The sequence below is a fragment of the Rutilus rutilus genome (assembly GCF_951802725.1).
Source record: "Rutilus rutilus genome assembly, chromosome: 9".
Classification (NCBI taxonomy): Eukaryota; Metazoa; Chordata; class Actinopteri; order Cypriniformes; family Leuciscidae; genus Rutilus; species Rutilus rutilus.
In genome coordinates, this window is record NC_140223.1 from 19,264,201 (window position 1) to 19,325,148 (window position 60,948).

Here is a 60,948-nt window from a genome sequence, read left to right on the forward strand (position 1 = left end):
ACTCTGGCATGGATACCACCGTCTCCAGCACGGACAAGTGCATGGACCGGAATGGTCACTACCGTCTCCGGCATGGACACCAACGTCTCTGGCACGTCTCCGCCTTCTCTGGCACGGACACCAATGTCTCCGGCACGGACACCAATGTCTCCGGCACGGACACCAATGTCTCCGGCACGGACACCGGCACGGACACCACCGTCTCTGGCACGGACACTAATTTCTCCAGAACAGACACCAACAACTCTGGCACGGATACCACCGTCTCCAGCACAGACAAGTGCACGGACACCACCGTCTCCGGAACGGACACCACCCACCGTCTCCGGAATGGCGTTCCGCACATTGGAACTAACCAACTGCGTTCCGGCACCTCAGATAAATTAAACAAATTGATTAATTAATATCAATGATAGCGCGATGGTAGGCCATTGTTAAAAAAAATGTCGCGTGCACTATCAAATTGCAGCCAGCCTGGTGCTCCTTCTGAAGGAGTCCTTCTGTATCAAATCAAAACGTATTATCACTATATATATATATATATATATATATATATATATATAGATATAGATATAGATATTTGGACTATTATATAAAAACAACATGTATTTTTCTACTCACTGTACTGTGTGGATGCTAGGATGTTCACGACAGGCATCGACCAGCGTGAGAGCTGCATTGTCTCCGATGTTGTTGTAGGCCACATTCAGTTCCTTTAACATGTTATGCTGGCCCAGTCTCTCAGCCAACATTTGTGCCGATTGGTCCCCGAGGCCCGTGTGCATCAGATACAGCTGTTGAAGAGAGTGGTTACCAGACAGAGCTTCCAGTAAATTGCTGATGCCGGCGTCCGTCAAATAGTTGTCACACAACCTGTGATCAGAGCAACACAAAATTCACAAGAAACACTTTTTCATATGTATAAACACAGATTCTTGAGTACTAGTATGAAACTGAAAAACTAGTTCATGTATCATTTAATTTTTCTGGATTAACCTGTTAAACATCGTCACAGTTATACATTTACATTTGGCCACAACCTTCGGCGTCTTTCATTTTCTCACAAATAGTTTTTTCCTAGCTCATTTCTGTATGGGTCAATACTGTCAAATACTAAAATGATATGCCAAAAATGTATTATAAATATTGACAAATTTTGCATTAACTTCAATGATTGTCAGGACAATAAAACTAGAACTATTAAAAACATTTACATTAAAATAAAGCTGAAATAGTGTAAATCTAAATATTAGATGGAAAACCAAATGAAAACTAAAACTAAAAATATTTCTTTTTTTACATGAAGTATTATATTATGGTCTGACGACAGTGAGTAGTTTTATAAATTAAAAGTAAATCAAATTAAATGGTGTGTTTGGGTAAAAACACTCTAGTGATCATCTCTGAATAATTTCAAAGTGGAAGTGTTGCTATTTCCAAAACTCAAAGTAACATTTAACACTTTGTGTCCCATGTCTCAAGACTCAGTGAACAGATGCTATGCCACTAATGAACACATTGCATGAAGGTTACTGGCCGAAGTGTCATTTTTTTGTCAGTAAAAATGTCACCTACCCCTCAACCATGAATATATCATATTTACAATGTGCTATTGAAAGTAGGCTTACTGTAATGACTTAATAGTACAGTTGGGCTCAAGTAGGAGATCTCGCAGTAGAATGCAGGACTCGGGACCCAGGCTGTTAAACTGGAGACTGTAAACACACAGTGAGCAAAAACACACACGCATGCCATTAGTTTGCCGATTTCCCAGGAAGAAAATCAATAACTAATGAGGTAATTGTGCTTAGGTGTAATTATTACTGACTGCATTCTGCAAGCAAAGCAACTTAAATGCAACAATTGAAATCCATAGTACAAAGTTGCATGTTAAAAGTCCAATACTTTCAATCAATAAGATGCAGCACATTAAAAAAAACTTTTTGGTTATTCATAAAACTTGAGGCCAGTGTATTACAGCCAGGGCACTTCAGCAAGCTTCTATTGAGGATCAGATCATTTCAATAACATATTATTAAATCTAATTATCAGATTCTAGCACCTTTTTGGCCAGTTTAACATGTTGACATAAAAAACACTAAACACACTGTGTTTTTATGAACATTAGTATAAATCAGAGGTATGAAAGCATTTTTTAATGCTTTTAAAAGAATTCTCTTATGCTCACCAAGGCTGTATTTATTTGATCAAAAATACAGTAAAAAATAGTAATATTGTGAAATATTATTACAATTAAAATGAAATGTATTTTAATATATTTTAAAATGTAATTTTTTCCTGAGATGGTAAAGCTGAATTTTCAGCATCATTACTCCAGTCTTCAGTGTCACATGATCCTTCAGAAATCCCTATAATATGCTGATTTGCAACTCAAGAAACATTTCTTATTGTTATCAGTTGTGCTGCTTAATATTTTTGTGGAAATAGTGATCATTATTTTTTAGGATTCTTTGATAAATAGAAAGTTCAAAAGAATAGCATTAATTTGAAATAGAAATCTAAACTTTTGAACAATACTTTTTTCTCTTTCTTTATTGTGAAAGTTCACCCATCCTCTACTGAAAACAAAAACATACAAAAAAAACCCAGCCTATTAGCTGGTATCCTAGATTGGTCAGACTGGTCTGAAGGCTGCTAAGACCAGCTAAGACCAGCAAAACTCCTAAGGCTTTTGTTTGCTAGTTTTTGTTCTCAGCAGGAAACATTTGAAAGAAGAGCAGACTGCTAGTTGACGCCATAGATATCATATATAAAGGCTAGATGTCTCGTGCGCACTGCTGGCCAATGGAGGTCAACGTCCGCACGTGGCGGCCATCTTGCCACAGTGTACTCGCTCACTACTTCAATGGTGCATGTACTTTTAAATAACCATAACTTGCTCATTTTTCTACCGATTTTCAAACGGTTTGGTTTGTTATAAACGTCAGAGATGTAGTTATGACACTGCATACATACACTGCATACATATGAAAAATTATAACATACATGTTCAAGCATTCGGAATTATAGCCACGTTAATAACGTTTGTAAGAAACCAAATCGTTGTAAATCCGTCAAGATTTCAGCGAGATAAGAGGATTTGTGTGCGTGCTGATCATTCACCTTAATGCACAGAGCACTGTGACAAGATGGCCGAACGATGATGCCGGAAGTGACTGCGCCATTAGACAGCTAGCGTTTATATATGATATCTATGGTTGACGCCCCCTGGAGTACACTAACTAACTGAATGTCAAACATGTATTAATATCAGATTTAGCAATATCTAGAGAGGTAAACAAAAAGCTTATGTTAGATGTTCAGTATGCTTAAAAGGTTTCTACTTTTATGCACAACACTGCATGATTCAAGCATGCAAAACATTGGCTAGTTTTCTCTATAGTACGTGCAAGTCTCACTTGAGGTTGCTAGTGTGATGGAAGGCTGGCCAGAGGATCTGCAGTAACTCTGGAGTGATGTGGCAGGAGGAGAGGTTGAGCTCATTAAGGTGGAAGCTTGAGCGTGTGCAGCCCAGAACGGTGCTCAGCACAAAGCACTTGTGTGGTGTCATGCGTACGGTCGACAAGTTAATGGTCTTGATGGATTGTAGGACTTCAGCAGTGAGTCGAGGGTTCTGAAACTCATACAGCAGAACCAGAAGGTCCATGAGTTCCTCAGGAGGCTGCTTCTTCTTACTCTCCTTGATCAGGTGTTTTCTCAGCGCACGAGTGATCTGAGCAACCGTATGACTCTTGATGTTGCATCCGAGCTGGTCTAACAGCCTCCGGTTCCCGTAATGAAGTAGTCCACCCATGAAGATAGGATAGAGTTCAAACGCCCTGGTGTCGGTTTCCTGTTGTGGCTGAGGACCATGCACTCCCAGCAGACTTTGCTCCACCTGGTCCAAGACATCTTCGTTGAAGCTGTCCTCTGAACGAAACATTTCCGCAGCCATGGTGTTCGCGATACGCCCTTTGCTAAGGCTGCTGAATCGCTCAAAGAATTTTGGGAACAACTTAAGCAAGTTGAAAACAGCGAAGATTCGGAAAGGTATGATTTTGGAGAGGATGCTCAGTAGGCTTGTGATATCCTCACTGGCTTGTCCCAAAGCCTCTGAAACCTCCCTGGTCAACTTCTCCAGGACGCTTTTGTTCTCGCCAAGAACGACATAAAGAGCAGCTAGATATTCCTGCATGGCGGGAACAGCAAACACATAGCGTCTACCACCAGTTTCGGGATCTGTACCATGATCATCACGAGGCACCAGAAAGAAATCAAGCACATCTGTGCGAAACACCGCCAGTTGCTGGAGCTCTTCGTCCGTTTTAGTCTTGCCGCCGACCCACTGCTCCAGTTCGTCATCGGAGAACGATGTCCGTTTGTTGGTGATGCCATCAAAAGCTAGTTTACCAACAGTACGGACCACATAGAGCATTAATGAGTTCTGTTGGTCTTGTGAAGAGACGTTTCCGTCCAAAGTTATCACTTCTCCTCCGAAGTTGAGCCTCATGAAGCTGGTGTAGGTGCCAGTGAGGGTTCGGATTGGTGCCTTCGTATCAGTAAAATGCAATAAATGAAGAGTGGCGCACGTGAGCCAGCAGTAAGATGGTAAGAAGCAGGCGGTAGCTAACTGAGTTTCCCGCTGTAGATTTAGGTAAAGCATCTCTATGAGCATCTCGGCAGCCTTGTCCGGCTTTTCTTCATTCTGCTGCAAGAGTCTACTGGTGAAGTAGGCTCTCTGGCGATCAGGATCATTAAAGCCAAAGATCTGTACATAACGTTTTATGTATTTTCTAGGAACGTTGTCCACGGCAGATAGTCTGGTTGTAACCAAAATGCTGGCCTGTAAGAAAATCAACATGTTTTAGCAGCTAAAAATGACAATAAACATTAATCTAAAGGAAGGGAGGTCAATGATAAATAAGATTCCCCACATGTGCTAAGTTTTTATATATGTATTCACAAAATTAATTTTGGTCTCATATTATCATATATAAAAAAAACGTTTATATGATTGTCAAGAAAAGTGTAGATAAATGTAAAATCTAACCAAGTAAAAAGTAATTATTTCAATATAATTTTCAATGTATGTGTACACATCTTTATCATTATTTTCCATCCATTTTTATATGTTTCAATATAAATAAATATAATGAATTCATAAATATGAATTAACCACATAAAACTATCTGGGTCTGCAGGGGTCCTCTTTATGATATAACTTCCTCTTTTATGCTTTTTTTTGGTATTTTGGTAGCACCACATGACTTTGATATGTCAAAGTCACATTTTTAGGAAAGAAATAAAGTTATTTTCAAGAAAATCATTCTTTTTTTTCTTCATTATGAGAAACAAAATATCAATTAATTTAAATTCAGAAATAAAAAAATCCTCATCATTTAGCAGGTGTATTAAAGTCACTGTATTTATGATTTGTAAATTAATAGATCTAGAAGAAAAAAAAGAGAAAAAAAAAAAGTGTGTCATGTCATTAGCCCATGGTAATTACATCACAAAACCACGACCCATTTAATCTGGGACATGACATGATTCCACATGCCAGGTCACAGAAAAAAAGCTTAAAAAATAAAGAGCTGAGCTCATTCAGTACCTCAGGTAGCAGGTACTTCCTAAGCAGATTTACAACAACAGCTCCTGATGGGAGAGCCTCATTGGGATCACTGCATAACTCTGTGGAGCCGATACGAAAATCCAGCTTCATTTTCTCCATTCCATTGAAGATGAAGAGGACATCCTTAGCCTTGTCATTATCTCCACTAAGATAAGGTGTCTTGAGAAGGTGCATGTATTTCCTGCCTACAAGGTTTCGAAGGGATGTTGGTTTGGATAAATGGGCGAGATCCTCACAGGAGAAGGGCAACACAAGTTTGAACTGGGAGTAAATAGATCCAGCACACCAATCCAGCACCATTTTACGGACGATAGTACTTTTCCCTGTGCCGACAGCCCCATATAGCAAAACATTTAGTCCTCGTGCCTTGTTTCCATTATTATCGTCATCAAAGAGCTGCTCAACTGTGAGAGAGGGACGTGGAGATTCCCTTTCCTTTGCCTTGAAGGGACTAAGGCCTCTATCCTCATCAGGATGACGCTCTAGGATAAGTGGCTCCACATGCATAGTTTCGGGAGAAAAGTAGCCACCGAATTGCCTCTCCTCTTGAGGAAGGTGACTGAACCATAATGCCAACTTCTGTTTGTGGATCTCAATGGGATCTGCTGGTTAATACAAGCATGAAATACATTGCTATTTTATGAGATGAATGATCATTGATTAAGAGGCACTAAATCACTAAGATATTTTAATATGGCATCCAAAATGTAAACAATTAATGCATAAACTCACCTGTGACAGGCTCATAGGTACAAAAGAACCTGGAGTTGAATCCAGAGATGGAATAGCACATAGATGTTCTCAGTTCTCTCCATGTATTTCTATAAGAGCTTGTTTTCTTGCTGATGAGACAACACACAATTTCAAAACATATTTTCTGAAAACACTAGACACAGATGCTGCATCAGGAAATGCTGGATTAATTTCTCTCAGAATTATACTTACATTGGGAATGGCAAGCGACATTGTTTTACACCACCGCAGATGCCATCTGATCGGAGGCTTAAGTTAAAGGCTGAAATGAGCAATTATTATTTCAGTTATACAAAACAGAATAAACAAACAATGATATACATTGCCGATGCATACTGATATACGTCTGATATGCATTACCTTTTAAAAGTTTGGGGTCAGTATAATTTTAACATCAATACAATCGATTTTTTATTTTAAAGCTGCAGTCCGTAGTTTTTCTTCTTTGTCGCCATCTCTGTTCAAATCTGCAATTGCAGTTATTAGTGGAATTATCACTCTTTTTTCTGTAGCCACTCCGAAGTCCGAAGTCTTTTGCATTTTACAACGGGGGAATCTCCAGTTGTCACTGGTGATTGTCGTTTGAACCTTTCTGGATCCGCCATCAAATTGATAAGTTTGATTATATCAAGTGCTGTGAGAAAAGGCTATAAATCTCCACCTCCAACATCCTCACACGCAATATAGCCTACTGGCCGAGACACCTTCTTTATATGTACACATGTGACGTAATGACGCAAAGACATACTCGAATTTCCCACTGAAATCCACCAGTACCACTGGAATTAAAAACATTATTACAAGCTTACCGTTTTGAATCGAGCTAAGGCAAGCAGATAGTTTTGAACACTGGCTGATTATGTACTTGCTCAAAAATTTATTCTGGATAATTTTTAACCCAAAAAAGTTACGGACTGCAGCTTTAAAATAAATAGTTTAACTTTCTATTCATCAAATAATCCTAAAATAAAAAATTATAATATAATAGAAATACTTATTTTAAATTGTAATAATATTTCACAATAGAAAAGTTTTTTCTATTTTTGATCAAATAAACGCAGCCTTGGTGTTTTTTTTTTTAAATATATTTTGTGTGTGTGTTCATATATTTTGAAATAAATAAAATAAAACTCACATTTGATTAATTGATTATTTAAATTTTTAAGATCATTGAACACCTACTTGTTTCAAGAGCCCTGGTGTGAAGTTTGCAGCAGACATCTTTTGATGACCCTCGGCATCTCCATCTTAACACTTCCGTTCCCGATGGCCTTCCAAATCGCCACATTTTGGATAAAATCACCCCTAAAGTATGATATGTTTTGTCATAGTTACTTTAAAAGGTTAAACAGGTCTGGAAACTGTGTAGTACAGGGAGACCAATGCTATAATCAACACAGTAATGTAAGTGTATCTGAGAAAAACAAGCCAAACCTTGTAAGGTCACTCCTTTGGCTTTGTGTTTCAATGACACATAGGCCTAATGCTTACACAGGAACGTGATACACATATGTTTTACCAACACACCCAAAGTGTTAATTTTGGATAATGTGTATTATCCAAAGAAACACCATGATGCATAACTACTTAGTGTGAACAATGTGGCATTTAAATACTCCCCAAATAAATTCCAGAGATATATATATATATATACAGTGCTATGCATAAGTTAATACACCCATGCTAAAGTTGACTAAAAAGAGGAATAAAAAAAAATCATATTTTGGAAATTGAACTTAATGCCTTAATTTAAAAAATTAGGAAAAATCCAACCTTTAAGGACACCAATTTTCTTTGTGAATGAATAATGTATCGTAAATAAATAAATGTTCTTCCTTAAAATACATGGTGCATAAGTGTGTACACCCCTATGTTAAATTCCCATAGAGGCAGGCAGATTTTTATTTTTAAGTATTTAAAAAAATAATAATTTAGGATACTATGCATCCTGATAAAGTTACCTTGGCCTTTGGAATTAAAATAGCCCCACATCATCACATAGCCTTCACCATACTTAGAGATTGGCATGGTTTTATTTCAGTTAGCCTAATAGCTAGTTTGATTTGCATTGAGAGATGATCTTATGGAAAGTACCCCATGCCAATCTCTAGGTATGGTGAAGGCTATGTGATGATGTGGGGCTATTTTAATTCCAAAGGCCAAGGGAACTTTATCAGGATGCATAGTATCCTAAAATAAAAAATAAAAAAATACTTACAAATAAAAATCTGCCTGCCTCTATGGGAATTTAACATAGGGGTGTACACACTTATGCACCGGAACGGATCGGTACACGATCCGTTCCACCTGCACGATCCGTTTCACGCATGCTCGTAATTACGTACGTTAAATAACAAACGGGTTATTATGGACGTATTTTGTTATTCTGTGCCGTGATGAAGACAGAAATATTATGCCGGTTCCTGTAACAGTTTTATACACTGTTGTCACGTTATTTGAGCTGTTTCTGGATGAAGGCAGACTGCTGACAGTGAGTTATGTTGACAGAGTTCAGGGAAAACTTCCTAATGTCAAGTTTAAAATGAATACGCGCTTAAGGTGCGTGACAAAAACACGCGCACTTCAGTTAGTGCGATTCAAGTGTTTACATGGTTAAACACGGCGTACGCCACCTGTTTTAATACGATTATAGTTGATGCCATTATGAGCTTATCACATTATTAAGTATTGTGTTTACATGAGGTAAAGCATAATCGCAATATTGCTAAAATCCCATTATACGCATGCGTAGAACGGATTGTGCAGGTGGAACGGATCGTGTACCGACAGTCTCAACAGAAATCCCCCCCTCTTACACTTCCTCATACAATGACGCAAAATGACGATTTTTGCGTCATTGTAGGAGGAAGTGTAAGAGGTAAATAACGGATTTCTCACATCTCAGGGGAAAATGAGAGAGTGTTGCACGACCATTCAATAGTATGACTGGGTTTCTAACAATGCAAAGCTTAATGCAAATGGGTGAAGTGTCCCTTTAAAGACAAATGATACCAAGTATTGCATACAGTGGCAATGTAAATCTTAAGCCATACCAATTCCCTATAGCTATAGGTCCCTCGTCTAAAAATAGTACAATCAGGTCAGTGTTTATCGTATGTTTTATTACTATTATTATTATTATTATTTGACTTTACATATATCAACTGCACTTGAAAACATTTCGTACAGGTCAAACAGTTTTGACAGTAAATGTAAACAGATGTATCCGTCACACGTGCCTGTCATGCATCTTCGAGTGTGATTAAGATATTTAATGGAATTCGTCAGTTCGATTTTTGGAATTCGATGCAAACGTAGTTCTGAACTTGGTTTTAGAAGCGTTGTTGTGACGTACTTTATTTCAATATAAATCACCCTTATGTGTATGAATAAGAGCAACAGAGCACAATGACTACCATTAACATGAGAAATCAGACGTAACGATTAAGATGCTTGTAATTAATGCAAGTCTTTACCTAATCTAGAGGCTGGGAATACGGTGAATTCTTCCGAATTTTCCCTCCAACTCTGCCAGCGTTCTGACGCTCAGCTCAAAGCCGAGGAAAGCGTCCATTCTACGGCAGAACGATGAGCTCTGCGCTTCGTCTTCCTGCTAAGCTAGTCAGTCGTAGTACCGCCCATAAACACAAACTTTCAACTTTGCTCTTCATTTTTACAACGCCGTAGCGAAGGTCAAATTACTTAATAAAAGCCATAAAGTAGACATAGTGAAGCCACATATGCCGAGTTAGAATTATAATGTGAAAGCATAGTGATTTTTTAAAAGTTATATCCTACCGGCAGCTTAAAATCTGCAAGCTTTCTTCAGGGTTCTGCTTGAGTTTTAAGTCTGATACATTTGATAAGGTATATTCAGACAGCAAAATCATACAGCATGTCACAATTTTATAGGCCCACCCAAGCATTAATTATGACATTAATATTATGCGATGCCATAAGCTGTTTTTACCCTGATCAAACTGACACACCTACAATTTTCAGTATCAAGTCCAACAAGTTCTATACATGGACCAATAGCTATAGGGGTTCCTCAAGGATGATGAATGCTTCTACTGTAAGCTCTTTGTAGCTCCAAGGAATTCTAAGTAGTTCACAATTCTTAGAAAGGTTCTTTGATGAAACATGAAACAAACAGGTTGCACGTGGTATTCTTCTGTTTTAGTTCAATGAGTAAGAGTTAGGCAATTTTCAAAATAATTTTCTCTCTCTCTGAAATGCGGATGGCTTAGTTTTTACTTACTGTAAGAGGTCAAATAAATTACAACAATTCAAGCATTTATTATTAAATTATTCTTTGAACCAGTATGGATACTACATGCAAGCAGTGTTTTGCAATTGTTAGTCAGAAACTGCACCTCTGATGAGAATTTTCAGAATTTTATTTCTAAACACACTACATACATTTGGCAGTATGACATGTTAAGCAATACATTGCTGATATACATAGTATGAAAGTTTGTTGGTCTAAAAAAATTATAACTTTGTTATAATACATATTTTATAGCACCAAGTAATTACATACAATCTCAAGACGAAAATACTAAATAATCAAAAAAGAAACCTATAATAAAATATTCTATACAAAAAGATTGATACAGTGGTTTAATAGAAACCCAGGCACTGTGTGAACCTTCACAGTCATCTGGTTTAAATTAAAAACCTTTTCAGACTTGTGCAATGATATATAAACATCCTCACCTCAGGCTCAATATGTTCATGATGTGCTTTCTGAAACTAAAAAAAAAAAACACTTCATTTGAATTAGTGTTTGAATAAAAAAAAAATGGCATTAGTGTTTGTGTGAGCTTAAAATCCAGAGTTAAATGAGTTTTAGAATTGCCACAACTATTTTAGTTATAGGAACTCCTTTTGGAAGAACTAATTAGCTCCCACTTCAGAGTAGGGTCTAAACCAGCACTATAGCAAATGGTGCGTTCAAGTCATCTCGTATAGATCGTATTTACGAGTTGAACGCACTTGAACGCCACCACAATGTCGTAAATACCAGTGGGGAGCTCGGGATTTTCTCTAAGCTCCGATCTTTACGAGTTGGGGGCGTGTCAGTGATTAACATGGCGGAATACACAATACGTAAAGGTATTTAGCTGTGATATTGTCAGGCTTTTCTATTAACAGCTCAGTTGGCTAATCGCCAACACAGAATATGATAGTATTATAATACAACAATGCAACATGTAACGATGTGTTGGCAGTGGCTTCATAAATGAATTAAAAACATAAAAATACAAAGTACACCTGATGCACATTTCTTTGTTCTTCATTTTCTAGAACTAGAGTTTAAGAACCTTACTGTATTTTTGTGTAATTAATCAAGAGAAAGTACTCCGCTATCTTGCTCCGACGAAAGTGACTTGAACGCACATGCCGTTATAAGCACGACTTCCCACCTCGTACGTACGAACTTCCCAGGAGGACTTGAACGCACCAAAAGAGTATACTCTTTGACTATAGGAACTATCCGTGACGTTAGTGTACGCTGATTGGCCGAACGCACGCGAAACACCAGCACCCGCCATTTTTAAAAGGGCTGTGTAAACACACAGATTATAGCCTGTAGCCTCTATATTTACTCCACAAACTAACTCTACGAACATGGAAAACAGTGACAGATGGGTCTCTTAACCTTTAATAGTTAAGGCCTCATTATACTTCTGCGTCGGACCTACGCCGGAGCCTATACGCCGTAGGCAACGTGTTGGTTTTAATTTATACTTCTGTGTCGTTGTCCGCGTTGACGCGTACCTAGGGAGCATGTGAAACCCCGAGGGAGGGGTTCTGGCAGACCAATCACAGCGCTTGTGTCCGCGTAGAATTACGCGTTGTTACATTTTTGGAGAGGTGCACGTCAGGGAACGCCGTATGGTACGCGAGCTACACACAGCCTACGACGTAGCTACGGCGGCAGTTCGACGCAGAAGCATAAAACAGGCTTAAGGCCGTGTGTCCACCAAAGCGTTTTTAGCCAGCTGAAAACGCTAGGCGCTCTGCTAAAAATGCTCAGCTGTGGGCGCTTGAGAGCGTTTTGGCAGCGCAGCGTTTTTTCAGTTGAGACGGTTGAGACCGAGACACTTTGCTTGTTATGATACGGAATATCCGCGAAAGTCTTACTAGTATCTCATTTCACACATATTTTGTTTCTGTGTTGATTCTATATTAAAATGTAAATACAATGTAATGTATTTTCTCTGGCTCTTGATTTTGTTCCGTTATTATGCTTGTTGTCATCTGTTGACGTTGTACAAGCAGAATCATGTGGCGGACGCGGTTGGTCGGTGTGGTATTAGTCCCGCCCCTCCTCCACTGTGATTGGACGGTTGGGTAAAAAGTGACAGTGATGAGCGCTGCGTTTTACCAAAAGTTGAACATTCTTCAACTCTCGGCGACCAGTAAAAAACGCCGAACGCTCAGCGCTTCAGCGTAAAAAAGACGCTCAGCGCCTCGTTACGCTCATGGCGTTTTAAAAACGCGGCGCTCCCATTGAAAACAATTGAAAAAACACGCCAGCCGCGAGTAAAAACGCTTTGGTGGACACACGGCCTTAGTCCCTGGTCATTGTCGCCTGTCAATGACGTAATATCCGCGGTATCCCTGGTTTCCGCAAGTAACGCCATAATAACCATAGCGACAGACGTGGATAACTGCGTTATGTCTAGCGGCACGCTCACGCTGTTGTTGTTTCGTTCAAACATTATGGACCATGGCAAGCATACTTTGGGACAAAAGGAGAACTAAAACGAGAATCAATATATTAGCGTGGTGTTTTCGAGATGCCAAGAGCTCCACGTCCGCGATTAACTTCGACTTGACAGAGACGCCGCTCTTGCATGTACTTTATTAGACAGGTGAGCAAATGTATGTTATTCTAATGATGATCTAGCTTACTGCTAGTCTCATATAGCCAACAAACTAACACATAGAATAACATTATAACTTTCAACACACTCAAATGCAGCTCAGTGTGATAGTGTAGACCAAGTGAAACAGCGCTGCGTTACCTCACAAGTTTAATTCGTCAAATAAACTGACCTGTGTGAGTAGTAATTCAGCACTTGCGGGTAGTTCGGTAGAATGAAATGTCCTTATTCCTTTATATCCGCGGGCGCTGATATCTGTCTCTCATTAGCAATCGCGGCCTGCTTCATACCACAGTCATGTTAAAAACATCAATGTATTCACTCATCCATAAACATTATTAGATCCATCAGCATGACAACAAGTTCCAGAACTTGAAGTTCCGCATATGCGTCATCAACCTACGCCTTTGTTATTGTAAGAGGTTAGTGACCCCTAGCAGCGAAAAAAAATTACATATTGTAGCTTTAATCCAAATGAAAAACAAAACTAGATCACCAAAATGATCAACAAGTAAATCTGACCTTCCTGAGCAGAGGATGACACCTTTGGAAATGGTTTATAGAGTAGCCTGAGCTGGAGATCATGAAAGGCCATGACTTGAAAATTATCGCTCTGATTTTATTTTGTACCGAAGAACCAAGTAAGTGGCGAGTCGCAGGATAAGGAAGAAAATACCCAGTACAATGAAGTCCATGTAGAGCTTGGCATCTTCTACATCCAACAACTGCAGAACTTCTTCAGGTCTTTGGAACTTGCAAACCCTTCCTGGACATTCAAGCTCAGTTCGGTTCATCCCATAAATGGACAAAATCACCCCCTCAAATCCATACCTATCATAAGCACAATCAAACAAACATGAAACAAACAATTTTGCATTGTGAAAGCAAACACATCTATTTAAGATATAAATAGCATACCGGACATAGGACACATAAGAACTCCACTGTAAGTATTCTGGAATTGTGTCAAAGTTCACAAAGAAGCCTGAGAAAAGTAGGACTGGAATGGCTGTAACTGGACCAACAAAAGTGGCCACCTGTGAAGAAGATACACAATACAGTATGTATAAAAAAAGTCTATGCCAAGCCAAGACTAGCTGAAAAGTTATACCATAACCAAAAGCAGGCATCCAGACTGAACAAATTTAGTTTATTTGTATAGTGCTTTTCTCACAACAAATATTTTTTCAAAGCAGGTTTACAGAAAATGCTTGGTTCAGTGTTACAATTTAGGAAGCAATTTAGGAACGCTTAGTGTATACATATAGCCGAACGTGCAAAGTATACTTAATTTGATATCGTGTACGCATGTGCGCCAAAAAGGTTTAATCTTTGTCCAGTATCTGCGTTATTTTTCTCCAGAGGTTATGACCGATAAAAATGTCTTCGTAAACTAGAGTTGCAGGCATCTCTTAAACTTTTATTCTCTTAATAGAGAAGCAAAGATTTCACGGCTATCCTGACATGATTTGAAATGTACTGTCGTAAATGTTTTTGTCACAGTCTGGAGCCCTGAGAAATAAAAACATTTAGTTAGCAGTGACAGTAGCTGCAACATGTACCTGTAGGGATGTGGAGGCAGCACCGACCAGAAGCCCCAGAGACTGAGCTACTAAAGCTGTACAGATTGACAAAGCCAAAAACAGCAAGTAGCGGGTTGCCTCTGGAGGCTGTTCAGTCATCCAGTACACAATACTGCAGTACATGATGGGACAAATGACCTGAGAAAGAGTGGACTATATCAAATGTTGGTTTTATAAGAGTCCATGATTCTTTCGTCTTAGTTTCATTATATTAAACTTTCAGCAGCACTAATCAAAATATGCTCAGCTTATATCAGGCATAAAATGGAGTCAGTAAGGCTTAGACAGGCAGACAGGCACCCACCTGGAATGGAATGTCAGCCATTGTCTTAGCCAGATAGTAAGCCTTCAGGCTGTACCAGTAGTTTAGATGTTCTCTCAGAAAAACAGCCATCTCTAGAGGAACTGAAAACAGGGCAGAGAATCTATCAGCTCAAAACAACTTTCACTTCCCCTGCTGAATGTAGGACATGAGTTTAAACCCAAAACTGTGCTACGTGTTGATAGTGAAACTGTGACATGGTTGCTGCGTTCTTACATTTCTCTTTTCTAACTTACAGGTAAGAACTGTAGGCATCAGCGCTCCAAACATGATAAAGAGCATTGAGAAGAAGAGGAAACCGGTGTTGTTGAAGACTTTGCTGGCATCATTGCCAATATTGAGGTACAGCAGGCCTATCAACACTCCAATCGAGATGTGTGACATTAGCCGCAGATGTGTCAAAACCTAGAACAGGAACCAAACGCCATTATTAAACAATTCTGCAAAAGTAAAATGCAATAGCTACAAATTTCAAAACTATAATTACATTTTTATCTAGTTTGTAAGATTGGTTTGGCTCAACTATGCTAAAGTGAACATTTATATTAGAATATATAAAAAAAAATATTTATATAAAAAATATTTTTGTCACTTTCAGTGTTGGTATAGTTACTTTGAAAGGCATCATATTGGACACACCCTTAGGAAAGTTTAGGACTGACATCCCAACTAAATGATGTCAATTAAATGAAACAACATTGTACCTGGTCTCTGCATATGGTAATAAATGTTCTTTTAAATAGAATGCAGAACTGAGTCAGAGAGCTTGTAGCAAAGGTATGGCTCTCAATGTGTCCTGAATCCTGTAAAAGCAAGTGTAGGAAACATTAAGAAGACAGTTATATCATATTAAACACATATAGTATTTTGTTTATTTGAAAGAAGTTTTTGAACGCAGTGGATCAGTTTGCCTAGCTTACATCCTGACCAGAATATATGCAAGTAAGCATTACAGATGCTATTCACCGGAAGCAACAGGTGATTATGAAACTAGCATCACTCACTTTGACACATTTTGCAGCGCATGAGGTTACAGTGGTTTTGTCGGTACAGTTGCACTTTTCCTCCAAAGCACACATGCCACCCTGAACAGCCTCAAACAACACAGGGTTCAAGTCACCATACTCTCCTGATGCTACCTCAATGACTACACACAAAACAGACAGACAGAAGCACAAAACAGAGGCATGATGCATTATGTATATATATATATATATATTATTCGGTGCTCAGGAAATATGTATTATTATTAATGTTGAAAACTTAATAATGCTTAATAATGTACTGCTTACTATTTTATGTGGAAACCCTGATACAACAAATGGTTTTATAAAGTTTACAGGAACAGAATTTATTTGACAGAAATTAGAAAAAAAAATGTTTTGCTGTCACTTTGGATCAATTAAATGCATCCTTACTGAATGTATATATATACACACACACACACACACATATATGTATATATGCTTGTATATGTGAGTATGTAAGTATGAGTATTTATAAAACACATGGTCAACTCACTGAAATCTGCAGGATTGTGGTATGTTGGACAGTGAAGACCCAGTCCCTTCAAATAAGGGATGAGGTATGGGACACTTCCCTTATATATGCACTGGCCTTGGCTTAAAATATACAGCTGTGAAAGAGACACAGAATAAATCAAATGATGACTGAAGTGATCTGAAGACGTTTCAGATTCCCAAAAAGATTTGCACATGCCTTTGTACCTTATCAAACATCTCGAAGAGTTTGGCACTGGGCTGATGAATAGTGCAGATGATGGTTCGCCCTCCTTGTGCCAGAGACTTCATTAAAGACACTACCTGGAAACTGGATGCACTATCCAAACCACTGAAATCAAAAAGCAACATTTAACAAAAAAAAAAAAACAGTATGGTTACCCTTACGGAGAAAGAAATATATGGGAATATACTGCAAAATATAATGCAGAATATATTACATAATACATATGGGATAGTTGTGCTTATATTTTTCAATATACAGCAATATATGCATGACCATGTATGGCTATATATTAATACATATAAAATATTTATAAATGAAGACAAAAATAACATTACATGTAATATTCACAACATTTTATCCTTTATTGTGTACATATATTGCATATACATATTCACATATAAATGTGAATGTATGTTCACACATATATACACACATTCCCAGAATGAGCTACAACAGATTTCTAGTTCCCAGCATGCTTTGCTTCTGACTGTTAAAGGAGAGCAAATGTAAAAATGTGTTTTGCTCAATATTAATATAGGGGTAGATCTGTCAGTGTTTTAAGTTGTATTATTTTGGAATTTAAAAGGTTTTCTGCTATTTCTGAGTTTTTGGGGTTACCATTGTGCTGAAGAGTAGAGCCTATGGTGAGGTTGATGACTGGCCAAACGTCATTAAGATTACAATTACTATATTATATAAAAAAAAATGGAAGTGCCCTCCACAGCACAGTGATAGTGCTTTTGTTAACAAATTAGAAAATATGAAACATTTAAAATGTAAATATGAAATAATTACATTATATATTTCTTTATATATGTGTTTATGCTGCATGAGTAAATATATCAGCAATATATTACACATGCAGTACCAGATCTGATCACATATACATCTACATATTATCAAGTGTATTACTGAATATAAAATTACATACATTATGATATATTAGTCAACATATTGTCACATATTTTGAAAAATGGCAATTCCTTATGTATTATTCAATATATTGTAATGTATTAACACAATATATTATTCTGTATATTTACTGTTAAACAATTTAATATGTTGATCATTCATTTATAGGGAAACATATTTTCTTTTCATAAGGGTATATATAAAAATCCATGTCACAAGCACAAGCATATAAATAATGCTGTTTTATTTGTGTCTAAAGACTATAACGTCATTACCTTGTGGGCTCATCAAAGAACATGACTGGGGGGTTGTTTACTAGCTCGAGGGCAATAGCTAACCTCTTACACTGGCCCCCAGAGAGAGAGACAGTATGAGTGTGGACACACTCATGTAGTCCCAGGGCTGTCAGGATTTCTTTTATCTACATGCCAACATAAACACATGGAAAGTAGGTGAAATTTCACAGGGAAAAATACTGGAGCAAGTTTGAATGAGGTCATGAGCTTTACCTACCAGCTCTTTTTTCACCTCTGTGTTTTCATTAAGCTTCAGGTTGGCTGATACCTTAAAAACAGTGGAGAAATCATTCAGTTGAGTTTATTCATGTGTTTCCCTTTAGAAACAAAAATGTTTCTGCACATGAAAATCATTCTGAAGTGATTGTAATATGAGCATTAGCATTAAACCAGCAGTAGGGGGCATCCTTTACCACATCATTCTCCCTGCAGACTCACCATCATTGCTTCTTGAACGGTCAAGTGGGGCAGCAATTTGTCTTCCTGCATAATGTAACAGGACATTTTACGAAAGGTTCGGAGGTCTCGGAGCTTTCCATTTACCAGTATCTGTCCAGTCATCCCTGTTTCCCTTCAAAGCGCAAGACAACCAGCAATGGGTATGTAAGCTTTCAAGATTTAATTTATTTTAAATGCATTCCCAAAAAAATCCAATAATATGATCAATTAGAACAAATAGTTTTTGTAATATATTTTTTTTCCACATTACTTTTGCACTCAATGTAACCTCACCTGTACCCTGCCAGGATGTTCATCAAGGTAGACTTTCCAGCCCCAGAGGGACCCATAATGCCAATGAGTTCTCGACTACAGAACTTGCCCGATAGACACTTGAGCAAGGCCTTATAACCTGCAGGGGGAAAAAAATGTATATACTTGGGGTCATACGGTTGGTTCTCCTTTTGAACAAACGGTCAACTTGCAGTTAATCCCTTCAGATAAGAAGTATGGTTTAATCCATGAACCTCATGACTGTACTACATATTTTCTCCAAAGCTAAGAAACGTGAGAAAGTGAGTGATAAAGGTGATGAGAGAATCAGACTCCAAAACCTTTAAGTTCAGTGGCTAATTAAATCACTCTGTCTGCTCATTGACCTTTCTATGAGTCCACCAATATGGCTTTCACCCACCCACAGACCGAAAGGTCACAAAAAAAAAAAAAAAAACATTTTGAGGAGTCACTGATATAGCAAAATCTAAAAAGAAATAAAGAGAGAGAGAGAGAGAGAGAGAGAGAGAGAGAGGGTGGGGGGGGGGGGGGGGGGGGGGGGTACACTCCCAGGATTGTCAAACCCCGACTTACTGTATTTCAAAGCAAGGCACCATAATTAGCAGTCTAACAGCCCAAAACCTCTGTTCTCACAGTCAAATCAAGGAAAGCCCTATTATTTACCCTTTGACTTTATTCCCATACATGTCTGTTCACTGAATGTTTAGAAGTCAATTGATGCTGCCATATTATCATCATTGGTGGAGCTCTTGCTTTAGGCCACAATGGAAGCATAGAGCGCAAATTACATTTTACACTTACATTCACATGTATCACCTCTAGAAATACATTTCATTCTGTATTTCTTTATCATAGTGCAGACATATTATGAATGCTTCATTCATCATGCATAAGAATAGTCAGGAGAATTATCAAGGAACAAGCATTAGGATGATATCATAAAGCAACTTCAGATTAAAAATGTTTCTCTCCCTAGTGATGTCAGATGTGATGTCATCTCATTTAAACTACTTGATGGCACTGCAAAAATAAAAGTCTTGTTGGCCCATGCAGGCTGCAAAATAGTAGCATCTTCCACACTGGTATCTTTTCACCAATAAATCATTAAAGTAAAGAACCAACTCCTATCTTTGGGCCAGACTAGACAGTGCGGTGAGACAGCTTCATTAGATAAAAACAGAAGTGATCAGAATGAGATATCGGCATTCATGAAGTTATACCTGCAAATCGAAAGATCTAAATGGAAAAGCAAGGCCCAGATCAGTCTTGTTAATGTGATTTTAATCTCCTCTGTATGCTAAACTGGTAAAATACGATTACTTACCGTATCCGCTTTGTAAAAGAACAAAAGCTGCTACTATAAGAATGCATCTAGCCAAGACCAGAATGTTTTAATTTCCGATTTGACTTGTACAACCAAAATATAAATAGTCTGTTATTGCTAGTCTAGTAAGGCTCGATGTAAACTTCTATTGGACTTCTCTGCTAATCTGATCTGGTCTATATTTCTGAGTTTTTCTGTGTTAATTTGTGCACAATTATTCAGGGACGACCTGGTTGGGGGTAACGCATTGCTACAAGTAATGTAAGTTAATCAGATTACTTTTTTCAAGTAACTAGTTAAGTAATGCATTACTTTTAAATTTACAACAAAATATCTGAGTTACTTTTTCAAATAAGTAATGCAAGTTACTTTGGCCCTGTTTACAAAATGTGTTTTGATCGATCGGATCACAATGAGGGAGACAGTCTGTTCACTGAACGTTTTGAAGTCATTTGATGCTGCCATATTATCATCATTGGTGGAGCTCTTGCTTTAGTCCACAATGGAAGCAAAGGGAATGCAAATTACATGTAACACTTACATTCACATGTATTACCTTTACAAATACATTTCATTCTGTATTTTTTTATCATAGTGCAGACATATTATGCATGTTACACGTAACATGCATAAGAATAGTCAGGAGAATTATCAAGGAACAAGCATTAGGATGATATCATAAGCCAAGATGCATTTTGATCGATCGAGGGAGTAGATGTAGATGAGGAAGACACAGACCCATTTACACCTGGTGTTTTAATCGTCTCTTTTGTCTACTTTTCGACCACTTCTGTCCTGTTTCTTCGAGGGCAGCTTTCTCTGCTCTGAGAGCCGCAAGACCGCGCCAAATATGGTCAGTGCGTGTTAGAAATCAGGAAAGGTGAGCGAACATTCTGCTTGGTACGTTTTACGTCTTCAAACCAAACTTGGGTCTTCAGCCGACAAAGTTTAAATCTCGTCTGGCTAGCGTGCTTCCCGTGTTTACGCATTAGGTCAGTAGGTGGAGGAAGGCGGTCTTTTGTGGCTGTCTGAACACATTCGACCACATGAGCATTTACACTACGAAAGCAATCTGGTTGAATGCGTTTTCGACTACCTCTGGAAGTGGCCGAAAGAGGACAAGCACAAAACCTTTTAGACCCCGTTTACACCTGTATTTACCGTCGTCCGCTTGTGATCCAATCGACCAAACTGCATCTTACTGCCAGGTGTAAACAGGACCTTCGTTTTCCCATTTATTGACTGACATTTCTCCTGTCCACAAGTACTAAGTAAGGTGCAGAGGCTTTCTGTGCGCTAGACTAAAGGTGACCATATATTTACTCACCTCACTTGCACAAAAACAGATTCAGTATTCCTCAAAAATTAATAACAGTGAAATGCAAACTCAGAATATTAATTAAAATGATTAATTAAACATACTTTATGTATTTAATCTCACTTTAATCTCATCAGTCTTTGCTGCTAACCTTCGATGATCCAATTCAACCATGCTAATGGTAAAACACCATGTCAGTGCTGAACTTTCTTCTCCTGCATCCTATTATTCTGCAATCCAGAAAGGTTTGTTTGAGCTGCAGCCTCCACAGTACAGATGTGAACTTGCATTTTCTTTATATTTACGGTTACATTAATCAAAATGTATATGCGCTCCTGACCTTTTTTCTTCCACCACGGTCCTTCTCTGATTGTGTAGGAGAGGTCACTGAACTCCAGGTCCACAGTAGTGCGTTTGGGCAGGTGAGAGAAGCGCTGTGCCTCTGTGATGTGGTTCTCCACCTTCTTCAGATGGGTTAGCAATGGAGCTTCCTGGGGCTGTGTTCCCCCATTACAAAGGCTGTCTTCCATTGTAATACTAACTGTCCCTGGATCAGACGTCTTCTCGGACATTCCAAAAGTCTAAAAGGGAGCAAAAATGCTTCAGTGGTGTGACTACAGGTCTAAAAAAAAAACTATAAGGTTACATTTTTACATTTAATTTCACTGTGACTTCTAGTCAACAAAGTACATGAGTCATCATACAGTACATAACCATGAATTCAAAACGAGAAATCTCCGAGGGGAGCTATCTTGCTATATTCTACCTTTTTACACTGTCTGCTCATTCAGGAATCAGTAGAGGCCCCAACTCTGTCAAATTGATCTGGTTTAGAATTTGGAGCTCTTGTAAAAGGCTAGGATTTGGTTTCCTCCAAGAGACTGCATTGTGCTGACACACTGAACTGACCGGCTAGATGTAAGTCCCTGGAGTTTGACAGCCAAAAGGAAGAGCGAAATCAGAGAATGTGAATAGCCAGGTCAGAGACAGATATCATTGGCTCAGTCCCACAGAGAGCACTAGGTAGGAGGGGATCGCTCGAGCGTTCACATGAGACTTGGTAGATTGTGCCGTGCGGAGACAGCCTGTACAATGGAAATCTGGTTGGAATGTATTGTATCCATTGAAACATAATCAGAATTTTTCATAGACGTATGGGTAGAACAAATTATTGCCACTGTGATTTCTGCCCACTATTTGGTGATATACTGTGCATGTTCATTTACAAGCGTGAGATAACATTTGTAAATATGTCTTATTATCAACCCTTTCAATTTTATGAAGAGATATTTGAGAAAAGGAAGTTGGGGGGTCTCTGAAATTTAAAAAAAGGGATCTCTGCAAATACTTAGATACAAACTGGAAATAAAATTTTAAAATAAGAAGGGATTTGTTAAAAAAAGAAACATGAAATGGATCATCTGAGCCCTAACGTGTTAGAAAACAGCATTGTATTGATAAGTTCCTGCCGTTTTAAGGGTAATAAGGTTGTTTTATTGGACAAAAAAAAAAAATACTTTTTTTTTTTTAAATTAACAGGCCAACATAGAGAGTTAAGAGATTTGGCTTTGTGGTCTTTATGCTGTGTACACTAATCCACAAGAATTTGTAGTTTTATCTCTACCATGCATATATATATATGAAAAGTAAACCTCACTGAGGTTATCAAACCCTCCTAAAATACCATATCACAGCATAGTATAGTAGGCTATTACGATTAAAATATGTGATAAAAAAATGAATTCCGTAAATAACATTTTAACACATTATTATTCAGACGTTGTGCTATTGTTCTAAAGTCAGTCATAGATGATAAAACAAGTATTATAAAGTTATGCTCCTGCTGAGAATGAACTGCAATGACTGGTAACAAATCAAGTGTTTAAAATTTAGGGGAGGGAAAAAACTTACCTTGGGGTAGCTACACTTGAGAGGAAATATATTCGTTTAAGTCTTGAAATGCACGTCACTTTTTTCCTTTACAATAAGTACCAGAAATAAGCCCTGCCACTGGTAATCCCGTACAGAACTGAATGAAAAACCGAGTCAGGGAGGGAGGGAGTTTAGTGGGAGGTGTGACGCAAAACCTGGGATGGAGAGGCTGCTCACTGTTGAGCCATGGGTGGAGTGTGAAGTCCAGCTCCCCCTCTTTAGATGTAATTTGGTCGTAATGGGTGGATCTATAAGGTCCAACCACACTATCCCTACTAGAGGCCTGCACTCCCAGTGGACCCAACGTAACAGAGACAGAGTGCGTCGCGGGACTAGATTTGATGGCCGAGTGCGGGCGCGGGCGGTAATGGACTCGTGTGAGAATAAAACAATTTGCGGGACTCCCGTGAAAAAGAAATATCTATAAATAAAACATCTAAAAACCATTAAATTGTTATTCATCTGTTGCACAAAAGCAACAACCCAGCAAACACAGAACGTTGGCACAACGTAGCCAACCTTCTAACAACGTTTTAACAACATGGCCAAAAGGTTGCTATAACTACGTTGTGTGGTGAAGTTGTTACAGCGTTGTCACAATGTTGACATTAAACCATCGTTCAGGGCCATTGCTTAAGGTTGTGCCTAGGGTGTCTTGGCAACCACTGGACTACATAATGTACTCGTCACTGCCCTGAAGCGGGAAAATCAGCCTTTTAAATTCCAACCACCTGTTGTTGGGCTCATTGTGTTCTTATTCATCATCGAGCAAGGATACGTGAGTATTGCGTTTAGCCTACTTCAGCTATCAAACACAACCTACAGCTTTAATTTCTAATGTGATTAATGAAGCATCACTCGCACTGTTTAGTTTTTCGTTTGATTTTTCCGCTATTTAGTCTCATGCGTTTCTTTGCTCCTCTGGATTTGTGGATATGTTTCCCCGGTGACACCTGCTCGGCTACTGTCCGCCATACAGACCCGGTTTTGTTCATTAAATGTTCTGATCTGCCTTTGCTTTTCATGTTTTATTTATTATACTTAAAATAAATGTGTATTCGTTTATTTTATTTTTTTTTTTTTTTTTTTTTTTTTTTTACAAATGTATGACTTTTGGAAGTGCAAGCTATTTTAATCAAGTTGAATTAACGAAACCTTCTGTCATTTTTACTCTTTAAAGTGTAGGCTACACTTGTAGGTGTTGATAGCCCCATTAAATAATATAGATAAACAATAAACGATAAAAAGTATATAATTATCTAACAAAATACACCATATAAAAATATTGTCAGAACGTCGTCTCTCAGTTGCTGGATGTCGCGCAACAACGTTGCTACAGCCCTGTCACGTCTTACAATTCTACGTTGTTACAATGTTGCGAGCACGTAGACAGCGACGTTGCCATAGCAGAAATGCAACGTGCCAGAGACGTTGCCACAACGTAAATGTGTTTACTGGGAATAACAACTAAAACAAAATAGAAACGATTTACAGGCAGAGTTTCAATTTATAACATGTTTGCAGCGTTGAACAATGTAGCCAATCACAGACATATGTGTTGATTTCCTGAACGCAATAATGACCAATCAGATGCATTTAAGATAGAATCCCCTCACCGGTCAAAACTGACTTTTTGTTCAGTGCTGAATTCTGCATGCTGGCAAATGCTCTGATAATAACAAACAAAGTGTAGATATTATGAAAACTCCGTCCCGCGCGCAGGTCTCTAATCCCTACCCATAACTCTACCCCTCAACCCATGAGGTCATGAGGTTCAGAGAGGGGGAGCTGGACGTCATTTGGCTCTGTCTGCAGTGAGCACCACTAGGCCTATGTAGACCTCATAGGGTAGACCTGCGCGCTCACGTCACATGCACTCTCTTCCATGGAAAACGACAAAAATACATAGGCCTAGATAAATTGCTTTTAACCGGTTATTTTTTTTGATAACTGGACTGTAATAGTTTAAGATTTCTTATTTAGTTTAAATGTATATATTTTTTAATTTATAATAATAATAATAATAATATAATAATAATGTAGGCCTATATATATATTATTTATATTATATATATATTTTATATCATTGTGTAAAACTGTGTGTCACACAAATATGTGCGTGCTTTTAAAATGCATGTTTGTTTATTAAAGCAGGAATGAGATTATAGACTTCTGTGGACAGTGTGGTATGTAATTTCCTGTGAAAATAAGTGGACGCGGTGGCAACATGCCACAGCTGGTTGCCAGAAGAAGCCACGCGCTAATAAAGCGAGTTCACCCTCAGCTCAAGATCTGAACGAGTCTAAGCTTGACATCTGACAGGCAGTCTTTCAGTTTAAATGTCAACTGGTACCTGACAAGGTACTAATAGATATATGAAACATTACTCATGAAAAGTATGCATCTATAGTAGTCAACATTTGAAGTGGATCAAAACCTCTCATCAAAGTTATACATGAATTTTGAACAATACACGTTCTTGTCTTAGGACAGCTTTGATGAACTTTTTTGATCCACTTCAAATGTTGACTAGGCCTACTATCAATAAAACTGATATCTCACATCTAATTCTGTATTCTAAGAGCTCAGAGCAGCGACAGTTCTGATAATATAATGAATTACTCCTTTATTTATACCCGCAGCCATGACAGGTCTTGAGTAAAACTTTATTTCTATATTTACGAAAAAAAGTAGTGACATCTAGTGGTATCTTATGGTCTAATGCAGTTTGTAAAAAACAGCAAAGAAAGTCAAAAACACATGATTGCATATTAATTGATTTATTTCGGACTAGCAAATAAAGTTAGTAAAACCAAACAACTCTGCTCTTAAAATCAAACTTTTGAAATATGGTGTTTCATGTAAATGTAGACGCCCCCTTTCAAAGTAATGGCAAACAATAATATCAAGTTATTCAGAGTTCAGTTAAACAGTACAGCACAGACTAAATGAAAGAACAATATAAAAAAACTAAATGTATTTTATGGAATTCAACAGTTTCAGTACACTCTAAAAATCTTGCATATCCTCACATTAAATCAAGTTGATATCAGTTTAAATCAGTGTTTTAGAATATCTCAGCAAATGAATATTGGCTTAGTTTCATCATCATTGAATTCTAAGAACAAGATGATGTCCAGCAAACACATTTAGCCAAATAAATAAAGCAACAACCTCATATTTGAGAGGAATAAATTAAAAGGATGAGGCAGTGCATACAAACTTTACATCTCTATCAGAGCATGAGCTCATAGCCACATACACTAAGAAATTTGCAGAGGCGATCTTTTGAATTTCCAGGCACTGATGTTAGATAGATCTGACAAACAATTTAAATAGTTCAATGACAACATTTAAGGCATAAAATATTTGGGAATGAATGACAAAAAATTTTTTTATTAAATTTTCACACTAAATATGATCAAAAATCAGCCGGCCCAATCATAAAAAAATCATTCTGTAGTGGTATATAGGTTATTATGTTGTATAGCTTCACATGTGCACAGTCAGTAAAGATAAAATGTAGATGATACCTCAAGCAGCTTTTGGAAATGTACATCCCAGAATAATTCAAGTTTCAAAATAAGCATGTGTTTAGACAAAACACACACCATCTTAAAAGGCAAGATTGTGTATTCATGGCTTAATATGAGAACAAATATCATTTCTGTTTTTCATGTATGTTTTCAGTGAATAACAGAGTCATTTTGGCATTGTTATTCTGCATCATCCAAGTCTATTTAAAGTAGTAATGCAAATTGATCTTCGTTAAAAACCCTGTAAATAAGTTGCTTTTATTCAGTGAAAAATGAACTAATAACTTAATTACGCACAAAATATAGAGGTAATCTATATAGGATGACACTTAAACACTTGTTGACCTTTAAAAAAATACTTCTGGGAAAGGGGGTGGTTGGTCTTCAGCTATGGATATGGACTATTTTGTACCTATCGCGCATCATTAAGCTGTCTGGCTACAGTCAGTATCTCTTTGGCCCCTTTGCTGAGCAGCAGATTTCCAAGGTCCACTCCTAACTTCACTGCGGCATCCTGGGCTGCTCCTGACACCTTTAAAGCAGTGATACCCACACGCTGGACCTTCTCATCAACCTTCTCCTGCTCCTCAGTCTGGGAATCATGAGGTTACACGCAAACGGATCAGTGTAAAATTCAAAACATTCAGAATATCGGAAATGATATCTATATTTTAGTGGATTAACAACCTGATTGTCTGAGCTGATGCTTGTCTGCATCGTCTCCTTCAGACTGTCTGAGCCATCAAGACTGAATACTGCTCCGGTCATGTAGACCTGTAAAACAAACACAGATCTGTCATTCAGCTGAGAGACATTTTCTAGTTGAGTATAAAGTAAAATCAGCATGTAGCTCCTCACTACCTGTGAATTCTTAACTTCAGTGTGAACAGCAACTGGAACACTGCACCCCCCTTCCTATAAAAAAAGAAAGAAAGGTAGTTTAAGGCACATGCACAAGGTTCTTAGAAATGTATTCTTTGTATTTGTAGTGGTTTTATATGGTTTTGAAGAATTTTCCAGAAAAGGTTTCTATTTAATGACTTCAAAAATGTCATATGGTGTAACCATCAAGTAAAAAGTAAATAGTAACACTTTACAAAAAGCTTCAATAGTTAACAGTTAATGTATTAACTAACATGAACTAACAATGAGCAATACATTTGTTACAGTATTTATTAATCTTTGTTAATGTTAGTTAATAAAAATACAGCTGTTCATTGTTTGTTCACAGTGTTCACATTAACTAATGTTAATAATACAACCTTTGATTTGAATATTGTATTAGTAAATGTTGGAATTAATAAATGCTGAAGAAGTATTGTTCATTTTTAGTTCATGTTAACTAAGGTAGTTAACTAATGCTAACTAATGAACCTTATTGTAAAGTGTTACCAAAGTAATATAACAAATTTTCATTACACATAGTTGTTGTTTTGTTTTTTGTTTTTTTTACAAATGTCACACGTCACTACTGGTATTTCACCCAAAAATGAACGTTTTGTCATTTACTAATCACTTACTCACCCTCAAGTTGTTCCAAACCTGTATGAATTGCTTTCTGCTGAACACAAAAGAAGATATTTTAAGAATGTCAGTGACCAAACAGTTGATTTCCATGGTATTTTTTTTTTTCTTTACTATGGATGTCAAAGGGGCCCATCAACTGTTTGGTTAACCTTAACTCTCTTTTGTGTTCAGCAGAAAAAAAGAAATTCATACAGGTTTGGAACAACTTGAAGGTGAGTAAATAATGACAGAATTTTCTTTTTTTGGGTGAACTATCCCTTTAAGAACAGCAGCAGAACTGATATTTTTATATTTTATTGATTATATTTATTTTTATGTTATTTAAAGTACATTACACTACTTTGATTGTTACATATACCTGCGACATTTCAGCAGTAAATTAATTATAAATGTTAGCTAGATTATATTCAATATCTGCCTGTATGTTTCATGCTTCAGAATTTCCGTTAAGGGAACATAGAGAGCCTCGATGCTCCCTGGTTTTCACAGTGCATTGTGGCACTTTTTAGGGAGCTAACAATTTGCGATTGAGACAGCCCTTAAAATTGCCGACTCCCTGAACAGTGCCCTGACTACTGAACTAGGGAGCTGATTGAGACGTACCCATAGTGTTACAAAAGATTTCTATTCTTTTTCTTTCTAACAAATATGGGAATTGAAACTAGACAGATGACTAAATTTGAACCTTGTGATTAACAATGAAGTAATCATTAAAACAAAGTTTGCTAGAAGGGTTTGTCTATAAAAACCAATCAAATTGTGGGGAAATGATGTAATGCAGCATGACATTTTTGCCATACATCCTTATTCTATAAAAACTGTTGTATTCGTGTTAACTGGTGGGATTCTCAATGGAATTTGTCTGAGATCCTCCAGCCTTGCTTCTTCTTGGGGGAGATTCTCTGAGAACTGCTCGAGAGATCCTCCGGCTGTGATTAAAGCATTTAAAGGACATTTGCTGAGGTCTGTTTGTCGATTATTCCTGCGCAGGAAATAAGCTAGTTACGGGAACAGGTATTAGCACCCATCCGGCGTCGATGTGTAGACGCGCTAGGGTATAGGGTTGTACTCAGTCGACGTCAATGTGTAGACGCGCTAGAGTATAAATATTATAGGCCCAGGTAGACTTAGGTCAGATGAGATAGGACTTAGTTAGGTTTAGGGAAATATCTATGACACATTTTAGAATGATTTCTGAAGGATCATGTGACACTGAAGACTGGAGTAATGATGCTGAAAATACAGCTTTACCAGAATAAAATACATTTCAAAACATATTCAAATAGAAAACAGTTATTTTAAATTGTAATATTTCACAAAATTACTGTTTTTACTGTATTTTTGATCAAATAAATGCAACCTTGATGAGTATAAGAGACTTTTTTCAAAAACATAAAATAATCTTACCGACCCCAAACTTTTTAATTACAGTGTATTTATTTATCAATGATTAATTAATTTAAACAGGTGTGAGGGGTTTTACAGTGCAGCAGGATGCCTACCAGGTGTTTGAGGAACGCTCTCTCCGCGATGCAGCTCAACACAGTGTCCGAGTCATTTAATACTGACACCATTTCCAGGATGTCCCGGTCTCGAGCTCTCACCTCAACTGCCAGAGCACCCTTTAACAGGACATTAAGAGCAGTCGGTAAGGGTCAGTGCAATAGACATACACTCACCATTGTGCAGGAGATTTGCTCAATAGGGACACTGAATGTTACCCACCTGTCCAACGGCATACATGCAGTCCTCAGGCCCAAGGATCTGAAACAGGATGATACAAAATATATCAAATATGCATTATAGGCTAATCAATGCAATAATCTTGAGTTGACCTGGGGGAAGACATTGCAGTGCATTGTAGGTTAAAGGAGGATAGAGGCACCTGGCTAATGCGGTTCTCCCAGCCCATTCTCCGAAGACCAGCCGCTGCTAAGACAATGGCAGAAAAGTCATCCTTCTCATCCAGCTTCTTCAGACGGGTGTTGAGATTACCTCTCTGAAACACGACTGTTAAGGCATAACCTCACACAAAACATCAAGTGCTTGTTAACACACTGAATTCATATTTTACTTGTTTGTTTGTTTTTGCATCTACAGAAAAAGTGAGAGAAAAACAAATGGTTGCTGCATTGCACTGAAAGATACAATGTCTTTAAACTCCAGGTGGGGAAACCTTCTCTTCAGCTGTGCAGCCCGGCGAAGAGAACTGGTACCTATAACACTTCAAATATAAAATGTAAATGTATGTATTTTTCAAGAAAACATGTATCCTGTAAATATATAATAATAATAATAATAATAATAATAATAAATAATATAAAAAATATAAATATAATAATTATATATATATATACACACACACTACAATTAAACAGTTTGGGGTCTGTAAAATGTAGTATTATTATTTTTCTTACAAGTCTCTTATGCTGCATTTATTTGAAAACAAATACAGTGAAAACAGTAATATTGTGAAATATTATTACATTTATAAAAGAAACTGTAATTAAAAAAATATTTATTCCTTTGAATTTTCAGCATCATTACTCCAGTCTTCAGTGTCACATGATCCTTCAGAAATCATTCAATATGCTGATTTGCTTCTCAAGATTTGATTTTAATTATTATCAATGTTGAAAATGGTGCTGTTTAATATTTGTGTGGAAACCATGATATATATATTTTTTCTTTTTTTTATAAAAAGTTCAAAAGAACATAATTTATTTTAAAACATTATGTCTTTACTGCCACTTTTGATCAATTTAATGCGTCCTTGTCGAATAAAAGTATTAATTTCTTATTAATAAAGTATTAATAAGTATTATTATTAATATATACATTTAAAAAAAAATATTCTGTGTACAGGCCACCGCTTTTACCTCTTGTTGACGAGAGCATCGAGACGTTTGCCTTTATTTTTGGGGTGCAAGACAACAGCATCATGGGGGTTTTCTCGTCTTTAAAGAGAGGGAAATGACAAATCACAATGTTGGCTTCATAATTAAAAGGATTTGCAATAAGCAATACACTGTACATCAGTATTTCCATACACTTTAATAATTATTTATGAACATTTAGGCTGATGTTTGTGTACTGTGTAACATGACATGTCAGCTACTTTTAAGATAAAAGACTCTTCAGATGTGGAGGAACATATAAGCACTTCAGAAAATAGAGACACTATTGTGATTTCCTTACTTCAGCACGGCTCCTATAGTGAAGCCCACAGGAAGAACAGTAGGCAAGTCTTTCAAAGAGTGCACAACCAGGTCTACCCTATAGAGACACAAATATTACAACGGCATTATTCATACTGAAACATACGCAACAATGTAGCAATACAAACCTCTGAACATCAAATGCACCAAAAGACCAAAGACCAAATCTGTATGTACTGCAAAGTATACATGAGTCATATAAAGAAGCAAAGACGGATGGACTCACTCATTTTTTTCCAAAGCATTCTCCAATTCCTTTGTGAAGAGACTCTTTTCACCTATCTTTAACACAGAATTTGAACAATAATTAATTTCTCCAAAAACTTTATATACATTAACTTTTATAATACTAATTAATTATGACAGCAATGGAACTCTAATATTTATTTTTTTAAATTTGGGATTTAGATTTGGACTTACTTTGGATAAAGCTGTGTCAAGTATTTTATCTCCAGTTGTTGACATAGCCACTGAAATAAAATAAAAAATTATATGAAGTGGAAATCTGTTTAAGCAGAGTGAATATTAACTTTCGTCATACTTGGTAAACTCAATTACAATAAACTGTGTTGCATATTACACAATAATCTCCTACCTATTTCGAAATTAACATCAGGATGTAACCCCTTGAGTTTCTCTACAATACTGTCTGTCTGAATCCGAGCCAGCTGAAAGAAATACAAGTAACAAAAAGGTTTAAAAGGTTCAACAATATTCCATATGCCGTCTGTTTGAGGGCTGTGACCAGTTTCTTTACTAAAACTAAGCAATCTTATATCCACTGTGACAAAGACAGAAAGCTTATCAAACCCATCACAACCCCTGACACACCCAGACAAACTTACAAACCGAAATGTTTTGTACTAAGTATTGATGAGGCAAAATCAATTATCAAAAATCTTTTATTCAGCAAGGACACATTAAATTGATCAAAACCGTCAGAAAAGACATTTATAATGTTATAAAAGATTTCGATTTCGATTTCTAACTTTCAATTCAATAAAGAATCTTGACAAAAATGTATCACTGTTTCCACAAATATATTAAGTAGCATAGCTGTTTTCAACATTGATAATAATCAATGAGCATACATATATTAAATTACCTGGCTTTTTCTGGTGCCAACACGGATCACCCTGCCATCACCGTCCTGTAAAAGAATATTTCACACAAAAGTTAGAACCAATACAAACAGAGTACCAATACAAACAGCACAGGGTAACATTCATTTATTCATGTTCTGACCCTATTGAATTTACAAGGTCCATCTGCCATAGTTGTAGTGAGATGAGCTGGAGTCTTCAGATACTTCGAGTATGAGAAAGCAATGTATAGTGAACATGAAGAAAGATAGACCGAAACAAGAGGCACTACGCCCCAGGGTGGCTTCAGTAGATAAGACAATAATGCCTATTCATTGTGTCAGTTAATCACAAGGGAGGAGTAAATGACAGAGATGTCATTTTTAACATATTACACTAAAACTGTTTTGGGTTAATACGGTTCAGGTGTAATTTCCTACACTTACTAGCCCTAAACCAAAATAACCTTAGCCATTATGCCATAATGTGACTAATGTGTACGAATTAATTACTAATAATAATGAATAAATACGGTTAAAGTAGAGTTAATGAATTAGTTAATGAATGAATGAATGAAAACATACCTGGAGATTTGTCTTTCCCGACATTTTCTAAGATGATCCACGTGAATCAGTGCTGATCTCGTCGAAACTGCTGTAATTTCTCATTCATGATTTTAAAAGCGAAAATATTTAAGTAGGACAAATGTCATTCGCAACTGTTACAGGTTAAACATAGCTTCCTTAATGTGCGTCATTTTGAATGTCAAAATAAAAGTCATTTTGCATGGACCCGTCACAGCGACAATCGCGCAGTTCAAAATAAACGCTTTTAAAAACTTTTATTTTGAATATGTAACGTTAGTAAACGGAAGTTAAGATGAACACAGTAAACGCGGAGTCGTTTGTGTTGTCACATCATTCAATCATTTTACATATCAAAATTTGCAATTATATTGCAATTTTTTTATGACCACAATGGTGGAGAATGAATTATTTCGCAAACAAGCTTTGTCTATAATGACACTGTTGTCAGAAACGGCTCGAGACGAAATTCAGAAAGTTTTTGACTGTGAATTTCGCCCATCCCACAATGAAATTGGTTGTGACAGAGATCCAATATTGGAAATGAATGAGAAACAACGCAGACTGGTACGTTTAGTTTTTGTTCTGCAGATATTCTGCGTGCTATTTAGTTTTGATTAAGGGATTTTTTGTCAGTTGTGATCCATCATACAGTCGGTTTTCCCTCTTTGTAGTATTTTATTTCAAGGTTAAGACACATTTTATATGATTATTCAAGTATTTTTCTGTTTAACACTATCATTCTTTCAAAGAAATGTTCAGTTCCATCTTGCTAGTTCCAAAACTGAACTTTAAGGCAGGTGAAGAAGTCCAGAAAAACAACCAGTAACTTAGTTAATATCTGTTGCAGGCAAAGCTCACAGCTGTGATGGAGACCTTTACCAACGTGGCTGTTCAAAAAATATGCAAGGTCTTCAGTTATTGCTTTGCTCTTAAGCCAACCCAGCTGAAGGGCTCTAAAAGTTACCATGGTGATGTAGTAAATGTGAAAGAGATGGTGAAGGAGCATCTGAAGAAACCAGAAAGAGAAAACAATCAAACTGTCAAAAATGTGCCTGGTAAGACGTCCTGCATTTTAATTTAATGTCATTTGTTAAGAATATTTAATCCACTACAATTTTAACTAGTAATTTCTCTCCCTCCTGTCAGACTCTGCAGCTGTAGCTCCATCAGTGTCGACGGAGAGACCGACTATACTCACTGTGTTACCTGAAGAAAATGTGCAACCACAAGATTCTGTTAAAGGCCAGCAGGTCAGTTCAATGTTGAAATGATGTAACTGATATGTTTGCCAAAATGCTTGCAACAGCGTTTGTATTGATTTTCTTTTTCTTTCAGTGTGCAGAGGAGGGAAACGTTTCTGAATTTTCTCTTGGGTCGTCAAGTGGTGGAAAAGAGAAGCCAGTGCAAGCATTTTTTATAGAATGTACGTGCTGCGCAGCTTTGATATTTATGTGAAATAACAAGCTGAGAAATGTAGAAATTGAGTGATTATTAATTAAATTATTTACTAATGTATTTATTGTTTATTTTTTACTCTTCAATATGTTTGGCATTACTAAATAATAATATACTAGACTCTAGACCTGTTGTTTTCAAACTTCTTCAGGCAGTGGACTACCTCAACATTACAAAATACAATTTCTTTATTTTAAATTCTGTATTTCAAATTCTAGACCGCTTGGCACAAGTACCTCAATTTTATCTATGCAATTTTTTTAGACATTTTTATATATATATATATATATATATATATATATATATATCTTGAAATAGCCTCACTTTTCCCAATCCATAGTTTTTTTTTCTCCTCTTTTGTACTACTTTTAGCTAATGAATCGAAATGAGACAACTGTCCACTAGCTAGTTATTAATTAAATTAGGTTTAAATTAGGTCAATTATAATACATTTAATTTATTTAGATTAGTTTATTAAGGCTTTTATTTAGACTTTTTTTAAACCAATAAAAACAATAATTTTGTGAACTATTATTACAGTGCATAGTTACTATTTTCTATTTGTATATATTTTAAAATGTAATTTAGTCTTGTGTTGCAAAGCTGAATTTTCAGCATCATTACTCCAGTCTTCAATGTCACATGATCCTCCAGAAATCATTATAATATGCTGATTTGCTGCTTAAGAAACACTTCTTATTATTATCAGTGTTGATATACACACATACATATACATACTTGTAGTAATTGAAACCCTGTTCATGTTTTGCAGTTGAATACAGTACCATTGCCTCTGTTGAAGACCAGCAACCTGAAGTAAACCCGCAGGCAGAGCAAATCAGTACAGAGTCCAAGAAAACCAAGAAGACAATTTCATTTCACTGCAATGAGTGCGGAAAGAAATTTATCTTGAGACATTCACTAAATCAGCACAAATGTGGACATGTAAAAGGGCCTCACAGTTGTGAGCAGTGCGGGAAGAAGTTTAAATTCTTAAAAGGATTAGAGAAACACCTACTGCATCACAATTCAGCCGATAAGAAAGGACTCTGTAAAACATGTGGGAAAACCTTCGCCAATGTTAAGATGCACGAACGTGTCCACCTGGAAGTGAAGCCGTTTCTTTGTTCCATATGTGGACACGGCTTCACCGTAAAGGGGAGTTTACTGGCACACCAGAGGATCCATACAGGTGAAAAACCATACAGCTGTGAGACATGCGGGAAGCACTTTACACACTCGGGAAACCTCACCAACCATCTGACTGTTCATTTAAATGAGAAACTGTGGAAATGCAGCCTCTGCGACAAGACATTCAAAACAGAAAAGCAGATGAATTTGCACCAGGTTGTGCATACAGGGGAGAAACCCCATATATGTCATGTATGCGGGCAGAAGTTTGGCCACATTACAAACCTCAGAAGGCATCTCCTTGTGCACAGTGGTGTGAAACGGCATGTGTGTGAAATCTGTTCCAAGCAGTTTTATCAGAGCAAATCTCTGAAGAGGCACATGGCGATACACGGAGCTCTGAAGTCATTCATGTGTGAAATATGTGGAAAGAGCTTTGTTTTTAACTATGCTTTACAGAAACACTTACTCACACATAGTGAGAATTCAAATCCAGATGGCAAATCTGGACGTGGGAAGAACTCTTTCCCGTGTGATGTATGCGGAAAATGCTACAGTTCTACCACTTTCCTCAGAATGCACGAGAGACTCCACTCGGAAAAGGATCCGTACATGTGTAAAGTCTGCGGTAAAAGCTACAGCAGCTTGTATACGCTGAAGGAACATGAGAAACTTCATTCAGGGGTGACGCCGTTCAAGTGTGGTGTGTGTGATAAGACTTTTACTCAGAGAATTGGTTTGAAAATGCACCAGATTGTTCATACCAAAGCTAAACCCTACAAATGTTCTGTTTGTGGGAGCAAATTTGGACTTCCTTACAGTCTTAGACTGCATATGCGCATTCATTCCGGTGAAAAGCCGCACAAGTGCGAAACTTGCGGAATGTGCTTTCGCTTATCTGGAAACTTAATCAGACACAAGCGTGTCCACACAGGCGAGAGGCCGTTCAGCTGTGAGGTCTGTGGGAAAAAATTTGTACAAATTAGCCACGTGAAGGCACACATGCAAATCCACACTGGTGTGAAACCCTACACGTGCCAGAAATGCGGGAAGAAATACGCATACCGTAGAAATTACAATGACCACAAATGTATACCTGTGTGAAAAAGAAGTTGAATTGCAGTGACATTTTCTTTGTTATATTTACAGTTTCTTTTAGTCAAATTATTTGGAAATGTCATGAAGTACATATACAAAAAGATGTACAATAGCACAGTGTGTTTGATTTACCTTTATTTTCATCTTAGAAGAAATTCTGGATAAGTATCAAATCAATTTTTCATTCATTCAATAGAGATACTTTAATGAATTGGGTCTGAAATAAAATTATTTTTAAGCCAATTATTAATATGCAAAATCAATAGCAAGTTGAGCAAATTCCTCATTACAGTGTACTCTCTGGCCAAGAATAAACAGTTTGTTGGGAATGCAATGTTTTTTTTATTGTTGTTTTTTATATATACATATAATATTTTTGGTAGGAAACACTATCATAACCATTCCTGTGGTTAAAGGATTAGTTAACTTCAAAATGAACATTTTAAAAAGTAATATAACATTTTCATTACACATAATTTACAAATGTCACACATCACTACTGGCATTTAAAAGGATAGTTCACCCAAAAATGAAAGTTTTTTCATTTACTAATCATTTACTCACCCTATAGTTGTTCCAAACCTGTATGAATTTCTTTCTTCTGCTGAACACAAAAGAAGATATTTTGAAGAATGTCGGTAACCAAAACAGTTGATGTACCCTATTGACTTCCATAGTATTTTTTTTTTCTACTATGGAAGTCAATGTGGTACATTAACTGTCTGGTTACCGACATTCTTCAAAATATCTTCATGTGTGTTCAGCAGAAGAAAGAAATTCCAACAGGTTTGAAACAACTTGAGGGTGAGTAAATGATGACAGAATTTTCATTTTGAAGTGAACTATTCCTTTAATAGTAATCTTTACTATAAATAAAGCACATGCTGTAATGGTTGAGTTGTCAATACGTTTGACTTTTCCTATGCAAACAGATAAATTATTAAATGGAGTGGGTTCTCCAACTTTAGTATTTATTTCATGTTAAATGGCTTTTATTTTGAAAACTTCGCCTCGGAAGTACAGGAACTGACAATTTGATTATAACATAGTATTATGTATAATCAGTCGTATTTAATTTGTTGACCTGTTAATCTCTAATTAAAATGTAATTAAAAATATTGATGGTCAATGGCGCGTATTCGCATACTTTTACTTTGAAATGGTCTTGATCAAAAGAGGAAGTGAGAGGGAGCGCAACTTTTCCAGGGAGTTTGCATTCCAGACGCGTAATTACGAATATTATGGTTTGCCTTTACATTAAGAACACTTATTGATAACACTTGATCATTTGTTTGCATGTATTCAAACTGGCTTTACAGATTGGACTGCCAAAGCAGAAGAAGTCTTTTTCTTAAGTCTTGCAGAAATGTTATTTTGAAACACATTTCAAACACACTTTCTCATTTTTGCACATCTCGTAATTGTGGTCACTATGTCCAGGTATGAGCAGCTTTTTCAGGGTCAAACTACTCTATTCATCTTATTAATGCTGGAAATGCCAAAGCAGGACACACCAAAGACATGCAGCTCTGCTGAACAGCTCAACATGAAACAGAGTGACACTCAGACTCACGTGGTAAGAATTTCTGTTATTAAAATAGTTTGAATAGTTGTAGAGGGCTAGCTTGTATCCTTGCCCATGGATGGATGGATATATATATATATATATATATATATATATATATATATATATATATATATATATATATCTGTGCTGAATCAAAAACAACAACATGTTTATTATATGTCTTGATACATAGTGATGGTCAATGGTCATACAGTAAGAAACATTTCCATGTGACGTGAATTACAGCCTGCGCAGGAGAGCAATGCAAGCAGATGTCTGTTGGTGGAGGACAGAGCAGAAGACGGCATTCGGACTGTAGTCATTGATGATGGTAATGTATAGTTCTCATACTCTCATTATTATTTGTCATTTACATAAAAGCCTAAATATATACAGGTCCTATTGGTAGTATATATAGTAATGGCTATTTCTTTGTGATGACTGCATTGAGTCTCGTTCTGCACTCACTCATTTTGTCCAATCAAATGTCCAATTCTTTTTTTTTTTTTTTCTTTTTTTTTGTAAATCATGTTAAAATGTAAGTAACAAATATGATACAAGAGGCTTGGTGATTAACATTTATTTGTGCATCTCTCAGTCATCGTTGCATTGGATTATATGTTGAGCCCCCCATAATAAAAACTACAGAGCTTTGATCACAAAACTATTTAAATACATTTTATGAATGTAGTCTGCTACACTGTTATATTGATTTAGCTGTCAAAATTTCATCTTACTTTTTGCCCATATAAATATCAACAACTACACTAAATTGCATATTTTGCTTAGTTTGGGTCTCTGAATAAAACTGAGGTGTTTTTTTTTTCTTTTCTTTTTTTTTTTTCTCAAGTTTAAGCACCATATTCTAACTATATCATACTATATGACAACGTATGTACGCATAAAACACATGCATTTTTTTAAAGGTTCAAATTGTTTTTCTGACTATTATTTCATATGTCAGGCTTTAAATGGTTAATATATCAATACTCATATTATCTGTTCATAAAAACATTTGAAAACAAGCAGCTTTGTCATAATTACAGCAGAAATACTGGAAAATACAGAAAAAAAGAAATACTTTCCAAGCCAACTTACAGTGCTATGCATACGTTTAGACACCCATGCTAAAGTTGACTAAAAAGAGGAATAAAAAATCATCTTTTGGAAATTGACCTTAATGCCTTAATTAAAAAAATTAGGAAAAATCCAACCTTTAAGGACACCATTTTTCTTTGTGAATGAATAATGTATCGTAAATAAATAAATGTTCTTCCTTAAAATACAGGGTGCATAAGTGTGTACACCCCTATGTTAAATTCCCATAGAGGCAGGCAGATTTTTATTTTTAAAGGCCAGTTACTTCATGGATCCAGGATACTATGCATCCTGATAAAGTTCCCTTGGCCTTTGGAATTAAAATAGCCCCACATCATCACATAGCATTCACCATACCTAGAGATTGGCATGGGGTACTTTCCATAAGATCATCTCTCAATGCAAATCAAACCAGCTATTAGGCTAACTGAAATAAAACCATGCCAATCTCTAGGTATGGTGAAGGCTATGTGATGATGTGGGGCTATTTTAAAATAAAAAATAAAAAAGCCCTTTGAAATGTCCCTAACGTCCTTTTTTCAATAGGAAACATGTTATCAAAAGAAAGAAAATGCTTGTCAAGGCATTTCATGGGGTCTTAAAAGCACTTCTGTCATAATGGCATATGTTGTTCAACACTAATTTTGTATTATTGTGTTATTTTTTTCATCAGCCGATGACGTGGGCTGGTCTGAAGATCAGGAAGGCCTATTGCAGACATCAATCGACCAACCCGAAAAGCCACAGGACAAAGAGTCTTTTGCATGTGAGCAGTGCGGAAAGGCCTTTCCAAAGATGTTCTCTCTTCTGCGACACAAACGTGTGCATTCAGTCAAAAAGCAGCACTGTTGTGAAAAATGCGGGAAGAAGTTCTCACAATTAAGAGCGCTAAAAACTCATCTCCGCAAACATACACAGAAGTTCGAGAAGAAGAAATTTCCCTGCAGTACGTGCGGAAAGAGCTTCAAGGATCTCGCAGCGCACGAACGGGTTCATGCGAAAGTCAAACCATTTACCTGTGAAATATGCGGACAGGGATTCACAGTCAAAGGAAGTTTATATATGCACCAGAGGGTGCACACGGGTGAAAAACCATACACGTGTGATACCTGTGGGAAAAGTTTCTCTCTGATAGGCACCCTAAACTGCCACAAGAAGTTTCATTCAGACGACAGGCCAATAAAATGCAGTCATTGCAACAAGAGCTTCAAGTGCAAGAGTCATTTGAGACGCCACCTTCCTGTGCACACCGGTGAGAGGCGATATACGTGTAAAATCTGTGGTAAATTATTTGCCCATCATGAAGCTATGACACGCCACCTCTTAATTCACACTGGTGAAAAGCCATACATCTGTGAGGTGTGTGGTAAAAGATTTCGCCAGAGAAGCAATTTGAAAGTCCATATGCGGGTGCATGAAGAGATGCAATTTAAGTGTGAAGTGTGTGGGAAAACATTCCAGCATGAGTTTTTGCTACAGAACCATATGTTAACTCACAATCAGACCGAAAATTCAGGAGATAAGAGCAATGGCCAGTTTCCGAACTTCAACTCTGCATTTAAAATGCAGCCACATTCAGAACACAACAAACCGTTTACATGCAAATTGTGTGAGAAGCGCTACAGCAACGTTTATAATCTTCGCATACATGAGAAACTTCACTCGGGGGAGACCCCTTTCATTTGTGAGATCTGCGGTAAGGCCTATGCACTCAGGAAGTCTTTTAAAACGCATATGTTGTGCCATTCAGGAGAAAGACCTTACAAATGCATAGTGTGCAGGAAAGCGTTCAAGTGGTCTGGCTCTTTGAAAATGCATATGAAGACTCATACAGATGAAAAAACTCACAAATGTGAGACTTGTGGAAAGACCTTTCGCTTGTATGGAAATTTAAAGCGCCACAAGAGTGTCCATACTGCGGAGAAGACGTTCAGTTGTAACGTCTGTGGGGACTGGTTTCGAGAACCCGACCATGTTAAAGCACATATGCAAATTCATACTGGAGTGAAACCCTACTCATGCCAGAAGTGTGGGAAGAATTATGTATATCTTAGACATTTCAATGATCACAAATGCAAACCTGTGTGAAAAAGATGTGGTGGAAATATTGTAATATTTCCTAGGCAAATGTTTCCATTGTGAATACATTCAATTAAAACATGCTGAACAATCTGTTGTTAATTTTTATGTTACATTTTCAATTATATGGACCTATATCAAGTGATTTGATGCATAATATCAGGGTACATTCACAGAGTAATAATAATTATGTAAATGTTGGCATGGTTATGAAAAACCTGGAAATTTTAAATTGAGGAAATTGTGTTTTCCAAGTCTGAAAGTCGCTGAAAATAATCAAATCTTAAATGCTATAAATATTTTTAAATGAATCTAAATGTTTCAAGTAAGCTCTGACATTTATGATTTCATCATTGGTCTTGTGAAGATGCTTGCGAATAATGTTATAGATTTATGCTTTTTAATGAATATTCAAAAAACCGGAATGGTTCCTCAACGAATTTATCTGATGAAAGTGTTTTAAAAATCATTATCCAGTCATCACAAATGACAGAAAAAGAAATGGTCAAAAGTGTTCAATGCTCTTTGTTATTAAAAATTATATTTGAGGGAACACTTGTTATTAAACCAACACAAAAAAATTAACGAATATTTTATTTTCTAATTAGCGAAGTTGGAGCAAATGTCCTTTGTTCGGAGACTTTTATTTTGAAAAAGTTCTTACCTCATTCTTACCTCTTACCTCATTCTGAGGAATATTTGTTCTGAGAAATATTTTGTATTGACTGAGGTCAATAATGGGTCTTATTTTTAGGATCAAGTTTATAAGCCTTATGTTTTGTTTGTTAATCATAACCAAATTGTATGGCAAGCATTCGGGTACTTTTATTTTAAAACAAAGAGGAAGTACTTTATTGCCCTGTGCAACTTTTCTAGGGAGTTCAAGATTCTGGCTAGTTGTCATACACAAACTGAGTTGGATTTACTGCACGTCTCTTAACTGTGGTCACTATGGCCCGGTATGAGCTTTTTCAGAGTCAAACCACTCTGGTTATGTCATTACTGACGGACACTGCTAAACTGGAGATACGAAAGACTTTTACATGCAGCTACGATGAATCTCATCTCACCATCAAATCAAACGATACTCAGATTCATATGGTATGAAAGTCTGTTATTATAACTTAAACGTGTATGGTTGTAATTGATTGTTGATTAGAATAGTGAAATAATCCTCCTTTTGTTTACAGCCTGGGTAATGAACTTATAGTATTATTCATACATGATTTTCTATTTTCTATTGTGTTTTAAACATGAAATTGGCTATACTAAGGTTTACGACTGACTCTTTAATCTTTGCATGTCTCCTCTAAAGCTCTTAACCCTATATTTAGTTATATATTAGATATTTGCTGTTTCTATTATATTACATTTTTAATTGTTGTAATTATCATAATGCTTTTTTTTTTTTTTTTTACTATGAAAACTGTGCCTTTTCCTTTGTTGTATTTACAAATTTTAAACGTATAATTTCAAGGTTTTATATTTATAATTATTGCATTTTTTCGATGCAGCTTAATTCCATAATGGATAGGTTTGCCAAAGAAGCAGTGCTGAAGATTTGCAGTCTCTTCAGATACTGTTCATCTGTTGCACCAATTCCAGCACAAATGTGTTTGAATGGCCGAGATGACATAAGGAAGACTTCATCTCAGATGGGACGTGACCTCAGTGGAACAACATGTATCCTAAACCAGGAGTTTCAGGGTACTTGATTTCAGTATCAGGCCACTCTAGAGACTTGCAGATGTAGCACTCTCTGTCTTTAGTATTTGTGGTCATTTTTGTTTTGTGTTCCTCTCTCACAGGAGATGCTATATCTTTCTCTATGAGTCCTCTGAATGAGTTGGCAGCAACGTCTCACCAGCAACCTTCAAGCATTGAGGTGAATGAATACTGTGCAGTTTTAAAGAGAAATTTATTTTAAGGAAATAACTTACAGTGTGTTAAATGTTGATTGAAACATTTACATGTAATGTGAATTATAGCATGCACAGGACGGTGAAGCAAGCCAGTGTCTTATGGTGGCGGAGAGAGCAGAAGAAGCCATTCAGACAATATCCATCAGTGATGGTAAGAGTCCCAACTTTCAGTTTGAAATTACTCAGCCTCTTTACCATTTGCAATCATTCATTGTGTCAAGAACATCTAAATCATTACTGCTGCTGTTTTACATTACCAACACTTACATTCATTATTAGTGTATACATGTCAGTGTTGTTATTGTTAAAGGTAGGGTAGGCAGTTTTTCAAATAAGTTTTTAATGAGTTGTAAAACATGTAGGCCTACGTATATCTTCTGTGGAAGTCTCAGGAACAATATGTTTTTTGTCCAATCATTGCATTCAGTCCGAATGCTATGATAGGATGTCCTACCTGCCTGTCAGCATATGTATTTCTATACCTTCGCACACATGTCGGCAACACAAGTTTTGTAAGGCTATGCAGAGTTGTAGTCACAGAGCTGCACAAGAAAAACAGCAGCCACCTTTTAAAGTTCCTCCTGAATCAAAACAACTATCTTATGCTGCGTTCATGCCATGTCATAACTGTAATTACAAGATGGCAACCCGTGACCTTCTGCCTGGAGCTGTTCACGTCCTCAGACTCGGATTTATGCGTTTCTATGCCAACACTAACAAGGCTGAAATGAATCGGCAGCAGTAAGGTGATTCAACACTCTTAAAAAAGCTGGGTTGTTTCAACCCAACTGTGGGTCAAATATGGACACACCTAGCCGTTTGGTTGAATTTTTATATTACATTTTAACTCAATATTTGGGTTTCTCCGTATTTGACCCAAAATTGGGTTAAAACAACCCAGCATTTTTTATAGTGAAGTCAGAGCTCTAAGTTGTTTACGTCCATTATTATTGTAATGTTATGTGCTTTGAGACATGAGGTAATTTAACGTCGTCTCTCGTAACGCTCTGCAGACTCTGCTCTGGCTGTGCATGTTCATGTCTTTTGGAGGAGGCGTGGCTTTCGAGACGCTCTGAAGGGAGGGTGGGATCTTATGGGATTTCAAAGCTAGCTTGCTATTGCTAGCCTCACTGAAATTGCCTACTCTACCTTTAACTAAAACTTTTAAGAGTGTATTTTGTTAATTTAAATAAAGCTGAAAAATACAAGCTGAAATCAAGACTGAAATATTAGATGAAAAACAGAATTTAATGGCAAGTAACTGAAATAAAATAAGTTGAAGAAGGTTTGCTTCACTGTTATGTTATTTAATGTTTTGCTAAACTGTGAATATATGAATAGACTATGATTGATGTTGATGTAATGTTTTTCATTTTGCCAGCTGCTGATGACGTGGGCTGGTCTGAAGATCAGGAAGGCGTGTTGCAGACATCAACCGAGCAACCTGAAAAGCCACAGGACAAAGAGTCTTTTGCATGTGAGCAGTGCGGCAAGGCCTTTCCAAAGATGTTTTCTCTTGTGCAGCACAAACGTGTGCATTCAATCGTGAGGCCGCACAATTGTGAAAAGTGCGGGAAGAAATTCACACTGCTGAGAGCGCTAGAGACTCACCTTCGCAAACACTCGCAGAAGTTCGAGAAGAAGAAATTTCCCTGCGCTACGTGCGGAAAGAGCTTCAGGGATCTCGCGGCGCACAAACTGGTCCATGCGGATGTCAAACCATTTACCTGTGAAATATGCGGACAGGGATTCACAATCAAAAGAAGTTTATACATGCACCAGAGGGTGCACACGGGCGAAAAACCGTACAGATGCGACACCTGTGGGAAGTGTTTCTCCCTGATTGGCACGTTAAACTACCACAAGAGAATTCATTCCAGTGACAGGCCGATAAAGTGCAGCCATTGCAATAAGACCTTCAAGTACCATAAACTTTTGAAACACCACCTTCGTGTACACACGGGCGAGAGGCCGCACACGTGCGACATCTGTGGGAAGAGTTTTGCGCTTTCCGGGACTCTGAAACGCCACGTTCTCATTCACACCGGCGACAAGCCTTACGTCTGCGAGGTGTGTGGCAGAAGATTCAATCAGAGAAGCACTCTCAAAGGCCACATGCGAGTGCATGGAGAGAAGCGATTTATGTGTGAAATGTGTGGGAAAACATTCCAGTATAATTATGTCCTAAGGAACCACATTCTAACGCACAATCAAATTGGAAATCCGGGAGATAAGAGCAACGCTCATCGCTGCGACGTGTGCGGGAAGTTCCTGAGCTCCGCCTACGCATTGAAAACTCACCTGCAGCTGCATTCGGACAACAGCAAACCGTTTACGTGCACGTTATGTGACAGGAAGTACAGCAGCGTACATTCCCTCCGGCTGCACCAGCAGCTCCACACGGGGGAGAAACCTTTCAAGTGCGAGATCTGCGGTAAGGATTTTTCTCTGAGGGCTTCGTATAAAACCCATATGTTTCTGCATTCAGGAGAAAGGCCTCACAAATGCGTATTGTGTGGGAAAAGATTCAAGCTGTCAAGCTCTCTGAAGATGCATATACGCACTCATACCGGTGAAAAACCTCACAAGTGTGAAACGTGTGGGAAGGCGTTTCATTTATCGGCCAATTTGAAAAGACACAGGCTTGTGCACACCGGGGAAAAGCCGTTTACTTGTGAAATTTGTTTGAAGAGTTTCACACAGCCCAACAATTTGAAGGCACACATGCACATTCACACTGGCAACAAGCCGTACACATGCACTAAGTGTTGGAAAAGTTTCGCCTATCAGAGAAATTTCAAAGATCACAAATGCGCTCCACTTTAAATGATTTCAGCTTTCTGAACTGAAATGACTAAATTGAGTAATGTCTACCTACAGGTCCCTGGATTTTATGTAGGATTATAAATAATTTTGTGGAAATTACAAGAAATGCTTGACTGTATTTATTTATCAAAAAATAAAAAGTTTTTCCTTTTAATTTTAGCTCTGTTTTATCATCTATAAATTCGCACTGAAATTTCGAGCCTTATTGGGTTAATACTGTCAAAAACACACAAGATTTACATAAACACAGTTGGTTATGTCTAAAGTGAAAGCAAAGATTTGAGAGAAAATCGGGTGCGTGTCATATGCGTGTATATTATAATGCTTAAGGTCTTAAAGCGACAGTAGCCAAATAGTAAACATGCTGCCACTTGTCTCCCCCCCCCCCCCCCCCCCCCCCCCAAAAAAATGTATTCTGTCCTTATTTACTCACTCTAATGTTGTTCCAAACCTGTAATTTCTTTCTTGTGCTGAACACAAAACAAGATATTTTGAAGAATGTGGCTAACCAAACAGTTGTTGGTCCCCATTGACTTCCATAGTAGGAAAATGGAACTATGGAAGTCACTGGGAAACTTATGTGGGTTTAAAACAACTTGAGAGAGTAAATGATGACAACTTTCATTTTTGGGGGAACTATCCCTTTAATGTTAATAAAACAACAAAAAACTAAGAGAAAATCACTCACTGCTCTGAGAACTTTAATAGTAGCTTTCATAAGTATCAATGTATAATTTATACAGTGAAGTCTATGTAGTGTTTTATTTTTATATTTGTTCATTTAATTTCTGTTAAATGCTTCTGTTAAATACACTTACTGTAGCTGAAAAAATAAAGCATTGTTTATTTAATGTGTATATTGTATGTTGTGAATATGTAATGTTTATCTTTGTTCTTATCTTTTATCATTTTATCTTCGCCACTTTGGCCAAAATGTCTGCCAATCTTTTTTATTTTATATGTTGTTACCTTGTAAGGCTTTGTTTTTAAAAAAGGGACATTAGTTTGGCTGTAATGCTCAGTCACCTTTTTTGTCGTGTCATGTCGGTGTCCGTGTCGGTGTCGGTGTCAGTACTGGTGTGTCCGTGTCAGTGCCGGTGTGTCTGTGCCAGTGTGCCCATTCCGGTGTCCGTGTCCAGTGTGTCCGTGCCGGTGTGTCTATGCCAGTGTGTTCGTGCGGGTGTCCTTCCCAGTGTATGACAAAAATTTGGCCCTGATAGCCAAGTGGTCAGTGTACTGACATATAGCACTGTTGGGCTTTGGACGACCCGAGTTCAAGTCCCGGCTCGTGGATTTTGCTTGATCTCATAATGTGCTGTCATTAAAAAGTAAAAAAGAATAATATTTTTAATAATAATAATTGTTTAAACTGATGGCAGTTAAGCTCCAATGAACAATTGTCCCCAATAGCCAAGTGGTCAGTGCACTGCCACTGACATAGTACTTTTGAGCTTTGGACGACCGGAGTTCGATTTTTCGATTAATCGTTTTTTAAAATGTGGTCGATTCAAAATCGATTCTTAAACGCCACGAATCGATTTTCTTCCATATTTATTTATTTATTACCCAAAAGCCAGTAGGCCTATTATTTCCCCCCCACTGTTCATAGGCTTGCAAACTCCATTTTATATCTAATGCTGTGAGATTTTATGTTTGTTTTATCTTAATCATAAAATAACCTAAACTACTGCTGCACGATTAATCATATCGCAATCGCGATGTCAAGCCTACGCAATTATATGACGCAAAATGCTATGTAATGGGCTGTTAACACAATTAACGCAGCATCTGTTAATTTTTTGTCATCCTTTGGCTAGTGTTATATGATCCCGCTCTTATTCATGCAAATGTTTTTAAATCATTCATGCGCGACAAGACAAAAAAGAGCGCTGCCTGTGAATGTCCTGACTGTGACACGCAGAAAGATGCTGATATCGTGCGTACGCGCGTACAAGACAGCCCAGAATACAGTTCTCTTTCGCGCTTGAACGAACAATAACACACACAATTATGCCAAAATGTCTTTTTGTCGAGTATCTTCGTTACATAAGAGCAGTCTTATGATGAACGTGAAGAGTTGTGACTCGTGAGAGAATGAGGCGCGTGTGAGATCCGCGTCTCTGTCAGCAGCGGCTGGTCTTAAAGGGACAGTACACAGTATAAAAAAATTCGGTCCCCGAATGTTTTCCAAACGTCCCACGAAGGTCCCTCGGGACGTCGCACGACGGTCCTGCAAACGTCCTGCGAAAGTCCCCCGCGACGTCCTGCTAACGTTTAAAGAACCCTACACGAAGACTGTCGTTAAAGTTAATCAAAGAACAAAGGGAACAGAGAAAAACACTCACTGCTCTTGACTAAAGAACTTTTGTAACTTTAATAAACTTTAATAAGGATTAGTCTATACTTTATAATTAATGCATCGCAGACTGTTTGATAACTTTATTTAATTTCTGCTACCTGTTAGACAGGAAGGGCACAGGTAAATATGATATGCAAGTTTTTTTTTAATGGGTTTATGTGAGGATTGTTAACCTGTTTGATCAAGGCATGCGACTGTTCTGACTTGTCCAATTTTCAGCAGCAATTTTTCATCTTGCATCAAAATCCTGTCTATTCATTGTATGCATTTGAAATATAGAGTTTGGTTCAGTTTCAATGTACCCAAGTGTACCTAAAATAAAAAAGTTTAATATACAGGTTTGTAGCTCTTAATTTCTTTTTATTAATTAACCACTTGTAAACTTATGTTCACTGTTCTTTTTTTTTAAATAAATATAGGATTTGTAATCTATATTCATTGAATGGAATCGAAATCGAATTTAGAATCGAAATCGAATCGAATTTAGAGCTTGCGAATCGAATTGTAACATCTGAATGGATACCCAGCCCTACCTATCATAATAAAAGGCAAAAACGTAAAAAAAAAGTATTTTTTAAACTGATGGCAGTTAAATCCGCACAAAAAAATGAATCAGCCTTTTTTTAAGCCACTATCAACACCTCTCATAATGGGAGTGGGGGAATGGATTCCGACAGCTGTTGTGTTGGCCGTCATTTCTGTTCCCTCCATATTTCTTACACAAAAAGGATAAAATAATTGATAGCTGCAGCCCTAATCAGTTTGATACATATTAGAACATATGTCAAACTGATTAGGGCTGCAGCTATTGATTATTTTATTAATTGAGTATTCTGCCGATTATTCCATCGAGTAATCTCATAAAAATTGTGGTAATAAAAATAGATCCAAGTGAACAACAGCCTTTAAAATGACTTAAAATACAAATTTTATAACAAGCAATAATAATTGGTTCAAATAAAGTATCAAAGTAAGTAATCATAGGCTATGGATTTTATTGAACGACACTGTTAAAATACACCATGTAAAATAAATGATATAAATATAACATGATATAATGCCCTATTCGTAAGGAATAGGACGTTAATTTATTATTTATTGATATCATTTTAATTAATTATAAAAAACATATTTAGCCTAAACGTTACAAGTTTATAGAAGTGTTTGTTTAAACCTACATAGTGAGCAGAGAAATCTTGCAGGCTATCTCTTAACGTTACCTGACAATATTAAAATATATAATAACCAAGTGCCGTCAAATCTATTAACCAATCACATCTAACATAAAAGTTTGTTTATTTAATGTGTGTACATATATATGTATGGATGTATTGTGTATACACATGTATGCGTGTGTGTGTGTGTGTGTGTGTGTGTGTGTGTGTGTGTGTGTGTGTGTATGTGCTGTACATGAATTTTCCCTCAAAATGTATACGCAGTGATGCAAATAAACTCCAGTCCAGTGAGGGGCAGCAGTGAGCACAACCACAACGCTGTTTAATACAAGAGAAGAGAACAGGAAACGAAGATTGTAATGGCTTTATTGAAATTATAATATAGTCACCAAAACCATAAACAGCAGCAGGAGAAAAATGTCGTTGTTGGAGTCTGATGTTGTCTCTGTTTTGGAGACGCTTGTAAAGGACACGGTAAAAGAAATGACTACATTCGTGGACTTATCTCCACTGACAGAAACTACACCAAACGAGTCTGTCACGCTGTACTTTACAGTAAGTGAGCAAGAAGTTTACGAAATGACTGAACGTTTGCTTGCTAGTTGCTACGTTTGTTTGTAAGCCATATATCATAACCTGCATGGTTTAATTAGATATGGAAATAAATCAAAGGTGTCACAGATAAATTGGTCAGATAAAATGATAAAATGTTCATTCGTTGATATTGTGGCACCCTAGTAACATAATTTAGGATAAATCATTTCTTTCCAGATTCTCAGTTTGTTCACCAATTGTAGTCTTAATTGCATTTGTCAATTTTAACCATTCAAATCTGTTATCCATGTTATTGTATAAAAAAAAAAAAAATATCTAGCAAATATTTTTGGTCCCTTAATGAATGACTTTGAATGATTCATTTAGGCTAGTTTATCATTTATTTGTTTCTATATTTTAGACCAAGCTGAACTGTGTGTTAGAACGTAATGCAAAGGAAGCTGTGGAGAAAATATGCCAGCTTTTCTCTGCACTTCAGCATCTTGAAATGACTCAGAGTGCACAGGACAGCTTGACAACAACACTAAAGCAAGTTGAGAAACGGCAGAAGACTCTACAGGGAGAGACTAATCTAACCAACAGTGCTCTTTTCAGAAGTCAGTCCAGTGACCAGCTTACTCTAGGTGAGATTCATTACTTATGCTTCATTCACACCACTATGCTTCTCAGAGCAAATCTTTAAGATGTATGATCCGTTGTGCCATTGCAGTCTCTACGGAGAAAATCATTCTGAGCTGGGAGGAAGAGGAGATCATAGACACTGAGCATGTGAGAACAGTAAGTTATTCACACATAATAGATCACAACAGTTGGGTTCTGAAAGTAAAAAATCTCTTTATACATTTTTTTAAAAGAAATTATTACTTTTATTAAACAAGGACATATTAAAGGGGTCATGAACTGCATTGTTTTATTGTTTCATAATGTTTCCTGGGGTGCACTTATAATGTTAGTATGATTTTTACTTAAAAAATTGTCATAATTTAGAAATAAAAGGCATTTTTCCTAGCCTGATTTTAGCATCTGATTTGAACGCTCTGTGTCTGCTGTGAGACGTCATTGTAAACGCCCACTGCTGTGATTGGCTGACATGTTTGCATATGAAATAGCTAGTATTACATGTGGAAGTCTCAAACTTTTAGCACGTTCTTACTATTACAGCTCTCAATGTTAACTACTCGTGAAAAGTGATAATTATAGCATTACAATTAGATCTATGGCATTATATTTAGATCGTGGCATGAAAGGTTGCAGTGATGAGCATGTAGCTGATCACAGACATGTATGTAGCGATCTCGTCACTGCAACTCGATTTCTGCACACTAACTAATGCTTTCATCATAACTAACAGTACAAACACAATGTAAATAAGAGATTCGTTGATTATTACGGGAATTTTGGTCCAGAACTCACTTAGTCACTTAGAAACGCGCTGTTTGATTGACAACTATTGTAAGCGGAGCGGTCTTTGATCGTTTTCTATATATAATTCAGTCAGTTTAAATAACAGATTATTTACACCCTACTAAGAGAAACAATGTGAAGTTGACCGTTAGTTACTGGTTTGATTAACTGACAGGACAAAGAACATCAGAAATCACTGGTCACAGATCAGGCATTAGAATGAACATGGTTACTTACATGTTGTGGCAATACTGTTGAGTCCATATTGTAAAAAGCCTGCGCTGAGTTTGCGGACTGATTTACCAAAGAATCCAGTGAAATGTACCGAATACTAATAAATAATGTTCAACTGAGACATTCACATTGTTGAAAATAAATATCCACATTCCTAGCTTTAGGATCCTTTGGAGGTTATGTTATTTTTAGTCCAGTGAGTGACCCTGTGCTCTTCTCTCATCCTCATCTCACTAACGCCAGTGGGCGTTATCAATATCTACGTTGATTTTCTTATGCAGAGGCGGACTTTCACTACCTTATTACGTCATAAAGAGGCACATTCCAGGACGAGTCGTTCGCTGGGCCTGGTAACAATAAAAACTGATTTTGGACTAACAAGGAAGTTTTCAGTTCTGAAACTTTTTTAGGGTATTCTTATAATATCATGACCTCAGTTCATGACCCCTTTAAATTGATCAAAAGTGATACTATTGAGATTTCTATTTCAAATAAATGCTGTTCTTTTTAACTTTCTTTTTCATCAGAGAAACCTGACCTTTTTTTTTTATCACAGTTTCCACAAAAATATTAAGCTGTTTTCCACATTGATAATAATAAGAAAAGTTTTTTTGAGCACCAAATCAGCATATTAGAATGATTTCTGAAGGATCATGTTGCATTGAAGACTGGAATACTGGCTGCCGAGAATTCAGCTTTGACATTATAGAAATAATTTACATTTTAAAATATAAAATAAAAAATCTTTACTACAGAATCTTACAAAACATAAAAAAAAATCTTACCAGCCCCAAACTTTTGAACGGTAGTATATATACCGCAATAACACATTTCTTTCATGTTGATCTAAATTGTCTCTTTTTCTGTTTTGAAAAGCCCATTAAAACACAGAAGACTGTGATCGTTAAGGATGAGATGTCAGCTGATTGTGCAGAAAACAACAACCATTCTGTGTTTGTGGTGTTGCAGGACAGTGATGATGAGGAAGAATCTAGAACTTTGAGCATCTTAAAAAGCAAACGTGCTCGGCTGAGATGTCGTAAGAAAGACAAAGCGTTCAGCTGTAAACACTGTAGAAGGAAATTTGACTCACTCGTTCTGTTGAGAGCTCATCGGGTCATTCATGCGGCGGGAGAGAAAACCTTCAGCTGCTCGCAGTGTGGTAGGCGTTTTGGCAGTAAAGGCAATTTGGATGTACACTACCAGCTTCATACTGACAAGAGCCCTTATGCTTGCAGTCATTGTGGCAAGACCTTCACCGAACATAAACAGCTGATGTATCACCAGAGGATTCATAACGAAGACAAGACTTTTATGTGTAAAGTTTGTGGGAAGTCTTTTCATCAAGCTTACTGTCTCAGGAAGCATCTGGTCGTGCATTCGGGAGAGAAGCTGCATAAATGTGACGTATGTGAGAAGAACTTCCACTTTCGAAACAATCTACTTCGGCACCAGAGAATCCATACAGGCGAGAAGCCGTTCACCTGCCAGATGTGCGGGCGAAGTTTCAACCAGCTCGATTCGCTAAAGGCGCACAAACTAACTCACACCGGCGAGAAACCGCACAAATGCAAATTGTGCGGTCAGGGCTTTGTCCAGAAGTGGATGCTTCGGCTTCATGAGGGACAGCAAACGGGACAAACCGGACATGGCTGTGTTGTATGCGGGGTGGTTTTGGGTTGCACAAACGCCTTAAAAACGCATCTCACTATTCATGAGGGACAGTCTCCAGTCGCCTGTATCGTGTGTGAAGAGACCTTCGACTCTATTAACACCTTGAAATCTCACCATCACCATCAACACACCGTCGCTACCAAATACAGCTGCTATGTGTGCGGAAAGTCCTTTAAGAGTGTTGCTGGTGTGAAAACTCATGAGAGGATTCATACGGGAGAGAAGCCCTATAGCTGCTCCGTGTGCGGGAAGACATTTCGGCAGCAGAATTGCCTAAAAGCTCACCTGACCTTGCATACCGGCGAAAGACCTTTTAATTGCGACTTGTGTGGAAAAGGTTTTTGCACATTGGGAAATCTCCGTCGACATCAGCGCATACACACCGGAGAAAAGCCGTTCAGATGTGCCACATGCGGGCGGGAATTTAACCAGTCAAATTCGCTCAAAGCTCACATGACCGTTCACACTGGGGAAAGGCAATACATGTGTGACAAGTGTGGGAAGAGTTTTGCTTATCTAAGAAATTTGAGGTGCCATAAATGTATATAGATTTAAATGGATCATTCACTCAAAAATGAAAATTTTGTCCTTGTTTACTCTTGATACAGATTTCTTTCTTTTTTTCAAACACCCCCCTTTGGACCCCATTGACAAAAAAACAAACATTTTTGTGTAATAACTTATTTTGTGTTCCACAAAATGATAAAATCATACAGGTTTGGAACAACATGAGGGTGAGTAATCGATGACAGAATTGACATTTTTGGGTAAACTAACTAACAGGATTATTTGTGTTCTGTGTTTGTGTGCTTTGTTAATTCGTCTTCAGTTTTTCAGCTTGATATAAATATTTCAGTACACTAGTTCCCTCAGAAAATTCTGTTTAATGTAAAATTAATCTTCAAATTAATGTGAAATAAACTGTAAATCTCTTAAAAATCAACAAATAAATCAAAGTCATCAGATTATCTAGTGATCTAGTCTTTTTTTTATCTATGCTTATAAAGGTGGGTAATGTTGTTTACATTTTTGTTTTACATGTAACATTTTTTAAACACTTTTTAAAATCTTTGTTACCTTGTAGGACTATATTTTTTAAATAGGGAAATTAGATTCTCCATAACTTGCAAAATAGTCTTAAAAACCAACATGAAAAATAATTGTGATAAGATTGTGATTTTGTTCTGATCAAATCAGAACATCCAATTACAGACACAGTGTTTCTTTTCTTTTCTTTTTTTGCAATACAATCTAAGAACAAACTGAAGGATGTGAGCAATACATTTATTAAATTAATTAATTAATTTACATAATAAAATATAGTCTACAATATCATGTCTTGTTTCTAGTTGGTTGCATGGATTGTAACAACAGTGCTGTGTTATTCCCACATTCATTTTGAATTTAGATGCTTGAATATTAGTCAAGGCAGTACTGTATTAATAAACTGACTTGGTCACAAAAAAGTCACAATTTTATTGGTAGTGGATATTCTGACTTTCTCTATATTAATTTCCTAGAGGTTTAATTATTCAACTCAATTTAAAAAAAAAAAAAAAAAAAGTGTTACTTGCTTGAAAATCAAAACAAAAAACTAGTAAAATATAATTTAGATATAGATGTTTCAATGCATTTCCTTATCTTCCACCCTTCCTGAATAGACTTCATCTTCCATTATAGCTAGCCTCTACTTAAGTTACATTTATTACTTGTTACTTGAACATTATTTCTATCTGTTTCTTAAAAACTACAGTGATTTTATTATGAAAAAGGGGTAGTCTAAACAGACAAAACATTTGTCAGTTGTACAGAAGTTACAAATGAATCTAATGTATCCATACATATGAATTAATATCCTAGTTGTAAGTTTATTGTCATCCTTAGAACAATTTTTAATTACAAGCTTGGGCCAATAAAATGAAGAAACACAGGAAACGTCTATGAAGAAATCTGAAAAAAAAAAAAACTATGAAGACAAATCTGATCCAACCTAGTTTTTCAGACAAACAACCACAGTTTACAGCCGGTTGTACATCTTTGCCTTGAGATGTAGTTTTTAAAAACACCCAGATGAGTGAGTGCATAAGAATCTGATTATCTGGGTTCTGAAATGAGTAAAAGGAAATCCCCTCTTGCTGCATCAGCATGTGGCTTCTTTAAACGCTTTGTCTTGTCACACACTCTGAGAATAGGCTGCAAGTATTCAGCATAGCAGTTTATTTTATGGAACAATAATGCAAAACGTTAAATCTCAGATACATAATTTTTCAGTGTTTTATGGAATACAGTCATGTTCTCTGATGAGCATTTGCATTTCAGATATGTTAAAAATTATTAATCCTTTCCGCAGAAGCTGTGGTGGTTTCTGTTCTCAACAATTTAACCACACATATGGTCGTTTAGCATAGCACAGCAGTTTCATAAGAAAAGCAAACCCTGAAAGAAAACAATGAGAACCAACAGTTTCTCCATATTTAAAGAGAAGCAGGCTGAACTTGTACAATGCTTTGATAACGATGATGGGAAAAGAGCTGGATAGGAGAGATTCGGGCCAGAGGAGCACATGGGTGTAGGTTTTACCAACTGAGTATTATTGTTAAACCACTGACTTAGATACAGAATGGACACACAAGAACAATCCCATGGATTCCCTTCAAGATGGATAAGTATTTGGTTTCCTAAAGGCATCAGAGTCCCATTTTCCAATGAGCGCAGTTGATTAAATTTGATATCGAGTTCATGTAATTTCACTAAGCCTTGAAACTGTGTTGCATGAATATGCTGGAGATGGTTTCTGTCCAAATGGAGCTCTTCCAACTTGGCTAGAGCAGAAAACACTTTGGTGGGCAAGTGTCTCAGATGGTTGTTTTGCAGGTGGAGCATTGTGAGACTTCTCAAAGATGTGAAGATGTCATCTGGAAGCTTTTTGAGAGTATTAAAGCTCAGATCCAGCTCTTTCAGTTTGAACAGATCTTTGAAGATATCAGAGGAGATGAAATGCAACTTATTGTTGGACACATCTAGAACCCTCAGGTCCGTAAGACCTGTGAAAAATCCAATAGGGATGGTTTCTATCTGGTTGTTGTTCAGCCCTAACTCCCTTAAACAAGTAAGGTTAGTCAGTAGCTCTGTAGGTAGACTTGGCAGGCGGTTGTTGCCGAGTTTCAGAGTCCGTAGTTTGACTAAACCTTTAAAGGACAACTTTGGAATGGAGTGGATATGATTGTTCTCCAGATTGAGATCCCTCAGATGATGTGTCTTTCCGAAGAGGTGCTTGGGAATCATCACGAGGGTGTTGTTGCTAAGATCGAGATGCTTAAGCTTCCTCAGCTTCACAAACGTGCGTGAGTGGAGCTTCGAAATGTGATTGTTGTCCAACTGTAGATCTTGCAATGCTGAAAGTGGGTGAAAGAGGTCTTGTGGAATAGTAGAGATATTATTGTTGTCCAGCTGGAGCTCAGTTATCTTGCTTAAGTTGTTAAACACGATGTTTGGAAGGGACATCAGATTGTTGTGATACAAATTAAGGTTCTCAAGCTTCCCCAAGTCTTGAAACACATGTGGCGTAAGTGTCCCTAACTTATTGAAACTCAAATCCAATGCGCCCAACTGGTAAAGACCTCTGAAGGAACCGTCAGACATCGAAACAAGCGCATTATGACTCATATCCAAATGCCTCAGTGCTGGAACTTTAAAGAAAATGTCGTCAGGAATTGAAGTTATGGAATTTTTTAGAAGATGGAGGCTAGTGAGGTTTGAAGTATCCTGAAGGACACTGGTAGGTATGGCATTTAGTCCATTTCGACTAAGATCGAGGTGCTGTAGCCTTATGGCACCCTTAAAACTCCCATTGCCTACACTTTTTAGGTTGTTTATTGACAGATAGAGTTTAGCTAGATGGGTGCAGTTCTCAAATACATCCACCTCGATCATCTCGATCATGTTACTTTTCAGTTGGAGGTCCATAAGGGCAGGAGCTCCCTCCAGGACCCTATAAGATAAACTTAATATCTTGTTCATATTCAAATTGAGGATTTGAAGCTTGGTCAGGCCATATAGAAACATCTGAGGAAGAGTTTTAATGTAATTGTCACTGAGATCCAACACTTGGAGGTTCAGCAACCCATGAAATTGTCTTGGTCCTAATGTACTCAGTCCATTTCCACTCAGAAATAGCTTTGAAAGTCTGCTCATGTTCTGCCAGTTGGTATTCAGTGACATATTGAAGGAATTCTTGGTGAGGTCCAGAACCAACAATTCTTCCAAACCTTCATTTGGGAGAGCTTCAATCATGTTATTTGTAGCATATAATTGCCTGGTACCCTGAGGCAGATAAGGGACCTCCTGAAGTCTCTGGCTTGAGCATATTATGATGTCAATATCTTCACATTTACATGGTATAGGACAGGCATCAATCATTGAGATGAGAGCCAGAACCACTGACAAGGGCCAAAACATTTTTAATGATGTGATCTGCAAGACCTAAAGAAAATCACAAGTTACATTGTGACACTATGTGAAACCGGGCATGTATTCAAATATTCTCACTTTCATTTTAAACATATTACAAAATTGAATTGCAAGTTTTTTACAATCACTTTGTTACTATTTTCAGAACCTTGATGTCATTTTTCACAACTCTAGACACAAAACTCACAACCAATGATCAAAATGCACATTTTTCAAAACTCTAACCCTTTTCTCAATTGCTTGGATACAATACACATAAAACTTAGATCATTTGTTCATTCAACAAAAATCACCTGTTCAATATGACACAACTTAACATCAAAGTACTACTATTTCAAAAGGCAATTCACACATTACATTTCAAATGACTGTCTATTCATTTCCTTACAATGATCTGACTATCAATTGATACAACTGCTCAAAATGATAAGTAACTGTTGCATTACTCTTAATGCCCGAAGGTTTTTTCCAAGATGTTTGGCTAATGAAAACATCCATTGTGATGTGGCCAAATCCACAACACAGAGTTGATGACAATGTAGAAGTACAGTAATCACTCCTGTTTTGTTTCTTACAATACAAGCAAGCAAGTTGAGGAACACTGCATTTGATGTTTTACAGTACTGTCTTTTCTTTTCTATTTCATAGCTAATTATTTTTGCTTTGATTCAAATAAACCTATATGTTGTGATTGTACTGTAGTGTTTTGCATCAATATATGTCTGTAGTATTCTCTCTACTACTGCAGTACTTTTACAGAGATGTATTTACTGTACATGTAGTACCATAATGAAACCTGTATCACCTATTTTGTTCTACAATATTTAATGACTGTACGAACAATGACACAGTGAAACTATCGGTTGCTTGTGTGTGGGTGATCTGATAGTTATGTTTCAATGGTATTTCACAGTAAATTTGTTTTTTGAACCAATGATTGTGCAAGTGCAAGATTTCTTTAAAGATGTGAATTAGATAGATAGATTAGACAGCCTGTGTTACAAGTGATAACCGTTTTGAGGTTTGTGTCTAGAGTTTTGAAAAATGACATCAAGGTTCTGAAAATAGCAAAGTGATTGTAAAAAACTGTTCTGTACTGTAAAAAACATATAAATGTCACAAATCTATTAACTTGATGTCCCATGTATGTATGTATATATATATATATATATATATATATATATATATATATATATATATATATATATATATATATAATCTTTGATATTTATTTTAAGTTGCTCTTAATGCATGTAGACACACTTACCTGCAAAGAGAGTCGACCTGCAAAACAGAATGGTTGTGAAAGATGTAAAATGCCCTGTATCACAATGGCATAAGGTAAAAAAAAATAACCTGTCAGCAGAACAACTGAGCCTAAAAGATCCTATCTCTGATGTCACATGCGATACATATTTCTTCATCTTAACCACATAGATGCAACTAAAATCTCACCACAGCTTGGGGAAACCCAACAAATACAAAAGGTGTGTTTTTACATACAAAAGGTGTGTAGTTTTTAATGAATACTTGATAAAAATGTTTATATCAAGTATTTCATTAATACTACTATCATTTATATATATATATATATATATATATATATATATATATATATATATATATATACACTGCTCAAAAAAATAAAGGGAACACTTAAACAACACAATGTAACTCCAAGTCAATCACACTTCTGTGAAATCAAACTGTCCACTTAGGAAGCAACACTGATTGACAATCAATTTCACATGCTGTTGTGCAAATGGAATAGACAATAGGTGGAAATTATAGGCAATTAGCAAGACACCCCCAATAAAGGAGTGGTTCTGCAGGTGGTGACCACAGACCACTTCTCAGTTCCTATGCTTACTGGCTGATGTTTTGGTCACTTTTGAATGCTGGCGGTGCTTTCACTCTACTGGTAGCATGAGACGGAGTCTACAACCCACACAAGTGGCTCAGGTAGTGCAGCTCATCCAGAATGGCACATCAATGCGAGCTGTGGCAAGAAGGTTTGCTGTGTCTGTCAGCGTAGTGTCCAGAGCATGGAGGCGCTACCAGGAGACAGGCCAGTACATCAGGAGACGTGGAGGAGGCCGTAGGAAGGCAACAACCCAGCAGCAGGAACGCTACATCCGCCTTTGTGCAAGGAGGAGCAGGAGGAACACTGCCAGAGCCCTGCAAAATGACCTCCAGCAGGCCACAAATGTGCATGTGTGTGCTCAAACGGTCAGAAACAGACTCCATGAGGGTGGTATGAGGGCCCGACGTCCACAGGTGGGGGTTGTGCTTACAGCCCAACACCGTGCAGGACGTTTGGCGTTTGGCATTTGCCATAGAACACCAAGATTGGCAAATTCGCCACTGGCGCCCTGTGCTCTTCACAGATGAAAGCCGGTTCACACTGAGCACATGTGACAGACGTGACAGAGTCTGGAGACGCCGTGGAGAACGTTCTGCTGCCTGCAACATCTGTGAAGAGCACAGGGCGCCAGTGGCGAATTT

The 60,948-nt window shown here is 37.1% G+C and overlaps 8 protein-coding genes across 17 annotated transcripts in view; 4 read left to right on the forward strand and 4 right to left on the reverse strand.

Annotated features, from left to right (window-relative positions):
- Positions 1–10,033, reverse strand: part of nlrx1 (NLR family member X1) — a 16,196-nt gene extending 6,163 nt beyond the window's left edge. The window contains exons 1-8 of one of the 2 annotated variants that reach the window (XM_084419077.1): positions 9,862–10,033; positions 7,568–7,690; positions 6,578–6,647; positions 6,365–6,474; positions 5,612–6,237; positions 3,420–4,843; positions 1,629–1,715; positions 622–873 (exon numbers count right to left, since the gene is read on the reverse strand). In XM_084419077.1, coding sequence (XP_084275203.1) covers positions 622–873; positions 1,629–1,715; positions 3,420–4,843; positions 5,612–6,237; positions 6,365–6,474; positions 6,578–6,647; positions 7,568–7,673 — 2,675 coding nt within the window. In that variant the 5' untranslated portion in view covers positions 7,674–7,690; positions 9,862–10,033. The remainder of the gene's footprint in view (positions 1–621; positions 874–1,628; positions 1,716–3,419; positions 4,844–5,611; positions 6,238–6,364; positions 6,475–6,577; positions 6,648–7,567; positions 7,691–9,861) is intronic. The other variant, XM_084419078.1, reaches the window with a different exon arrangement.
- Positions 10,034–12,392: 2,359 nt separating this feature from the next.
- On the reverse strand, positions 12,393–22,086 carry abcg4b (ATP-binding cassette, sub-family G (WHITE), member 4b; the record flags this gene model as incomplete). The annotated part of the gene is made up of 14 exons (XM_084419079.1): positions 12,393–14,112; positions 14,200–14,318; positions 14,844–15,002; positions 15,169–15,269; positions 15,423–15,591; positions 15,891–15,989; positions 16,191–16,333; positions 16,708–16,822; positions 16,914–17,037; positions 18,120–18,265; positions 18,358–18,408; positions 18,579–18,711; positions 18,873–18,990; positions 21,855–22,086. The coding sequence occupies 14 exons, from the start codon at positions 22,084–22,086 to the stop codon at positions 13,887–13,889; spliced, it is 1,935 nt and encodes a 644-aa protein (XP_084275205.1). The 3' UTR covers positions 12,393–13,886.
- Positions 22,087–26,210: 4,124 nt separating this feature from the next.
- On the reverse strand, positions 26,211–33,576 carry hmbsb (hydroxymethylbilane synthase, b). 2 transcript variants are annotated; one of them, XM_084419389.1, is made up of 14 exons: positions 33,394–33,576; positions 32,833–32,877; positions 32,323–32,395; positions 32,148–32,197; positions 31,954–32,009; positions 31,708–31,785; positions 31,389–31,466; positions 30,658–30,733; positions 30,395–30,508; positions 30,235–30,273; positions 30,012–30,131; positions 27,844–27,897; positions 27,670–27,756; positions 26,211–27,574 (listed from the first exon to the last, which is right to left on the reverse strand). In XM_084419389.1, exons 1-14 carry the CDS (start codon positions 33,415–33,417, stop codon positions 27,395–27,397), a joined length of 1,074 nt encoding a protein of 357 aa, XP_084275515.1. In that variant the 5' UTR covers positions 33,418–33,576; the 3' UTR covers positions 26,211–27,394. The 2 variants fall into 2 exon arrangements, with proteins under 2 accessions (XP_084275515.1, XP_084275514.1); XM_084419388.1 differs by lacking the exon at positions 33,394–33,576 and adding an exon at positions 32,973–33,148.
- Positions 33,577–33,657: 81 nt separating this feature from the next.
- LOC311297640 (uncharacterized protein) lies at positions 33,658–37,414 on the forward strand. The gene is made up of 5 exons (XM_084420027.1): positions 33,658–33,960; positions 34,244–34,451; positions 34,543–34,646; positions 34,732–34,819; positions 35,624–37,414. Exons 1-5 carry the CDS (start codon positions 33,778–33,780, stop codon positions 37,084–37,086), a joined length of 2,046 nt encoding a protein of 681 aa, XP_084276153.1. The 5' UTR covers positions 33,658–33,777; the 3' UTR covers positions 37,087–37,414.
- A 590-nt stretch (positions 37,415–38,004) lies between these two features.
- LOC311297457 (uncharacterized protein) lies at positions 38,005–41,917 on the forward strand. Of its 6 annotated transcripts, none has more exons than XM_084419739.1 (4): positions 38,100–38,306; positions 38,521–38,656; positions 38,894–38,978; positions 40,419–41,917. In XM_084419739.1, the coding sequence occupies exons 2-4, from the start codon at positions 38,567–38,569 to the stop codon at positions 41,831–41,833; spliced, it is 1,590 nt and encodes a 529-aa protein (XP_084275865.1). In that variant the 5' UTR covers positions 38,100–38,306; positions 38,521–38,566; the 3' UTR covers positions 41,834–41,917. The 6 variants fall into 6 exon arrangements, with proteins under 6 accessions (XP_084275862.1, XP_084275865.1, XP_084275863.1 ...); XM_084419737.1 differs by having other exon boundaries at positions 38,219–38,306; positions 38,885–38,978; XM_084419738.1 differs by having other exon boundaries at positions 38,247–38,324; positions 38,885–38,978.
- A 634-nt stretch (positions 41,918–42,551) lies between these two features.
- Positions 42,552–46,726, forward strand: LOC311296386 (uncharacterized protein). Its single transcript, XM_084418088.1, has 5 exons — positions 42,552–42,925; positions 43,339–43,531; positions 43,633–43,709; positions 43,813–43,897; positions 45,128–46,726. Exons 1-5 carry the CDS (start codon positions 42,776–42,778, stop codon positions 46,570–46,572), a joined length of 1,950 nt encoding a protein of 649 aa, XP_084274214.1. The 5' UTR covers positions 42,552–42,775; the 3' UTR covers positions 46,573–46,726.
- Positions 46,727–50,405: 3,679 nt separating this feature from the next.
- LOC311296471 (uncharacterized protein) lies at positions 50,406–54,636 on the forward strand. Of its 3 annotated transcripts, none has more exons than XM_084418282.1 (4): positions 50,406–50,661; positions 51,062–51,284; positions 51,371–51,438; positions 53,176–54,636. In XM_084418282.1, the coding sequence occupies exons 1-4, from the start codon at positions 50,524–50,526 to the stop codon at positions 54,520–54,522; spliced, it is 1,776 nt and encodes a 591-aa protein (XP_084274408.1). In that variant the 5' UTR covers positions 50,406–50,523; the 3' UTR covers positions 54,523–54,636. The 3 variants fall into 3 exon arrangements, with proteins under 3 accessions (XP_084274408.1, XP_084274410.1, XP_084274409.1); XM_084418284.1 differs by having other exon boundaries at positions 50,409–50,661; positions 53,269–54,636; XM_084418283.1 differs by having other exon boundaries at positions 50,409–50,661; positions 51,371–51,429.
- A 1,193-nt stretch (positions 54,637–55,829) lies between these two features.
- LOC311296470 (uncharacterized protein) lies at positions 55,830–59,767 on the reverse strand. The gene is made up of 2 exons (XM_084418281.1): positions 59,711–59,767; positions 55,830–58,455 (listed from the first exon to the last, which is right to left on the reverse strand). Exon 2 carries the CDS (start codon positions 58,429–58,431, stop codon positions 56,392–56,394), a length of 2,040 nt encoding a protein of 679 aa, XP_084274407.1. The 5' UTR covers positions 58,432–58,455; positions 59,711–59,767; the 3' UTR covers positions 55,830–56,391.
- Positions 59,768–60,948: the final 1,181 nt, after the last annotated feature.

Excerpts from the sequence above, each read along its gene's own strand:
- LOC311296470 (XM_084418281.1), bottom strand. The coding sequence starts at position 58,431 with ATGTTTTGGCCCTTGTCAGTGGTTCTGGCTCTCATCTCAATGATTGAT.
- LOC311297640 (XM_084420027.1), top strand. The coding sequence starts at position 33,778 with ATGACCACAATGGTGGAGAATGAATTATTTCGCAAACAAGCTTTGTCT. Across the intron at positions 34,452-34,542 it reads AACTGTCAAAAATGTGCCTG|ACTCTGCAGCTGTAGCTCCA; the intron begins GTAAGACGTCCT and ends CCCTCCTGTCAG. Across the intron at positions 34,820-35,623 it reads GCAAGCATTTTTTATAGAAT|TTGAATACAGTACCATTGCC; the intron begins GTACGTGCTGCG and ends CATGTTTTGCAG.
- hmbsb (XM_084419388.1), bottom strand. The coding sequence starts at position 33,002 with ATGGCAGATGGACCTTGTAAATTCAATAGG. Across the intron at positions 30,274-30,394 it reads GGGAGAACCGCATTAGCCAG|ATCCTTGGGCCTGAGGACTG; the intron begins GTGCCTCTATCC and ends ATCCTGTTTCAG. Across the intron at positions 27,575-27,669 it reads GCATCAGCTCAGACAATCAG|ACTGAGGAGCAGGAGAAGGT; the intron begins GTTGTTAATCCA and ends CATGATTCCCAG.
- LOC311297457 (XM_084419735.1), top strand. The coding sequence starts at position 38,513 with ATGTCCAGGTATGAGCAGCTTTTTCAGGGTCAAACTACTCTATTCATC. Across the intron at positions 38,657-38,884 it reads GTGACACTCAGACTCACGTG|GAATTACAGCCTGCGCAGGA; the intron begins GTAAGAATTTCT and ends TCCATGTGACGT. Across the intron at positions 38,979-40,418 it reads GACTGTAGTCATTGATGATG|CCGATGACGTGGGCTGGTCT; the intron begins GTAATGTATAGT and ends TTTTTTCATCAG.
- LOC311296386 (XM_084418088.1), top strand. The coding sequence starts at position 42,776 with ATGGCCCGGTATGAGCTTTTTCAGAGTCAAACCACTCTGGTTATGTCA. Across the intron at positions 42,926-43,338 it reads ACGATACTCAGATTCATATG|CTTAATTCCATAATGGATAG; the intron begins GTATGAAAGTCT and ends TTTTCGATGCAG. Across the intron at positions 43,898-45,127 it reads GACAATATCCATCAGTGATG|CTGCTGATGACGTGGGCTGG; the intron begins GTAAGAGTCCCA and ends TCATTTTGCCAG.
- LOC311296471 (XM_084418282.1), top strand. The coding sequence starts at position 50,524 with ATGTCGTTGTTGGAGTCTGATGTTGTCTCTGTTTTGGAGACGCTTGTA. Across the intron at positions 50,662-51,061 it reads CTGTCACGCTGTACTTTACA|ACCAAGCTGAACTGTGTGTT; the intron begins GTAAGTGAGCAA and ends TCTATATTTTAG. Across the intron at positions 51,439-53,175 it reads ACACTGAGCATGTGAGAACA|CCCATTAAAACACAGAAGAC; the intron begins GTAAGTTATTCA and ends TGTTTTGAAAAG.